Source organism: Hypomesus transpacificus, chromosome 23 (assembly GCF_021917145.1).
Source record: "Hypomesus transpacificus isolate Combined female chromosome 23, fHypTra1, whole genome shotgun sequence".
In the NCBI taxonomy this organism is placed as follows: Eukaryota; Metazoa; Chordata; class Actinopteri; order Osmeriformes; family Osmeridae; genus Hypomesus; species Hypomesus transpacificus.
This window is the reverse complement of record NC_061082.1, coordinates 5,820,906-5,883,553: the sequence shown is the minus strand read 5'-3', so window position 1 is coordinate 5,883,553 and position 62,648 is coordinate 5,820,906. Positions and strand designations below refer to the sequence as shown.

Genomic DNA, 62,648 nt, shown 5'->3' with positions numbered 1-62,648 from the left:
TCTTTTAAAACATTTAAAATGTCGTCCGTTCCATTTCATTACAATGTATTCAAACAGCCTACTTCATGTATAATTCAATAGTTTAAATCAAGCCAATAACAATATACAGTCAAATACATCAATTAAATTAACCTTATAAACCTATTATTAAGTATCCTTAGTATTATTACCCATAACTTTAGGTCTAACATTTTTTTATGTTACCTTTCTTTTCATTAGGTAGGCTTAGTAGCTCATTTATTGGCTCTTTTTATTTGTTGGTTTGGTTGAAAAAAACATCTCGATGGGGTTTCATTGTTTTTCATTGAGAAACAGGATAACAAGGGTCTGAAATAATTCACTTTCCATCCGCGCTGTACTCGCGGATTCTAGGTCCCTGTTGTGTTGCTGCTGAGTCTCTCTCCCGACAAGAGTTCAGACCATGAACACACTCGCGTAGCCCCCGCGAGGAGGGCCGCTCGCCTCATTGAAGGCACCACGCATTACTGAGCACCCCTGCCCGGTAACCATAGTGACTCTAAAAAGAAGAAGTGGAGGAAAGAGAGTGTCACTAAACATTTGAATTCTTACTATTCCAACAGTTCATGTTGTAATATAATTTTCAAATTAAACAATTTCCCCAAGGGACATGATGACCATATAATGTTATTTGATAAAAAATAAAATCTATAGGCCAAACTTTTGCGCATATCTCTAAATAGCAATAAACCTATGACTGCAGGTGTGCAACTCTCTCCATGCATATAATACTGTTTCGACATTCCGCTCCTAATTTTTTCCCAAACTTTTTGAATTCGGACCAAGACAAATCTGCAGGAAAACAGGTTTGGCTCACTATCGCTAGAATGCATGCACCTGGCTCTCAATTTCTCTTCTTCCAACTTGCCTACAAGAAAGCCCCATGTGTTCCACTTAAGTCAATTTGAGAGAGGATTTGTGGGTTTAAATTAGAGTAAATAAGTTGGCGTTCTTTGCCTACACCCAAAAAAATAAAATTAAAATAAACTCTGGAAACATTTTATTAAAATGATGTTCATCCGAAGGTGGAAAATCCTTCCCTCCTGCGTGCAGCGCCTACCCCCGCCGCTCTCAGCGCGTCACGCCACTGTGGCCTTTACTTCAGCAAATGAAAAGGAGAGCGCATTAAGATGCAAGTGGCGTGCAAACCTCCGGCTGTATCCAGAGACTCGGTAGACTACCCTTGACACGGCCCTCCCAGTATCGCGCTATTAGACAGAGAAAAGGCTTTAAAACTAGGCTGTATGTTGGAGTCGCTCTCATGCTGTTGTAGGGTGTTGTGTTTATCTTTCGTATTCCCAGTGGACCTGTCAATTTGGCTGTGTTTGGGCTGTCGGTGTGTCATTTACTCTCGAATTCCACGGTCGAAGGTACATTTATGTCCCTCCTGAATTAAGTCAGATTCTCACTTCGACTGAAGCAGTTGCTGCACTTTATGGGCACCATGGTCTGGAACAACCAGATGTAGTCAAATCGTTAATGTTATTGATAGACACCAACTGCCATATTAACATTAATGATTATGATAAATGAATGAGACAATCATTATGTTGTTGATTACTGGCACCAGTAGCAGTAGTCATGGGTGTGTTTATGTATGCAATAATATTTATAGCCTATATTTGATCAATCTCTTATTGTTCTTATTGCTGCTGTAATTATAAGTCACCGTATTCAACTGTTCTGTTACGGGTCTATTGTTGATAACAATTTCTAAGGCTCTTAAAATGAATGGTCAGATGAAAAGAATCCCAAAAAAGGAACCTGGAGTAAGCTTTCGAGACGTGCCAATCCCTCCCTGGATATCTGTCCAATCAGCGGGAGCCCTGTTTTCCACTTCCTGCGCTAATAGGGAGGAGATGGGAACGGCGTGCGCACGCTTGGCACAGGGTAAACACTCGCCTGTCCTCGCACTTCTGGGGAGGCACGAGTTGAAGAAGTGGCAGGTGGAGAGAACAGTATATGGAACGGAGAGGGAGGGAGCAACGCTTTGGATATCGTCATTTTGTCGTTTTGATAACATCTTAAATTAATCCCGATAAAAGAAAGAAAAGCAGAGGAAAAGTCAACACAATGTTTACACTTTCCGCCTGAGACGAATTTCGTCGCCCAAGAGAAGAATGCCCACGAAAGGAAAATAACCACGACTGTGGACTAGTTCAGTAAAGGTTTGCAGGACGCAGCAAACTTTTCTCGTTAGTTTGATTTAAACAAGGAGTGAGGAGTAAAGAAGTATTTTGAAGTATAGCTCTTGCTTCTCTTTTGTGCGCTTTTTATGGATTGGGGTTGATCTCTCGAATCCTCACAAATCATAGGCTACTCTCCACAATATTTACAAGCCTAATATTTTTCATACAATAGACAATCTTGCGTGGGAGAGTTAAAGCTTATAACCAAACAAGGAAACAGAGGAATACTACAAAAGCTTTATGGTGTGGGGAATGGCAGCAGCCACTTCCAGTCCTTATCTGGCCAGTAATAGGATCCTCTCTACCGGCTCCATCGTGCACTCTGACCGGGGTGGCGGTGGCATGCAGCAGGGTAGCACCGCTGTCACCTCAGTGTCCGGAGGATACAGAGGGGACCCATCTGTAAAAATGGTCCAGAGTGATTTCATGCAGGGTGCTATGGCGACGAGCAACGCGGGGCACATGCTGAGCCATGCCCATCAGTGGGTCACCTCGCTCCCTCACGCTGCCGCAGCCGCCGCCGCGGCCGCCGTTGCTGCTGCCGAGGCCGGCTCCCCATGGTCCTCCAGCCCCGTAGGTATGACGGGCAGCCCGCAGCCGCAGGAGCTGAAGAGGAGCACGGGGCGGGAAGACATGCACTCTGGCTCTGCTCTGCACCACAGGTCTCCGCATCTAGGCTCCCACCAGACACACCCAGGTGCTTGGGGAAGCACCAACGCCGGGCACATCGCCATATCGGAGGGGCAGCAGCAGTCGTTAATTTACTCACAGCCCGGGGGATTTACGGTGAACGGGATGCTTAATTCACCGGGGAGTCAGAGCATGATGCATCCGGGACTGGTTCGAGGGGAGTCCCCAGAGCTTGACCATCACCACCATCACCACCACCACCACCATCAGCAGCACCCACACCATCATCAGCACCAGGGCGGGGTGAGCCACGACACACACTCCGACGAGGATACGCCGACATCGGACGACCTGGAGCACTTCGCCAAACAGTTCAAGCAACGACGGATCAAATTGGGTTTCACCCAAGCGGACGTGGGATTGGCCCTGGGCACGCTGTACGGCAACGTGTTCTCCCAGACCACCATCTGCAGATTCGAGGCTCTCCAGCTCAGCTTTAAAAACATGTGCAAGCTGAAACCTCTGTTGAACAAATGGCTGGAAGAGGCTGACTCCACCACGGGCAGCCCAACCAGCATCGATAAGATTGCTGCGCAGGGCAGGAAAAGGAAGAAGCGCACCTCCATCGAGGTGAGCGTCAAAGGCGCTTTGGAGAGTCATTTCCTTAAGTGTCCCAAACCCGCCGCACAGGAGATCACCTCCCTGGCAGACTCACTGCAGCTGGAGAAAGAGGTAGTCCGGGTCTGGTTCTGTAACCGCAGGCAGAAGGAGAAGAGGATGACGCCGCCAGGACTGCCGCACACACCCGAGGATGCGTACTCGCAGGTGGGCAACATGAGTTCAGACTCACCATCACCATCCATTGACTGCAAACGGATGTTCAGCGACACGTGAGAATACTAGGCCTATACAATATTGCGTGGACTATATTTATTGACATGCATCGACTTGACAATGGACATTTTTGCCGTGAAATTGAACTGGGCATTAATTGAATTTACTTTTAATCAAAATAAACAGCAGAACAACATGGAAGTCTTTACCATTGACGTTGAAGCTGTTATCTGTGTGTCAGCTAGTATTTTGTTTCTTAGGGGTGTTGGGATGGGCCTGTGGACTTGAACGAGAAGGTTAAACCTATTTTCATCAGGTAACTTTGATGCACTAACAAAATGTAAACTTTCTATAGCTTTTCGGTCACAAAGACCATCGAGGTGCACATAGTTAATAACAGTGGAATTTAAAAGTAATGTTTCTGATATAATAGGCCTAACCACGGTGATCTGTGATCTATGACTTATAACATCTCTGCCCGTAGGCTGTTGCCCGGTTTAGTCCACCAAAAGTTATATCGGAGTTATTTACCCTACTTTGCCCCATTGATAAACGTATACCCTTCCATTACACACTTTTATGATTTAATACAATGTTAAAACCAATTGAAATGGAATTGAATTTGAATATAAAACGAAAAGATAGGCTATTAAAGTTTTTTATTCCAAATGTTGTGTTCTCTAAATCTTGGAGCATCGCGTTGAGTAGCCTGCGTTTGAGAAACAAAAAAGACGTAGGCCCTGTTCATCAACATTTTCATCAGCCTATATTATTATATCATTTGATGTATTAAGAGCAATAACCGATGTCCCTCAAAACGTATAACTCTTCCCTTGTGCAGTTTCCGTTGTTAACGTGTGTAGACTTTTATTATGATGAGAACCGTGACTTTCAATGAAGCACTCATTCCCAAAACGTGTTGTATTGTATATTTTTGTGTGACAATTTTCACTACTGTAATTTATTTCCTGTGTTTTGAGAGGGATAGGCTAATAAATAATACAAAAAACATACATTTGTGATAATTAACGTTTTAAATGCCAGAGTCAGTATAGGCTTCACGTCTAGACGAGCCTACAGTGTTGACTCAATATTTCGGTCATACCTTACTTTTTTTTAGTCTAAACTGTTTTCAGGACAATAAAGGACGTCTCATGTAAAGACAACCTTAAACGTCGTCTTCTTTCAGTTTTATACAGCCCAAAAAGGTATTATAGTCTTTAACACAATTGAAAAACAATGCAGGAACCCAAAGGGAACCTTACAAAAATGTTCACGGATTTGAAACGGGTTGTATGGAAACGTTTTGATTGTTCTATAGGCCCGCACATCAAAGTAGGTAGGCCTAATCCAAATTATGCAATCTAAGATTTTTTTTTATTTTCTCAAGCCTTGGTGCTTGACCTTTTAGTTTATGGAAATAAGTTTAGTTGAAGTCACATCTTTTCATTTATATTTTCAGGTCTACTATATCGGCCTTTATTAAGACCTAACCCTTTGGGTTGCAGTGAATTAAGTATTTCAGTATTCTTTTAGGCTATGTTTACAATTTGTACCTAAAGAAATTAATGTGAAATTGTGTAATTTAAATCTTGATCATTTTACAACGCAATAGTAGCCAATCCCCAGGAAAAGTTTTGGGCTAATGAGAGAACACACACATCTCAGATAATATTTCGACTGCAGTCGATCCTGCAATAGGCCTACAAGTGGGCCTCCATTTCAAATATTTGTACTTTGGTTATCTTGCGGATCCATCCAGCGGCATGACGCCCTCTGGCACGCGGCCAATGGAGGTCGGCTACCCCAGCTGGCGGTTCACCTCCGCAGCGGTTGCCAAGGTGACAGCGAGTCAGAGCTGTCTCGGAGTCGCAGGAGGGGCGAGCCGCGAGCGAATCTATCGCCACAGATGATAGGTTTGGTAGCAATATGGAGATGGGAAACTCAAAAGAGATTTTTATTTTCTCTTGCTCTCTTCGCCAATTTTCTTTCTCTCCAGCCCTCTTTTTCTGTAATTTCTCTTTCTTCATCTCTCCCTGTCCACCTCCTTTATTCCTTTTCAAGTTATTTTTATGGGAGTGCACAGGCCTGTTGTGGAACAGAATGTGTTCTGAGGTGAAAGGTCAGCCTGCTGATCCAGTAGCTGATAGGCTGGACCAGAGGCACTCTGAGGCATTAAGGAAATGGTTCGGAGCTTGGGTTTAATAAGTGACTTTGCTCGGGTACACTAACTTGCTTACAGCTAGACATCCATTAATCTATTACCAGAAGTCAGTCACACACAATAACACAGGATCAAAACCTGAACACTTGAGGGCAAGAAATATGGATCACAGGTCAAACAACACACAGCAAAATGTGTACGTTCACAATCCAATGTGTATGAGTACATAGCCTACTTGTTAACAACGCACACGTGTTCCCGCAAGCGAGCACAAACACACACACAGACACCCACACACACCCACGCGCGCACACACACATACACACATCAAATAGAACATAGAGGATATCTATTGCTCAAATTTTGTTGAAACATTAGCCTTGGTGAAAGAGAGAGAACTGGGAAATAAGTTTTGTCATGAGAGTGTGTGTAAGTGAGTATCCGAGCATTGGCATTATTCATAGGAAAAGGCTTATAAATAGTCCTATATGTGGCTGAGGCAGGGCCATGAATGGCCTGTTTGACCAGGCTCTGCTGGGCTGCAGCCACTGTCCTCAGCCAGCCAGCCACTGTCCTCAGCCAGCCAGCCAGCCAGCCAGCAGTCAGACCTTCCCAGCCCTCGCTGAGCCACAGAGCTGGATGCTACGCATGGCTACCATCCTCACGTCTGTGACTAGTCAGAACTGTGACTGGCATAGGGCCATCAGAGCATGGGTCTTCGGTTTTATAACAGAAATACAGCAACAAAGTGTTTATTTGTGTGTGTGCATTTGAGTGTGTTTGTGAGTGTGTGTGGACTGGTGTGGCTGATGTCCTGGTTATGAGTGAGGGTGATACCATAGAGGAGGTGTGTATGTGTGTGTTTGCATGTGTGTGTGTGTATGTGTGTGTGACAAGGAGGTGTGAAGGAGGAATGATCCAGGGGAGGCCGTGTGGACTGATCCTAGACCAGTCAGAATAGACAGGGCACCGCTGATCAATGGGGCTCAGTGCCAACAAAATCAACCGAATGTAGATGCGATCCAAGTAGCGTGGAATCGTGATGACGCTGTTGGTCAGGTGACCATCCCGCTTTCAATACCCCCTCACGTACGCACACTGTTGTGATGCTAGATGGAGAGCAGGGCGGAGGTTCCACACCCCTCTGTCATCAAGCAGGGGAAACACATACTAACCCCCGCCCCCCTTCCACAAGTCTCCAAAGCCCCAATCTTCTCTGATAAAACTGAAGCAAATGTAAGCCCTCTGGATTGTAATGTGATCCTGGCGGCAGCTTAGCGATGTAAAGATGGAGGATAAGGCTAGAATTAGAGGATAAAAGAGCTCCTTTAAGGTTTCTGTCATCAGCCGTAGGCTGGCCCAGAGAGGCAGCCCGCCCCCTGAATCTCAATGCGGGGATCTTAGCGCTAGCCTGCGTGTGGACGAACGTGTGGGCTGTTGTTTCCTGCAATTAGTTTGCGACAGACGGCAGAATAGACGAAAAAACTCTGTTCACAAAAGAAACTGAGAGGCTTATGATGAAAGGGCTCTGTTTAATTGCACTGTTTATCAGCCTCTCAGTATGAATGAAGGGGTGCAGAGCTTGCATTAAGTGCCTGATGTGTATGTGTGAGATTTTGTGTGTATATCTATGAATTTCCTATATGTGAAATGGTACTGTATATATGGCAGTAAGTGTCCTTGTTGCTGTGTAGTTAATTGGTGTTACATGGTAAGCATGTCATTATCTCTGTCAGTAAATGTAGCATATATAATTGCTCATAATTGTTCCGGGAGCTCTGCGTAGAAGTACTCTACAGCACACTCTCGTTACACACAATGTCCCTTCTGTGGTTCTCAGATTGAACGGATCTTTGTTTTCAAGGCCCATGATATACAGAAGTTGTTCAGAATCAGAATCAATCAGAATCGGATTCAGAATCTGAATGAGCTTTATTCGCCAAGTGAGTTTACAGAAAAAAGGAATTCACGGTGGCAGGAAGGCGCATGCGACTAAGAATATACACATATACAAATAATTCTTAGTCTAAATAATTCAGACGTAAACACTGTGAACCAAAAGTGTTTTGTCTCTGCGTCCCATCCTGTTTACCATCAGGAGATTCACCCTTCTCACTGTTTCTCCCTCCTCTATACACGCTGTCTCTCCCCACTCTCTCTTTTCCCTGTTTCCCCCTCCCCTCTCTCAATGCATCTTCCTCTCAATGTCTCTCTCTCTCCCTCTCTCTTTTCCACTATGTCTGCCTCTCTTCTTCCCTCTTACTTTCTCTCTCCATCTCTCTCATGCTCATTACCAGTCACAAGTATTTGGTGTTAATTATTGTCACATTGCGGAGGCAGGTTTGCCACCAGAGACTAACACTGATTAACACACTACAGCCCCCTCTGAGGCAGAGAGTGAGAGAGTGAGGGGGAGAGGGAGGGGGGAAGAGAGAGTGAGACAGAGTGTGAGAAGGATAGAGAGATTTCCACAACACCACAGGGAGTCCATCAGCCTTCAGTTCCTTCATAGAGTGCAGTGAAGAAGATGGAAAAGAGAGGGAGAGAAAAAAGGGAGAGAGGAGGATAGAGGGAAAGAGCGAGGCCTTGAACATACTTCAGTGTGGATGATAGAGGTTTGCGGGGGTTTGAGAGGCAAAGGCCGTTTTAAACACATAAGAGGGCTTCATGTGTGTGTTTGTGTGTGTGTGTGTGTGTGGGTAAAATATGTGAATGCGCTTCTCGGTGAGGCTTTCTGGAGTGCCAGTTTTTTGTCTGATGTTTCTGAGTGAGGTCAGAAGTGCAAGAGATACAGCAATACAGTTCTTCCAGTTCACACACACCCCAACGCAATCCTACTCTCCGCCTCCCGTTTTGCCACTTAGACTCAGTCACCCTTTTAAGCAATATCATGACACTCTCAATGTGACGAAAAACAAACAAACAAACAAACAAAAAACGCTAATGTTTGAACGGGGGAAAGAGGGGGGGGGGGGGGGGGGGGGCTCTGCAAAATTGTTACCGATCCTCCCTTTCGGTTGACTCAGATTAAGAGGGTGCAAACGTTGTGCTTTTCAGCCCGTGTTTTCTCCACTGGAGAGTAATGGAGGAGTCTTCTCTCTCCATCAGGAAAGCATTACAGCAAACATCTGTGGAATAACGGACAGGGAAATGAGTTCTCCCTGCAGCCAGCCTGCTGTGTGGGTGCCATGGAACGTGACCAGCATGCATGTTGCCCAACCGGTGGAGTGGAACCCGTTTGATGGGTACGTTCGACACACTGGCACGATGCCAATTTAGACAAGCATGCCCACGAACTGAATCTCGCTCTGCATGGCAAGTGTCTGTGTGTGTGTCTGTGTGCGTGCGTGCATGAGTGTGTGTGTGTGTGTGCGTGTGAGAGTGAGTGTGTTTGTCTAAGAGAGATAGAGGGAGAACGAGCTAGAGAGAGAGAGAGGTACTCAAACCCCACCAAATTCAATTTCCCCATACAATTGAATATCTGAAGGAAATCTGGCACTGCGGCCAATTTTCTCACCCGATTGCCTGCACTGAATCAAAGGGCCAAAAAGGCCCATGCTGAGCCAGGTATGATTGCTCTCAAAGACAACACCAGATGAGCTCTGGCTTTTAGTGTTGTGTGACACATTTCTACAACAGCTATGTGTCATCCGTGCACGTACCATTAGCTATGGAATGTGGGGTCATCTTGGCACAAGAAAACTTTTAAATCAAACGTATCACGATTTGTGCATTGCAGTTTTGTGTCGAGGTCCGTGCGTCAGCTTTTGAACATTACAATGCTGCCACCTAGTGGTGCACATCCTTAGCACACGATACATTCATCGATCTTGGTCAGCGATTTGTTTGCTCTCCAAAAGTGCCCCCTACTGTTCAGTAGCTACTGTAGTCCGATGGGTCACATGCATGTATTTTCTCCAGCAGGGGTCAGTGTGTTTCTGACAGCAGGTGTTCAGTTTTCAGTCTGACATCCCTCCACATCTGAAGGGTGGTCTGCATGGGATGAGTGGATTTGCCTGTCACATGATATCATCATCAAAAGGACAAGATCTCATTGGTGTATCAACAGAGGCCCCCGGTCAGAAGGTTGGCAGTTTAAATCCGCCCTGTGACACAACAAGAAGGAAAATCTCTCTCTGTCAATCTTCCTCAATCCTAAAAACGTTTGACTCTATTACAAGGTTTTAGCACAGCTATCATCGTTCATCTGATTATATGAATGATTATGTCATGTCCTGTACACTGTGTCTATGGAGCAGAGCTTTAGTCCACAGTACTGGCAAAGCAACCAGAAAAATAACAAGTGAAAAACAATTTTAGACACAATGTCTAATAGATCACAGCTGACTCAGCACATGATACTGCTACAGGAAGACCCAGCATAATTAGATTTCCTTGTTATCAGTTTAAACTCATGATTAAAAAACAAGGGAGCCATTAAACTTTTTGTAAAAACCACCCCTCGACGTCTCTGTCAGTTCATGGACAACTGAAGGTATTTGTGTGAATGATTGTGCTTGTTTGTGTGCTCCTGTTTGTCTGAAGGTTTCTGTATTTGTGTGTGTGTAAGTGTGTCTGTGTGTGTGTATTTGTGTGTGTATATGTGTATGACCTCCCCTGCCCTCTCCCTTCTCCTTAACCCTGCATCTTAAGCATCAAGCCTTCCATCTTAATCAGAGCTAATTAACAGCTCATTTAGGCTGTCATCACCTCTCCCTGTCTGGGGATAGCTGACCAGGAAGCCTCTACCATCAGGGCCCCGTCGGCCATTCCCCCCATTCTCAGCCCATCACCCTGCTGAGTGAAGACTGGATCCCTTGCAGGATGGAAGCTTCTAGGAGGATATTCTAGGTTTGGACAGGAGACAGTCCAATATACAGTATATATTTTATAATTAGTACATTTCATTTAGTCATTTAGCAGATGCTCTTATCCAGAGCAACTTACAGTAAGTACAGGGAACCTTCTGATAACTAGCCGGACTCCCTCACCGCTCAGCCATCTGACTGCAATTATAATACAAATCGCATTAGATTATTTCAATGCGTTGTTATTCTTTTTTTGCTTCTCATATTCATAAATGTGAATTCACACTTTGTTAAATATGGGTATAGAATGAAGTAAGACAATATTTAGGTAGGGGCCACCCACACATGGCAATCAAGCCTCAAAGAATAGTACAGCATCTATCAAAATGTCTAAACTTGTTTAAAAGTCTTTGTTTCTATCTCCTTACCTCACATCTGAGTCACAAAATTCATTTGATCAGCTTTCAACCGACAGCAGCAGGGATTGTGTTTCTGTTTGCCAGGAAATAGACATTCTAGATAGATATTTTTGATCCTCCAGTTGCCGTTGCTGTAGTTCTGGCTCGGGCTGAAGATCCTGCTGATGGATCATTCAGCTAAACATACAAAGCTACCCCAGGTTTATTTAGGCACAGAGGCATCATCCTCTTAAGTCCGTGTGTCTATGGGTGGTGATGAGAGACACCATATCCCTGTGCGGGGAAATGTACTGGTGTACATTTCACTTGGTGGAAGGAGAGAAGAAGCTCTTTGTGTGTGTAGTCCATCTGGTTGGAATTATATTTTGGGGGCTTCCTATTTCATCTCCCCCTATGGTTTAGCTACAGTTAGCCCACAAATACAACGAGGGTGAAAGTGGAGACTGGAGAGAGTGGACCACCCTCTTCCAACTCTTCCACCTCAGAGATGTGTGGTGGACACCATGAGAGCTGCTCATCTTCAGAGTAGCAACAGTTCAGTGCTTCTCGCTTTCACTTTACACAGCATTTCATTGACTGATTATGCACAGGTAACACAATGTGCAAAAGGCAGATAGATGTGTGCCAGGGCGTTTAAGTCCAAGCTTGTTAGTATGTTGGAATTTCCAACAAGTGTTTTTGTCCACTTCATATCACCTTATAATTAGCTTGATGAGACAGTTTCAAAATAGTTACCCTGAGAACGAAAGGTACTGTACAATTGAGTTTATCTCCAGATTTGATTCTGTAATTCAATTGAATCGAGGTTGATGATATAGTGGCAAGTACATTTTCTTGACTGAGGTGGCCAGATATATTTAAGTAGGGCCAGCAGAACAACAATGCATTCAAATGAATAGGAATAATTTGGTAAAGAAATCTTGTGATATCTGATGACCCTTATGCGGAAAACATGTCAACAAATTAAACCCGTAAATCAAGAGGGCCAGAATAAGTTTGCACTTTTCAACTGATTTGTGCATTTGCTGTTAAGATATGAATTGCTGTAAGTTATCTGGTTTGAAACACCTCTATCTCACATTCAAATATGTATTTTATCTACAGACTAATATCATACCAACAAATTGTCCAAAACTGGTAACCCGGTTACTGTTTCCAAACAAATGGTTGTGCCGTAGCAACACCCAATCAGGAACCAGAATAAACTTCCCTTTACCACCTGCATGGACCCATCGTCACTCTCCACTTATCCGTAAAACGAGACAGAGAAGGGGGGATGAATAGGGAGGAGAATAAGATAGTGTGAAATACCTCCTTAAGTAACACATCATCTCCCTCTTCCTCACCACTGCTCTCTCCATCCCTGGGAGGTTCCTCCGATACTCCACCCTCCCCTGGTCACATGGCGGGACTACCCCTCGTACAGGGTTACAACACAGCCGGTTTTCTCAGTCCAGGAACCCCACTTGCCTGCCACAGACCTGCCTCAGACCTGCCACAGACCTGCCTCAGACCTGCCTCAGACCTGCCTCAGACCTGCCTCAGACCTGCCACAGACCTGCCTCAGACCTGCCTCAGACCTGCCTCAGACCTGCCACAGACCTGCCTCAGACCTGCCTCAGACCTGCCTCAGACCTGCCTCAGACCTGCCTCAGACCTGCCACAGACCTGCCTCAGACCTGCCACAGACCTGCCTCAGACCTGCCTCAGACCTGCCTCAGACCTGCCTCAGACCTGCCACAGACCCAGGACTTTGTCCCAGTGAAAATATCAGTTTGGCTGAATCTAGGTTCTGCAGGATGTCCTTGTTGGGAGTCAGAGATGGTAAAACTGTATTCATGAGATGAATAACTTCATCAAACCAGGCACACACGTTTAGGATCTGCTGCACTTCAGCGATGTATAGACACAGACACGACTCCAAGTCAGTTTGGTTTGTCTGGATGAACTTTGACTGGTACTGTAGACCCAGAGGAGCTATCCTCATATAGTTACAGGGCATGGTTACCCCCAAACAGTCATCACTACACACCAAAGAGGTCCCAACTGAGCTCTAGTTACCAGGCTGACGCACACTCCAAATCCACGTCCATGAGCCGCCCCCGCCCCCGCCCGCAACCCCACCCCCCCCCGCCCGGCCACTCCACCTGCAACCCTCTCCAGGGATGCCCCCCCCAACCATCTGAAATAACCCTCAGTCCCCAGGGGTGGCCCCGAATTAACACTCTTGTCTTTGTGCCGCTTTGGGTGGCCAGGGGATTCTGTGGCTAACCTTGCGCAGATGGAAAATACCACGAGCACTCAGACTCGAGTGTCAGCAATGGCCTCTTCTCTTCACACAACCCTATAGAAGGAAAATAATTCAAAATGGCTTCTGCAACAGACGGGTAGAACAACCAATGCAACGATCGTTTCCCAAACATTGACAACTACAACATTTTAAATTTTAAGTCTTATCCAGAGCGACTTACAGTAAGTACAGGTACATTTCCACGAGGCAAGTAGGGTGAAGTGCCTTGCCCAAGGACACAACGTAATTTGGCACAGCGGGGAATCGATCTGGCAACCTTCTGATTACTAGCCCGACTCCCTCACCGCCATCTGACTCCCTCTACAAGTTACTGATTATTCCTGTGTGGTCATGGACGCATCGGGATAAGCTTACACATCTTAGAGTGTGGGATATAAAGTTCAAAACTCTTACAGTACATGCTGAACCATTATGATTTCTCATGAACCAACAATCTACTGATTTTTCTCATCTCGATGGATGAACCCTGTATCCAAATGTGACCTTGGAACTCCTTAGAGTATGTGTCCCTTGGAGCCTTAGAGAGTCGTAACTGGCACTGTGTGGTTGAAGGTACGTCTTTGAATTACTCAAGAAACCATGTAATGTGTTGCGCTAAAAGAGGTGGGACTGGAGGTGGAGGAAATTAAAGTCAGATGATGGTGTTTCCCCCCCGAGAGGGGAGGCATTTGTTGGAATCTCTTTTCAGGAGACAGAACAGTGAAGCCAGGTGATTTAATTTGAGCTCCTCTAACTCGACTTCCAATCCTCCGTAACTATTTTCACATGGATCAGTTGATGTTCTCCAATAACAGCAGGCCTACTCACACAAGCAACTACTTTGTTAGTCAACAAACCTTGTTTATGTATGACTTTTAATATTCTAATAGATAACCCAATTCATAATATGTAGCTTTGACCAAAGAGGCACATTGTGGCACAGAATGATGTTCTACTGCTGGCTCTCTTGTATTACTTGTTTGTTATAGCAAACATTGGATTCACAGTTGATTCTTAACAAACATGTAAGGAGAAGCCGTAAACAGGATGTTCAGTAGAATCCGGTCCCTGATCCTCTGGCCTCCTTCAGCCCATCTTGTTCTCAACATCTGGTCCACAGTCCCCACCTGCAGCCTCAACTTCTGCCCCAGCCCCAGCCCCAGTCCCTACCCCAACCCTAACCCCTGCCCCAGCCCAAGCAGACTTTGAAGGTGTGCCTACATTCCTCCGCCCCCTATCCTCCATCCCCCAGTCCTCCCTCCCAGTCCCTGGCCCCAGCAGCCCCCCCAGCCCGACCGTTAAGGCTAGGGGATAAGACTGCAGCTGTCTGGGCACCACCAGACCCTGGGTGCTGCTAAAGCCTGTGCTTACCACTGCCACAAATACAGTGGCTAGGAAAGGTCAGGTCAGACAGACTCCGTCATCGCCCCCCCTCACTTTAATCATTACCCTCAAACCTCGCTGGGTCACTCTTACTTGATCTCTTGGACGAACCCTCTGAACCACCAGTCAACCATGGAAGAAGAGATCCCAGAGGCTGGCTTTGAAGTTTTATCACCCCATAGGGTAATAAGGGGTGACAGAGATGGAGTTGATCTGCTCTGTTGGGGGAGGTAGAAGACTTTGGGTGCTGCCAGGTCCCACGTATGGTGGGGTTCTCAGGTTGATCCAGTGCTGAAGAATCTGTAAATGCTTCTAGTTTGTTCTAGATTTTCTCCAAGCTAGAGTTTGACCACGTTTTTTCCCCCAATGAAAGTTGGACAATACCTGGGATCCAAATTGGTCCAGGACGGGTTACTGAGATTGACCAATCTCATGAGAATAACTTCCAGAACCATTTTAAAATTATTCAGTTATTGAATGTGGCTTTAGAATGACCTTGTGGCTTTAGTATGACCTGAATGATTGTATAATGATTGAGATTAGCCTTGGGATTGGTCACAGAGGTAGACTAACTTTTCCTGGATGTTTACACCAGTAAGATTGGACAAATTATGGATATGATTTTAATCTTTGACCTTTGGTTTCCTGTGGAGGGGGTTATCTCTCCAGTATCTCTCCACCCTTGATCCTATCCATTAAATGGTGTCCTTGCAACACGGCAGCAAAGTGATGCTGCTCTATAAATGATGGAGTAAATCCCTGGTCATTTGGGCCTGCATGGTGTTCTCTGACTGCTAAACCCAGAGGGAGATTTGTGGCATGGTTCACAGCCTGCTGCCATCCCACCCGCACTCTTTATTTAGACCCACTTTGGGTTGCCAAGTTGGGCCCCTATTCACCCCCCCCCCCCTCCCCACACCCCCACTTCCCTTCTTGGATGAAAGACAAAGCAAAAATCCTGGCGTCTTTCTCCATACCTGCATTAAGGGGCGGTCACATCGAGGTGAAAAAAAAATGTATATATGTAAATGTATATGTCCCATTTGCAGTGCTATCTACGGAAGTAGAGCAGAGAGAGAGGGGATCATGGCTCTTGTCTGAGGTGTAACCTAGCCCTTCTGTCTCGGTCTGCGTTTATTTTACTAATCTGTCCGCTGCTAGGCAAGGACAGCTGGTGCGACTGGTTGCTGGTACGGCTGGGATGGGGGCTGGGAGGATGGAAGCTGAGATGGGGCCTGGCACGATGGAGGCTGAGATGGGGGCTGGGAGGATGGAAGCTGTGATGGGGGCTGGGAAGATGGAGGCTGAGATGGGGCTGGGAAGATGGAGGCTGAGATGGGGGCTGGGAGGAAAGAGGCTGAGATGGGGGCTGGGAGGATGGAGGCTGAGATGGGGAGGATGGAGGCTGAGATGGGGGCTGGGAAGATGGAGGCTGGGATGGGGGCTGGGAGGATGGAGGCTGAGACGGGGGCTAGAGGGATGGAGGCTGGGGGACTGGAGTGATGAAGCCAGGACTGTGGTCCATTAGGACACAGATCGCCCTAAAGCCTGGGCAGTGATCAGGGGACAGGCTTGGGGCTGGGTGGGAGAGCAGGGCAGCTAGAGGGACTTGTGCTGGTCCTGTCATCACTCAGTTCTGCTGCCTTAAGCCCCTTGCCTGCTGCTCCACTGAGGGGGCTGGAGGAAGGTGGGGGTTGGAGAGCGGAGCGTAGGTTTGGTGTTTTCTGCTTTACTTTGCATGGCTGGTGTCTCCTGCTTTAACCAGGTTAAGAGTTCAGTTAGCTTTTTAAGTATTCCATACATTAAGACGAGACTAGGCCTCATTCAATTTTCTCTCCAAATGTTAACATTGTAAAACAGGGGAACGTTCACAATTTGACACACACACATGTACAGGCCAAATGTTTGTGCACCTACAAACATGCACATACACTGACCCACTACCACAAACAAGACCCACACAAGCACAAAGCCATGGAATCAATTGGACACGGAATGTCATTGGAGATTATTAGTTTAGGGGTCTGCTGATACAGCATATATGAGCTCTGTCAACAAACATCACCTGAAACTACAGTAGGACACACAGTAAGAAATCCGGAATGTTTACTTGGCACAGTCTCCCTACCACCCCCTATCCACCATCTAAAATCTGACATCACAGGTCAGAGACTGAAGCAGTGATTGGAAGGTCTCACAGCATTCCTGCCTGAAACATTCCCTCACGCCAAGCCTCCCGGTAATCCAGTTGCCCCATCGAATATTATTTGAGCTATTGCAATCGGTTGACTTAGTATCTATGTGTGGGGCTACTTAGGGTGTTTTGAGATTTGAGTTTGTTAAAAAGAGGACACTTCGTCGTGTCGGCGTGGGGGGGGGGGGGGGGGGGGGGGGGTGCTGGTCGTGTATTGCATGCCACACTATCTGATCAAAATGACAGTTTTCTCTACAGTCAGAGTTCGCGCAAGAAGGTGGAACTTAAGGGAGATACCCTTTCCTGAACTTGTAAGGGCTTAATAGTTGGTGAAAGACCCAGAGAAACACCAATATCCAACGAGGCAAAATCCCAGACAATTTTGGAATCCCTGCCGGACGCATTTTTTAAGTCTCGAAAAGAGGAAATGTCCGGGTAAAAGAGGACGTCTGGTCACCCTAGGCTACGTTAAACACATTCACACCTGCGGAGAATGACAGGGAGGAAAACACAACAGGGGAGGCCACACAAACTGCAAGGCCCTAGGGTATAACATATGGTAACAACAAACTCTTTCCCAGAGCACTCAGGTCATGCTAGTGGTGCAAAGCAGTTAGGTTGAATGTGGACTCTTTATAAGGATGTTGCTGTTTTATTCTGCATTTGTTGTTCGAGGTTTTTCTGGGGTTTCTTGGTTCCCACTTAAAGGTTTTCACCCCTGTGTGTTTCTAGGATTTCCAGGGACTTGGTAGTAATTCAGTTTCAACCTGCTGACTGAATTACCAAGTTAGAGTCAGATGAGTTTGCTGCACTGTCTCCCTTCAAGCACTTGAATGCTTTGCTTTCAACGAGTTCCAACTGATGTCATTAATGTTGCAGACTGGTTTGGCATGAAGAATGTTAAACATCTAAGCAGATTAGAGCTTTTTTGGGTTCTTTATGTTCCCGTGTGAGATGAACCAAATGTATGAGTTTTTTTCCGCTTCTTTGAAGAAGGCGTTTAAATGTTTTTAGTTTTTTTTTACTTGTTAGGTTTTAAACAAGCAGATTTGCTAGTCTGTTATTCTGCTAGTTGAGGTTATTCATTAATTCTTCGTTAAAGGGGGCAGCCAAAGCAACGAATGTTATGCGGATTCTCCAAAAACCAACACAACTAATTGCTTTCAATTGAACAGGAATGTTTGTTGATGTTTCCATTAGGTCCATAACTAGTCACCAAAGTACTCAAAATACTAACATTATAAAAACATTACTGCAAGAGGTGCAACGTAAACGGCGCAACATAATGTACATACATTTGAAGGTTTCAAGATCCCTTCCAAGGTCGTTCATCAGGGTGTGGAGAGACGATGCTTTGACATCGGCAAGTGTTTGCTTATGTTGTTGGCATAGGAATAAACGGCTTAGACCTATGGTGTTCACTCCATCTCTCTGTCACAAACACAAACACAAACACACACACTCACACACACACACACACACACACACACACACACACACACACACACACACACACACACACTCACACAGGTAAACACACTCACACACAGCTGATTATAGAGTCAGTACACACCACAATCTTTACAGTCCTCTACAAATAGAGTACTTGAGTGTGACAGGCAGAGCAATGACACATTCACCCTCTGCTCCCTCTCTTACTCACACTCAGTCCTCTCTCTCTCTCCCTTGAGAGAGACCGGAGGCCTGAGGTCAGAAAAACCTGCCTGCAGAGAGGGAGATGAAGAGAGAGAGAGACAGAGAGAGAGAGAGACACAGAGAGAGAGAGGGAGAGAGAGAGAGAGACACAGAGAGAGAGAGGGAGAGAGAGACACAGAGAGAGAGAGACACAGAGAGAGAGAGACACAGAGAGAGAGAGAGAGAGAGAGAGAGAGAGAGAGAGAGAGAGAGAGAGAGAGAGAGAGAGAGAGAGAGGGGGGGGGGGGGGGAGGGGTGGCAGGAAGGCCGGGAGAGAGGGGTAGAGTGAGTGAAAGGGGGAAGTGTGAACAAGAGAGCATGGAGGTGCAGAAAATAGCGCTAGAATTTTCTGGGAAACCATGCGAGGGGTCTTTCATCACTAGTCTGGACACCATCCCACACACAAAGGGAGAGAGAGGGGCAATCGAAAAAAACTTGATGTTGGAGAGAGAGTGTGGTGGATCAGAAGGAAGGAAGGAAGGAGAAAGAGAAAGAGAGAGAGAGAGGGGCGAGATGGGAACGTATTTTATTTTGACGCATTGCATACTTTCCAACTAGGTACCACAGGGAATACCACTGTAGCAAGCTGTAACAATGGGTTGATGTGTGTGTGTGTGTGTTTGAGTGTGTGAGTGCGCTAACTTTGTGTGTTTGCTTATGCGAACGTGCAGGTGGCGACTCCAAATGAATGAATAAAATGGAATCTGACAGAAAGAATTGAATCATGATCACAGCTGATTAAAAGAGTGTTTTTCCAAGAGATGTTAGTTAAAAACATATAAAAGAAAACCGCCGAGTGCAGACAAAGGGGGTAGCCTGTCAAGCTAAAGTCCAAGTCAACCTGTGAATATTTGTTGTTATTGGCTTTCACTCCTTAATGAAAAAGGGATGGAGAGGGATGAGAGGATTATTGTGGGGAGACAAAGAAAGAGAGAGAGGGAGAGAGAGAGAGACAGAAGACAGTGAGAGGAGAAGATTGAGGGGGGAACAGGGGATGGAATATAAGAACAGACAGAAGACAGTGAGAGGAGAAGATTGAGGGGGGAACAGGGGATGGAATATAAGAACAGGGTTATGGAAACAACAAGGATGGAGGGAGATATTGTGTCTCAATAGCTGAGAGAGAGTTGGGCCATCGTGGGCTATTCCACAGCAGCATGTGTGTGTGTCGTTTGTGTATGTCGTGTGTCGTGTGTCGTGTGTGTGTCGTGTGTGTGTGTCGTGTGTGTGTGTCGTCTGTGTGTCATGTGTGTGTGTCGTGTGTGTGTGTGTGTGTCGTGTGTGTGTGTCGTGTGTGTGTGTCGTGTGTGTGTCGTGTGTGTGTGTTGTGTGTGTGTGTGTGTGTGTGTCGTCTGTGTGTCATGTGTGTGTGTCGTGTGTGTGTGTCGTGTGTGTGTGTCGTGTGTGTGTCGTGTGTGTGTGTCGTCTGTGTGTCATGTGTGTGTGTCGTGTGGGTGTGTCGTGTGTGTGTGTCATGTGTGTGTGTCGTGTGTGTGTGTCGTGTGTGTGTGTCGTGTGTGTGTGTCGTGTGTGTGTGTGTCGTCTGTGTGTCATGTGTGTGTGTCGTGTGTGTGTGTCATGTGTGTGTGTCGTGTGTGTGTCGTGTGTGTGTGTCGTCTGTGTGTCGTGTGTGTGTGTCGTGTGTGTGTGTCGTGTGTGTGTGTCGTGTGTGTGTCGTGTGTGTGTGTCGTGTGTGTGTGTGTGTGTCGTGTGTGTGTGTCGTGTGTGTGTCGTGTGTGTGTCGTGTGTGTGTCATGTGTGTGTGTCGTGTGTGTGTGTCGTGTGTGTGTGTGTCGTGTGTGTGTGTGTGTGTCGTATGTGTGTCGTGTGTGGGTGAGGGTCAGGGTAAGTGGATTACAAAGGGAGGCCTTAAAAGGTTACAGGCCCACCACTGTTCCAGAGTTCCTGAGTAATGGAGAGAGAGAAAGACAGAGAGAGAGACAGAGAGACAGAGAAAGACAAAGAGAGAGAGAGAGAAATAGAGAGACAGAGAGAGAAAGAGAGAGACAGAGAGAGAGTGGGTTTTATCTCCTGTTGCGCCACAGTATTTATAGCCTATCTCAAAAAAGAAAGCCTTTCCCCTCCCTCACTCCTCCGATGCTCCTCCCTCTCCCTCTCTGGCCCTCTATGCCTCTCTCATTCCCCCCTCTATCCCTTCCTCAGCCCCCCCCCCCCCCTCTCTGGGCCTCTCTCATACCCCCCCTCCATCCCTCCCTCTCCCCCCTTCTGGCCCTTCCCCTTACCCCCCCTCCTGGCCCTCCCTCACCCCTGTCCCAATTAATCCTCTCTGGGTGGGGTAATCCAATCAGAGGTGACTAGAGAGCGCCCTGCGACTCTCCCCTCAGTCTGAGCAGACTCCTCACTGACACACACTTCTCTGAGAAGAAGGTAAGACCTCGCTGTGCTCATTCCTCCTCCTCCTCCACCAGCCTGTCTCTCCATTCATCCCTCCATCCATTCATCCGTCCCATCTTCTATGGGACTCCTTCACTTCTCTCTTCTTCCTCACCGTGACCCAAAAACCTGCACATCCCTCCCTTCGTTTTGCTTCCCTTCTGCTCTCCCTCCTCTCTCTCTCTCTCTCTCTCTCTCTCTCTCTCTCTCTCCCTCCTCTCTCTCTCTCTCTCTCTCTCTCTCTCTCTTTCTCTCACGTCCAGCAGCTTGTCCACCTCCCATCTCTGTCCTCTTCCACTGCCGGGTCTCCCTGCCGTTCTCGCTGGCAGCCTCTCCACAGTTTACTGAAACTCTTTCATTCTTTCATTTTTTCATTCCCACTTTTGTCCTTTTCACCTCCCTTCCTTTTCTGTCTCTTAATCAGGTGGGATTTTGTGGCCATGTTTGTGCGCATAGCTCTTGTTTGTACATTTAGAATGAATGAATGACTTAATTAAATCTTACTACTTTAAAGAAACAAAGTTATTTTTCCAGTTTGAAATGAGCTCTTGGAATGTTTTAGGAATGCTGTGGTTGCAAGCCAAGTGTAATGAGGATAAATGTATCGGTTCAAATGTTAGTATGATTTACAAATATTGAAAGGCAAGTGATTTCAAAGCCTTGTTTTACAAGATATAGGGCTGTACAGTGAGAGCAGTAGATGTTAGGTTATAGGGTCAACGAGAGCATTTCAGCACCTACTTGCCAGTTCTATCTTCATTACGGCTGTGTCCATCGTGACGCAAGAGAAATGCACTAGTAAGCACATACTAGGGAAGCATATTGAAGCTTCGCAATAGTAATTGGAAGATATTGCATTTAGCATCTACCACCTGTTCAAGCTTCTGTGTGTGTGGTGGGGTGTGGGGGTGGGAATGGGGGCCTGTTTAACGCCCTCAAGGTTATTTAAACAAACCTAAAATTTCAAGTGAGGTGAGGTTACACAAGCCTATGACAGGCAGGAGATATTGTGTATAAGACTCTTTGCTAACCGTCCATCAAAGTTCACACACTCACACAGAAAGACACAGCTGTTGTCAGCTGTTGGCTGTTTGAGAGATGAGAGTTACAACCTCTCTGAAAGAGAGAGAGAGAGAGTGTTACAACCTCTCTGAGAGAGAGCGAGAGAGAGAGAGAGAGAGAGAGAGAGAGATGAGAAGAGAGAGACCACTAATGACAACCTTGCTTGATCATCTAATTCCCGTGACTGACAATTACAGCTGGCATTAAACCCCACTGTCTGTTCTCTAACTCACTGGACATCTAATTGTGTCATCCAAGTGTTTCATGGCAACATCATTGTTTAGACAATGGGTATCTGTATGTGCGTGAGTCCATGTATTGAAAGCTATTTTCAAGTACTGTATAACCGATGACAATGCCATCTCATACAGATACAAACACACTCATACACACCCATGCGCACACACACACACACACAAAACATGTCAGGAATGTTACTGACTAGTTCTTTCCTCGACCACAATGTGAGATTTCTGCAGTTATCATAAATTTCACTACACACAGTCAAATTATACCACCAGACACATTTACAACTAAAACACAAACAAGCAATAGGCACAGCTCCTTGTCTCTATACTTGGGTGAATTACATACAGTACTTCAGCTTCTTGAAAGTATTTAATTAGCTTCACATTTGTCTCTTATGGGAGTGTTGGTTTCACCACACTCTGGATGAACTAAATCAAGCACACCCCAAGTATTTGGTGACAGTAACTGACCCTGTCTTAAGGGTAGTTGTGATTGTGGTAAGGGAGATGTGTATCCTGTCTAGTCTGACTGGTGAGGGCTTGGCTTAATGGGACAAGGCAGCTGTTAGAGGGGCTCCTATCACCAAATGACCCCCCCCCACCCCCCCCCCCACTCTCCCAGGAGTACCCCCCACCCCCCACACTCTCCCAGGAGCACCCCCCCACCCCCCACACTCTACCAGGAGTACCCCCCACCCCCCATACTCTACCAGGAGTACCCCCCACCCCTCAACATACACTCTCCCAGGAGCACCCCTGCACCTGGAGTGCTTCTGGGGAGTCCAGTCCACCTGTCTCTCTCCTGGCACACCCTTAGACAGTTGGCTGGTATCTGGCGTGCGCTCGTTTTGGAATGCGTGGCTCGCCCCCATCCGAGAGAACATCGGGGCTGTAGGAAACAGCTGTTGGCAAACCCCCGAATAGATGCTGGTTTTATTCCTGGCAGCTTGGTTGATCTGGTTGTATTTTAGGAGTGAGATGGAGCCTTGATGTAAGCTAGGTGAGTCATGGATAGGCTAACGGAGAGAGAGGGAATGTGGAAGGGGTGGGGAGAGGGATTTGGAAGAAATGTAGAGATGGTTAGAGGACCAGTACACCAAATAGCTTCTTCAGCCCTTGGTTATTAGGGTAACAGACAGTGACACACTGTGATGTCCCCATAGTGCCAGGCTGGAGAGCCAGAGCCAGAAATAGGAAATGCAATCTAGGAGAGATAATGAGAGGATTGGGAAGCTGAAAAGTAGGAGGAACAACGAAGAGCACCAGCCACAAGAGTGTGTGTATGTGTGTGTGTACTTGTAGTGTGCGCGAGTTTGTGTGTGTGTAGCATAGTGTGTACATGTCTGTGTGTGTAGCGTGTGTGCGAGGATGTGTCCGTGTGCAGCGTGTGTGTCTAGTGTGAGTGTATGTGGGTGGGTGTGGGTAGCTGCAGCACGGGGTGAAGGGGGCAGAGAGCCTGCTAGTAGCGGAGGAAGAGAGTGAGTGAAAAAGTGAGAGGAGGAATTTAAGTCAGAGAGGGACATTCTTTGGTTTTCCTCTGGCTCCTTATATGGTCAAACCATGACTGAGAAGTGGACAAGCAGACGGCAGCGTGGGCTGGAGAGGAGGAGAGGAGGAGAGGAGGAGAGGGGTGAGGAGAGGGGCAGAGCATGGACAGTCGTGTGTTTGGGACACTGGGGACTTCTAGGAGAAATACACTCTCTCACACACACACGCACACACGCACGCACAAAGACACTCATCGCTGGTCTTCACAGAGCGACCGTCGGGGGAAACAGTTGAGGATAAGCAGAGGTCTTACAAGGGGCATAACTGTTAACAGCTGCAGAGTGTGAGTAGCCATTATGATACATACATACACATGCACACGCACACACACACACAGACACGCTCACACGTGCAGGCGGAGGGGATACAATGTGATGGTGATGACAGTGTGAGGTGATCTGATGGATGGGTGGTTGCAGAGTGACATTAGTGAGTGTTGGTATGCCACAGGGCAGAAGTCATCTGTCTCTCTCTCCCTGTGTCTGAGTGATTGGAGCTATTTATACCAGCTCATCTGTCATTCCTCCACCCAGACACCAGGGAAAATGACTTGAAGATTACAATAGAGAAAGAAAGAGAGAACGTGAAAGACAGAAAGATGTGAAACTGCAGACTGACACTGAAAGTGATGTGCTGAGCGAGAGAGATATGATGCAATAGGTTTTCAGAAAGGCGCCTGTGAACTTTGAATCGGTTTCCGCTTTAAGTCAGGGAAAAAACTTTGCCGTGTTAAAAAGGACAAGCTTAAAAAAACTTGTCTACAAAGACGAACCTGTATAGAGATGCTACGTTTTGTTAGCCAAGCCGGTTTATTCTTACAACAATGTGGTGCACTGTATGTACAATAATTTGTCTTATGTCTGAACATACCCGCCTTCATGAACAAGGGAAAAGCCATTTAGTTTTGCTTGGGAAAGCAGGAAGTCAATGCTGCAAACATGAATGAAATTCCAATCTTGCTCATTTAGAAAGTGACTTAAGCTCTCCTTTCCCCCCGCCTACCCTCCCTCCCTCCCCCCTCTCCTCCTCTCCCTCTTCTCAGTTGAGCAGAGTGGACCAGTCCCACTGACAGGATGACAGAGCGCTACGACTGCCACTACTGCAAGGAGTCCCTGTTTGGGAAGAAGTATGTTCTCCGGGAGGACAACCCCTACTGTGTGAAGTGCTACGAGAGCCTCTACTCCAACACCTGTGAAGACTGCAAGAAGCCCATCGGCTGCAACACCAGGGTGAGGTGAACACACACACGCACTCTTTTTTTCCCTCTTTTTTTTCTCTCTCTCACACACTTCAATCTCATTTGAAATCCCTGGAATTGGCTCACATTGACACACCCTTGTAGATGGACACGCAAACACACACACACACACACTGTCTAATCACCCCTTCTGGTCCCTTCCATAGGACCTGTCCTATAAGGATCGCCACTGGCACGAGGACTGTTTCCAGTGCTTCCAGTGTAAACGCTCCCTGGTGGACAAGCCCTTCTCCACCAAAGATGACCAGCTGCTCTGCACAGAGTGCTACTCCAATGAGTACTCCTCCAAGTGCCATGAGTGCAAGAAGACCATCATGCCTGGTAAGACCAGCAGGAGTAACAGGTTGATCTGGGATGCACTTGGTTCGGGGAGTAGGAGGCATTAGACACAAGCAAGTAGGCAGGCAGACATGGAGGAAGGGAGGCAGACAGAGAGGGAAGGAGGCAGGCTACAGGCAACCGCACATTTAAATAACAAACTTGACCCCAAAGATTCAGTCTCTCCATGTGTTTATACGTGACATCATCCAGAGTGTGTTACACAGGAAATAGAGCATGTCTGTTGCCAGAGGCAGGATTTTATCAAAACAGACCACTCTCTCTCAAACTTTCTCTGCTATCATTAGGCTTAGATGAATGTGAATGAAACCCCCCCCCTCCACCTCGGTCCATCTTGTGTCTCCTCCAGGCTCCAGGAAGATGGAGCACAAGGGGAACAGCTGGCATGAGACCTGCTTCACATGCCAGCGCTGCCAGCAGCCCATCGGCACCAAGAGCTTCATCCCTAAGGAGAACAACAACTTCTGTGTGCCCTGCTACGAGAAGCAGTTTGCCATGCAGTGTGTGCAGTGCAAGAAGGTTGGTTTAAGCCCTGTTATTTACGTACAGTACCTGTTATTGTACGTCTTTTCTAGTTCATTCAAGTTGATTCTAGTTCTGCAGCAGATATTTGTCTGGAATTATCTGTCCCGTCTTGTCCTCTCATATTATCATCTCAGGACTTTGTGTGATAGACATTTACCCGACCAATAGGAGCTCTGTGTGAACTTTCTCTCTTAACCCTTCATCCTCTCAGCCAATCACCACTGGGGGGGTGACCTACCGAGATCAGCCCTGGCACAAGGACTGCTTCCTGTGTACCAGCTGCAAGCAGCAGCTGTCAGGCCAGCGTTTCACCTCTCGAGACGACTTTGCCTACTGCCTCAACTGCTTCTGCAACCTGTACGCCAAGAAGTGTGCATCCTGCACCACCCCCATCAGCGGTGAGCACAGGGTTCCATCTCCATCCCTCTCTCTCTCTCTCTCTCTCTCTCCATCCATACCTCCCTCCAGCATGTACTCTACATCCATACATCTCATCTACTCTCCACCCATCTATGCTTCTGACTGGTGTCTGTTTTCTAACAGTATGCTACATTTGCCACTGACAATTTAAGTCATATCTTGCCTGTCCTGACCAGCTCTCCCCCTCCCCCTCTCTCCCCCCCTCCCTCCCTCCCCCTCTCTCTCTCCAGGTCTGGGAGGCAGCAAGTACATCTCCTTTGAGGAGCGCCAATGGCACAACGACTGCTTCAACTGTAAGAAGTGCTCTGTGTCCCTGGTGGGGCGGGGCTTCCTCACTGAGCGCGACGACATCCTGTGCCCGGAGTGCGGCAAAGATATCTGATTGGGCTGGCAATAAACGGCTGATGGTTGTGATTGGTCACTTTTGATTCGGTCACAGAGGATCTATGAGGCGAACCTAGAGCAAAAAGCTAGTGTACCGCTCCAACCCTGCCTGGCTGCCTGACTGTCTGGATGACAAAGCAGACACTGGCTGCTCCAGCTAACTAACCCATTTAGCTAATATGAAGTACAGTAACCTAACCTGTAACTATATTTGACTGTCAGTGCAACAGCGAATCTTGCTTCTTGCATGCAAAGGCTGGATAATCTATACATATCCATTTGACGTTTTGAGGCGCATGAGTGTCTGATGTGATAATCAGTTATATACAGATATGAAATATATATTCAGAGTTTATATAAATATATATGTATGCTATACAGGTGGTGTGTTTGGAAGAGCAGAAACCGTGCAGTGAATGTGAAATCCCGATGTGAACCAGGCTTATACATACATAAAGGGCCACGTTAAAGAGTTCAAAAGATACACGTTTGAGCCATGTTTTCAGTCTTTTAGGAACTAAAATAAATGAATAGTACAAACAAGTACACCGAAAGGTAAATAGGAGTTTTGTCAATATTGTTTTTGCTTTCAAGATCTTGCCTTAATAAAGCTGGTACCAAAACATTGAGTGTGTAAACAATTGAGCAAATCAAAACCTCAAAGACATACACTGTCAGCCCAGGGAACCCCATATCAAGTCTGTGTGCCTCAAATTCAAATAAAGTACTTTAAAAATAACCAAATTATGTGTAAACAATCTGTATGGCATTTAATAACTGACAGCAAAGACATGATAGAGCCAACTCATCATCTATGGCTCCACCTAATGGTCAAAGACATATATCACCTTGCTGAATTAAAATTGCATTTCCTTACCATGAAGCTACAGTAAAAAACACACTAAAAAAACACTGTAACTTACTAATCAGAGCCCTGAATTCCATAGCACACAACACTCGCAGGAAGCTCATTATATAAATCACACAAACACATCCTCCATTACCGATTACATGCTATATCATCACGCAGTTAATAAATAGAAAGTGGAAGAAAAAAAAACAGATGTTGAGAGTCCAGTCCTATCTGAGGGTGTGGAGGAGCTGGCTACCTGTCTGCAAGGCCACGACAGGTGGGAGGAGAAGGCTGAACAGCCTTTACCAGGACCACCTGGCAGGTACCATCCAGTCTTCCTCCTCATCCACACAGAACCAGGCCAGGCTGGGCCCCAGGCCAGAGGGAGGCAGGGCGGGGCCACCAGCAGTCAGGCAGGTGGACCAGACTTCCTACTGCTCCCCAAGTTTAGAGCTACGTCTGCTGTGTGACATCACTGAGCATCGCAGCAGGAGGGTGGTTGCTGCTGTGTGACATCACTGAGCATCGCAGCAGGAGGGTGGTTGCTGCTGTGTGACATCACTGAGCATCGCAGCAGGAGGGTGGTTGCTGCTGTGTGACATCACTGAGCATCGCAGCAGGAGGGTGGTTGCTGCTGTGTGACATCACTGAGCATCGCAGCAGGAGGGTGGTTGCTGCTGTGTGACATCACTGAGCAGTGTGACATCACTGAGCATCACAGCAGAAGGGTGGGTTCAGAGCCCTGCAGTGTGTTTAGGGTGGCGACCTGCTATTAATGACATTTCCAGGTGGTGCTTAACCTTCCACATGGGGCAACAGTCATGGTCCAGGGGTCACGGTCCAGGGGTCGAGGTCCAGGGGTCAGGGGTCGAGGAGTAAGGGGTCACGGCCATGTCACATGCTGGATCTTCTTCTTCACCTCTGGAGACTTTGATACACCCTGAAAACACAGACAACATGTGAACACAGATATTCAAATATATTTTCTTTTTGGGGGGGGGGGGGGGGGGGGGGATGTTTCCCTACCGAGCTGTCCGCCTCTCGTTTGAGAGAGACTGATGATGGGGAGACGAGTCTACCATTCCCTGTTGGACCCGCATGAACCTTGACTGTGGTGGACGAGGAGGAGGAGGGGGAGGAGGAGGAAGACGAGATGGTCAGCCTGCGTACAGGGTTGGAGAGGTTGACAGATGGCGGAGGCTTCAGCCGGTCAGTTCCTACCCCAAACCCTGGAGCTTCCTCTGGTTTCTTCACCCTCAACGGCCCGGCATGTGACGACCTGCCGTCAAACACGACAAAAGGCCGCTTTCCGCTCGTGTCACTGCTGCAGTTGTGAAGCAAGCAGAGACAGACTCAGACAAGCAAAACCTTTCAGGTCCATTATAATAGTCCAGCATAATGCACTAGTCAACAGAGAGCTCAAATACAAGTCAAATAGGGTACAGTTCAAGACTCTCTTAGCAGTATATTTATTGACTGTACTGAACATTTTTAAGCTTTACTTTCAAAACTTCATATTAGCCTTTACCTGTATGAACGTCCACCGGCCGGGGACTGTCGTGGGCGCATCCGTTCCATTTTCCGACCCCAGCGGCTGTTAGGCAGCGCTCTTTGAGGGAGAGGGATGATGTGCCGTAGGTAGAGTTCCGTAAGTCGGTCACGGGTCTCATCTTCTCCAGTGCTTATATTTCTCTGTTGGAGAGGTGATGTATCGGCTGATAAGTATTCGAGAGCAAGTAGAATGCCCTTTGTCTTAAAGGGCAATCAGTGCAAAGCTAGACTGGCTATCGATGGTGTCGCTTATGCTTAGCTAGCTGTCATTCTCATTCAAAGCGTGTGTAGCTAGCTAGCTAGCAAGCTAAGTTGGCTAGCTAGCACTAGCCACTAGGGACTACTAACAATGGTCCAAATAGGCACTGTTGCTTACCTCGTGTAGAACTAGTTGTATAAAGTCTCGGGATAGGAGCTCGGGGTGTAATAGATCTACTTTGGAATCAGTTTTATCGCTGGTTCTGCGTGTCTCATCTCGTCTTGTACTGATGCTCGCCATGTTTCACTACTGTCCCAACAGCCACTGCGTTAAAGGAACAGTCCGCAGAATAATTCCAAGGGACATATTTTACGTTCACTTTCATGAACATTCTCAGTTTTTTCCAATGTTGTAAGTGTTATATGCTGGCCAGACGGTTAAAGCAAGGAAATAAACCTTGTTAGGTCAGACACTTCCATGTCTCTTATCAATGTTGCATAGTGTTACCTAGTCAGACTAGAGTTTTTCTAAATGTTGTATTTTTCTGTAAATGCAAATAAATAAATAACACGATGCAACCTAGTCAGTCCAGTGGAAGCACAGTAATTGCGTTGCATTTGGAGGAGTTTTTATGAACATGGATCTTGCAAAACCCCACATAAAATCACTCAGTCACCATAGCAATCAACAGGCCATTTCAGTATCGCAGCAACATCAGCACATATTGACATTGTTCAAGCAACTGTATGTTTACCCTAGGTTTCCCTGCAAAGCCTACCTGTTTACAGCTTTCTTTCTTAGATTTTAAATTTCTCTTTTACTCTAAGAAAGCCATGATGGCAAGTCTGTTTTGACCACTCATTTCATCCAACCAACTAAATAATGTGTCACCAATGACATAATCAGGCACTTTACATTTTAACATTTCATATCAACTTTTCCAAAACTTTTTATTGTACATGAATACATATAAAACAACCATCTAGTGAACAACAATGTACTCTGCTCAAAAACACCAACATACAAAAGAACTCACTGACACTCAGATTCCCACTCGTTATTATTTGGTCACTTCCTGGCACATTCTTATCTGCCAGGAGAATGTGAGGAAAGTTATTAAGATATTATTATGTTACAACTGACCAGACAACTTATTAGTCGGTTGTGCTTGTCAGTGAGACAAAGAGAGATATCATAAGACAAAACCACCAGTGAGCATCATTATTCATTGTACAGTATATATTCAAAGATTCGACATAAGGTAAAAGAGAGAGGAGAGGGCGAGAATAGAGAGATGCAGACGGGATGAGGAAGGGAGGTACAGTATCCGTCATCCAAGGTCGGAGAAAGAGGGACGGTAGAAAGTGAGACGTACAAGTGTGGACACAGCAATAGATCATCAACATGGGACATAGGAGGGGAGCCTAAAGTCAACACAGCGCCAGAGCTGTCTTCCACATCTTCTTAATGACTTTACAGTAATGAGAGGAGATGTAATACCTTACGCGAGTAAGTAAGTAAACACCACGTGATTTCCCAGAGTTGCCACTGTCACCCACATGGCAGATATGGGTCAAAACACCTCTTCCTTTTCATATGCTAAGTGTTTGCTTGAGTCTGCTTGGAGCTCCAAGCAAGTTGCCTGAAGCTGGTTGGTTCCGCTGGGCCAGACAGAACTCAATCCCGGGTAGGTAACTGAAAAGTTTCCAGATCAAACTGCCAGCCATCAGAGTTCCTCACACTGCCGACTGGGTCTCGCTGCAGACGTAGATGTTGCTGGGCCTCACCCTCCTCCGGCTGCGTCCAGGCACCCTGGGGCAGAGCCTGCAACTCTTCGGCATGAACTCCAGACAGGCCTCCCTGAACTTCCTGATCCTCCAGCAGTAGATGACGGGGTTGAAGACGGTCTTCAGGTAGCTGAGCCACAGGGCGCCCACGCTGACGGGGTAGAACGCCGGGCTGTAGTAGAACCTGCGGCTGAACACCGCCAGCAGGCTGACCACGGTGTGGGGAAGCCAGCACACCGAGAACCCGATGAAGAGGATGAGGATGGTGGTGAAGGCCCGCGTCTTGAAGCTCATGTCTACGTTGACCTGCGGGGGGCGCTGCAGGCCGGTGAGCCCCAGCTTGCTGACCTGGTTGAGGGCAGGCAGGGTGGCCTGGTCGCTGGTGTGGTTGTGGATGCGCAGGGCGTTGCGGCGCACCGTGTTGAGGATGCAGAGGTAGGAGTACAGCATGACGCCGAACGGCACGAAGAACACCGCCACGGCGAGCAGCACGGTGTAGCCGCGGTCCGCCAGGGACTCACTGTATCCCAGGACGCACTGGGGCGCCCAGGCGCCCCCGATGCCGGCCGCACCCGCCCTCCAGCCCACCACGGAGGGCAGCGCCACACACAGGCTCAGTGCCCAGGACGCCACGATCAGCAGCTTGGCGCGGTGAGGGGTCAGCTTGTCCTGCCGCTGCACGATGATCAGGAACCTGTCCACGCTGATGATCAGGAGGATGGACACGCCCTCCAGCACAAACAGCCAATACAGCATGATGGACGCCCGGCAGAAACCGCCCCCGAAACGCCAGTCGGCGGTTGCCACGGTAACGGCGGTGAAGGGCATGCAGAGCAGCGAGAGCATGATGTCGGAAAAGGCGAGCGTGGCCAGGAGAAGATTGATGGCCGAGCGCATGGCGGGCTTCTGGTAAACAATCAGACACACAATGGCGTTGCCGAGGAAACCGATGGTTATCATGAAGATCATTATGGCGGCCAGAGTGACGCGAAGCGTGACAGGCATCAGAGCGGTCTCCTCCTCCTCCTCATCGTCGGGCAGTGACGGCACAATCTCTGGCCCCTCCCCCAGATCGATAGGCTCCAACAGACCACACCCACCCAGCAAGCTGCCATTGCAAAATGCCATGGCAACGGCAAAGTTACCAAACAATGTCAGTCCCACAACAGTTACACATCCTAGTTCCTTGTTGTCGTTTGTACTTCAGAGCGTCCTCCATCAGCAGCGGTTTTAGCGATGTCTGATAAAGAGAACACAGAACACAATATGAAACATTTGTATTTTTTGTTGTTTTTTGTAGTAAAAAATTTAAAAAAGACTACCGAGCTGCCGCTCAGTGCTCACAAAGCTGGAGTAGAAACTGAATGGTTCCACTCTGCTTTTAGCACAGGGTCCCACACACACACACATGTGCCTGAGCCCAGTGACTGAGCCTGGCGTATTGGGCAGACGAGTGTCTCATCAGTGTCAGCGGACACCGTCACAGAGAGACGTCTGATCTCCTCCACCATCTCAAAGTGATGCTCATCGTTTGAAGCGCCTTTCGTAAGCGCGAGTTTAAATCAGCAGCAGGGGCAGAGGTGCTTCGATCTGGGAGGCTGGATCTGACGTCGGTTTGTGGACACTTACGTAAGCGGAGCCTCAGAGTTCTCCCCACTCACTGACTCGTCTGAAGAGCGATCGGAGGACGTGCGATGTGACACACACCGTTATAAAGGCATAGATGTAGCGGGTTCATTGTTTTACAGGCCTTGCAGAGCTGAGATAAATAAAATAACAACAACAACAACAAAACGTACATTTATTTGCACACTCTCTCTCTTACACTGACATACACACTGACACCCACACGTGCTCGCACACACACACACACACACACACATACACACACACACACACACACCTGTTAGTCTTCCGTTAGCCTGCTGGATCACCCGCTGGTGCAGCTCGGTGTGTTTGGTGTATCCCTGATGAAAGGCAGAAGCATCTTCAAAAGAGCTCACTCCCAGGATACCGCTGTTGCTATGGTTTCCACCCTTCGTAATGCTATTTGGGGGTAGGATAATAGAGAGGGTGTTCTGTGGTGTTCCCCATCACGATGCAGTGCGTGTCGTTCAATCCCAAATCTGGAGCATGCTCATTCCAGGTGAGCCTCTCTCCACTCTCCACTCCGTCCAGGAAGAACGAAGAGAAATGCACCGTTGAGGTCTGGAAAAGAGAATTGTAGAGTTGAGATCAGGGCTAAGATAAGATTGCTGTGTTTACAGCACCGCCGTGTGAAACCAATGGGAGGTTTTGGAAGCCGCATCAACCAACACTGACAGATGAAAACATCCCAAGGGTGGGGAGGGCGAAGAATGACCCCGGCCGAGCGGTACCAGACCCTGCAGCTGAGTCTTATGCGTAGTTGCCACGGCAACCAGGTCATAGGCTCCTTGGCAACAACCCATCTCCCTCTCTCCTTCACCAGCCCCCCCCCACCTCCTCCTCTCACCCCGTCACCACCCCAACCCGTCCTCCCGTCCTCCCCCCCCCCCTACTCTCTGTGCCAGAGTCTGTGAGATTGTGTTTGTGTGTATGTGACAGAGAGGTTGTGAGAGGGTTAGGACCCTTTCAATGAAACACAACATTTCCCAACCAGTCTCTGCATGGCAGGTCTCTGGTGAGACTGACAGGGAGGGTGGAGGCTGGGCTGTAGACACCGGATGATATTAACCTGCACTCTTTCCTGCGCTCTTTCCATCTTACTCTTTCCACCCTCTTTCTTTCTTTTTTCACTCTCCTTAGTGACCTGTTTCTGTTTGGTCGCCTTCCTCTAGTACGATGACTAGGAGGCGGGTGAATGCCTCAAGTCACGAGGGCTCAAATATATACAGGTTGTATACCGTGAAATGACTGAAGAGATTCCTATTGGTTTCTGCCGTCTCTCATGAAAACCAGATAGAGAGATGGAGAGAAGAGAAAGAGGAGAGGAAGAGAGGTTCAACTGAGCCTGTGTGTACAGACCCACAATCAGATCATGAGATGCATCCAAATCAGTAATTCCACACAGTGTAGCCTCATCAACAACCGGTCTTTAGCCAGCAGTCTATACAATCTAACACTTCCCAGGGCTGGTCTTGGCCTGGCAAATCAAGAACTCTGTGATTACTATGTATTCTCTCTTTTGGGAATATCTTAGGATTTACTGGAAGACTCTAGATCATTTTAAAAGATTGCTGACTTTTTAGGCTACATGATCAATAGAACACTTGTACACTGTACATTTATATTGTAGAAACATTATTGCTGTCCAATCCCAGGCTATCTATAGTATACTGTCTACTATGGTACACATGACGAAAAATAACACATTTTCCCTTGTAGTGTCAATAAGGTTGCTAGGATACAGAATATCCCCATTGATTGAGAGGTTGCTTATGTGCTCATGAGCTCTCTTTTCTGTCTCTCTCTCTCTCTCTCTCTCTCTCTGTGTGTGTGTGTGTGTATGTGTGTGTGTCCGTGGAAACTGGATTATTATTTACTAGTCTCATCTCATAAACACGTTTTAGTCTATTGCTCCTACAAAATCTGATCTGACACGTAAAAATAAACAGATACACGATATATTGGCTACGCTAGATGTCCACATCTCTCTTGAGATCTAATAAAAAAATAATAAAAAATCCATGATACATCCATACAGCTTTACCGGTTTACTGTTTTATAGTCTCACTTTATCAGAATTTAGTTCATAGTAGAAAAGGGAGGCCAGTCAATATATTATCTGAGCAAAACAATAGGATGGCTGACATCAGCGCATACGGTCTCGAGCATCACTGCGATCGCCAAAATGCCTACCATTCATCTGAACGTTGAAGAGGAATCGTGGATGTCTTTCCTGTCCATACCCCACCGTGATCGCACTGTCAAAAGACGATGTACCAGGATGCACATAGTATTTTTCATCGCTACCTCAATCCACGCTATGCCTAGTAAACCCAGTCAAAAATCAACCTGCGTTCCGCGGCCACCCAGTGACGCGCGAGCGCAAATATCCGCTGGTCTGATGTAAAGGTGATGGAGTGATGATGCTCCTTCATTAAGGCGGGAGACGTCTTTTACCGTTTGTTGGCTTATTAGCAATGCATTGGCTGCTCCCGTTGAAACAGACCCGCTCTCCGTTTTGAAAGGGTATCATTCACAGGCTTCTTGTATGATAATTGTATCTGATTCCATGAACCCATTGGTCAATCAGAAAAGAGAGGCTAAAGTTACCAATAAGATTTAATAACATATGAATCCAACATGTCAAATCATAAAATACATGAATGAAATTAAATTAGTCCTCCAATAAACCAATGTGGGTTTTTTGCTGAGTGTGATTATTAGGCATAAACACTTGGGGGTGCTGTTGATCACAATACACACATACGAGTTGGGTAGTAAAGGTAGAACTATCTTATTATCAGAGGAAGAACATCCAAACCAAAACACAACGCAAGGTTTATCATTATTCTGTTTTTGATTATTCTATCCTGTCATCTGGGTCACCGATCATCATAAGACATCAAGACTCATGACCATGTCAGTTAGGCTGAATATTTTATTTGACAAACTCATATTTACGTCTCATGCTTCACAAGATAAATACATTAGTGATTATCTGTCCCCACCGTTCAGACGTCTATTGAATACTGATGGTCAACGGTTCCGTCCGCCAATCATTTTAGTGAACAATAGCTAGGAACTCTCATTAAGATTCGTTCTAATTGGACTCAGTGAATTGTTCAGTTAGTTTAAGATGACTGGGTACACAATTACCTTACATCAGAGGATTGCTTCACGTCAGTACAACGTTTGTTTACATTGTGGTATCAAATGGAGCATGTCATGAAATTATTGACTTCTTAAAAGGATAATGCAAGCCTGTCAAAACTGGCAATGTTCAGGAAAGTAAAAGGCAGGGGGAATGGTGGTTGCTACTAGTGTCATTCTGCAAAATTATCTTATTTTGACCACTGAGATTTTCAATAATAGGCTATGTTTTGTATGGTGAAGCACAGAAGATTAACGTTTGTAATTAAAGCAAACCTTCCACTTCTACCGTTAGGCTATGTCAGATGATTAGTGTCTGATCATAATAATTAACGAACTTAAAAGAAGGAGAAAGGAAGTAGGCTCTATCTATTTATACAGGCCCTGACATAAGGATCCTTTCTTTTAGACCAGGCCTTCATGGACCTTTAATGCTATTGAATTGTTCCTTAGCCCCCTTCTTGGTGCTGGCAAATAGCGTTTAAAAAAGCACCGTTCACGAGCCTGCTTTTAGATCTGAATTAATCTCTTTTCAAAGAAAAGGATTAGGGTACTCCTGGTGAGAGGATTTTGGGATGGGGGACACACAACACAACGCATAGCCTATCCTGCAACTTCCTTCACCACTATAACTGCCATAAGTGCAGTAAGTTTATTTTCCTGTTGAAACAACCTTGCTTGTTCTTTACTGGCTGTTGGCTATCTGGGCTTCAGCGCTTAACATAAACATTTGCCAGACTGTCGATGCTATTCTTTAAGTGCAAAACATGCCAAAGGACTAGATTCCCAAACCAGTGGTCGTGTGAAAGAGCTTCATTCTGCTAAAGGAGTTGAACAATGGTAAGTTGTGTGACCATCACCACCACTAAGGGGCGGGTAAAAACACCCAAATACCCCCCGCGAGTTTGTCCCTATTCTCCCATCGGTTCCTGCACGCCCCGGCGGTGGTGACGTCGCCGGTTGGACGAGATTGAGGAGGAGACAGCTTGCGAGAGAGAACAAGCGAGAAAAGACACCCAGTCGAATAGCCATACCGCTAGTAAAAACCGAGCAAGCTAACACGGAATAACCAATACACATCGTTGCCGTTTGTTGCGTGTAATATTCCCGTAGTCTTTTCAGAAAAGCTTTGTTTTGTGTGTGTGTTTCAGCAACCCGCGGTAACTAGTTCTCGTTGGAGTGACCAACAAGGTAAGAACATTTAATACAACTCTGCTCTAAAGCATATCACTGAAAGTTGGTGAATGGCGTCGGTTATCTTTCTCTGGAACTATGTTGTCGACTGCCGTTTTTGCTGCTAGTAATTCAAACACAGACCTTGGAACAAGGACAAAACTCTGGGCCTAAACGGGTTATATTGTCTCACTTTCGGGGCACTCGGTCTTTGTCCATCTCTCGGGCGGCCGTTTGAGGTTGTAGCTAGTAGCCTACAGTTTTAATTATCGTTACAGGAATATACAAATTGCTTAGGCTTACTTGCCATTTGCCAAATGTGAAATTATAAAATTAGTATTTAAAGTATGTTTCTCAATGTATGTCCCTTTTATTCGCCCGCCTTAGAACCATGGCTTGCATTTTATGACAGCTTTTTTTTCTGACCCACGGTGTTAAAATCCCATTTGGTCATTTTTTTCCTGTCTACTTGGCAATTTCGGTTTTGTTTTAAAACGCATTTGCCATGAGGATTTTTGGTTGCCTATTTATCTCCAAGACTGGACTTACAACTAGGCTAAACGACTGGCGCTAAATGAAGTCTCAGTTTGGCTGGGGCAGTTCATACACGATTCAATCTAAAGAAATTCCATCAAGAGTGGCGCACCTGCTGTTCTCAATGTATCCACTACAGTAGGCTACCTAGTTCTAGAGACGTAAGAGTAGTCGTTTTTAAAAACACATTCTTTTTTGTGTTGCTGCGTGAGTTTGTGAAAACGTCAGGGACTACCTACAACATTTAATCAAGAATGAATCCACATTTATTTACCTTAAATCTACAGAATTTAAAATAAGTGAGGGGTGAAGAGAGGTACACTTATTTAGCTTGTAAGGGAGTTTTCCTGTTCAAAGCGATCGTTACTCATCAGCCAGCATGACTCGGCTGCTGATATTTAGTCAATCACACAGCCAACCACTCAGCCAGCTAGCCTGCCGAATAGTCAGTGGGCCAGGCGTTCACGAAGGCCGCACCTGCAGCGCTGCCACGCCTTCTTCTGATGTCGCCATGGAAACATTGTTTTATGGGACAAGGTTCGCTGTGCTGTGGCAGGTATGTTGCCAGAAAGTTGTTGTTCGACTCGATTCCCATTCCAAGAAGGTGAGATTTTCACTGTGTTGGGAGTTCTAGAATGTGGGTGTATTGCCTCAGAGAAACAGCGTTCCCCTCTGAGGAGAAAGGCTCTCACGCTCCTAATTGTTCGCCCCCGGGGGAACCTGTTGTCTTGTAATTTACTGTGTTTTGAAGTTGAATAAAAAAAAAATGGCCTACATACACCTTCAGCAAAACCCCTGTGGCTTTATCAGCATAGGTGTTTGAACATTGCCTGACACAGCTGATAAACGCAGCTCAGCTAACAGGTACGCACACATGCGCACACACACATACAGACAGACATGCAGGCAAACCGCTACTAGGAAAACAACCATCCCTGTCATCTAGCCTAGCTGCTGACAGCATAGATGTCGTCTCATAAGAGGCAGTAGGGGGAGGAGAGGATTGGCTAATTAATGGTTTTCTGCAGCTGACTGGACGATTTAGGAAGAGCCCACACATGCAGGTGTCTAGACCTCCCTTGTGTTGACTGGCTGCTGTAGTCCGCCCAGGCTGTGGAAACCTAGCTTGGCCTCTTGTGGATTTCAAGCAGAGCTGCTGTTCTCACCATAGTTTCGCACCCAGCACATGGAGGATGTAATAAAAAAATAAATAAAAACTTTCCACGGCAGTTCATAGTTAGAACATCACTGATGCATCAAAGGGCAACGTCGCTGTCGGTACCTAAACTATGAGATGAATGACTGTGCATAGTCATTCTACAATATGTTCTCAACAGCACGTTCTCAACATTACAGCACACCGGTATGAAAAGCATGCATTCTGCCTGTGTTCTCTTCGCCCCTGCTAAGTCTACTCCTCTGGGATACTGCTCTGGAATCTGTCCTGACAACCACTCACATAATCCTCCCAGTAACAGCCTTCAGTTGGCAGACAAAAGAACTGTATTAGGGTTTCATAAGCTTTGTGTCTTTGCAGAACAAGAGATTTTGATCGAGAGAGAGATTCCTAGCGCTCGCCAAAGATATCAGTGCGAAGATGACACGGCATCTATTGTCAGTCCCTTTGTGGAGCTGAGGGTTTCAGATTGTGTTGCTAACCGGACTGATTTTGATTGTGAGATTTCTGGCTGCGATCTCCGAAGAGACCGATGGTGCACCTGTTGTTGAGAAAGGGACCGGACACCGAAAAAGGAGGTTTATGAAATCCTCAACTGATACTCTTGTTATTTCTGATCCCATTGGATACAGAGTTTAAGTTGGAGCATTTAGGGTTTTTGGTGTGTTTGTTTAAGTACTTGTGTTACGGTTTTGTCTAACATTCCGGCGTGTTCTTAATCAGAACATGGCTGCTTCAGTGTTTTCTCCATCATAGCTACTCTGCTGTCTTCAGGATCCCTGACCTAAATAGCCTTCAATGTCACTCTAAAAAGGTTATAATTATAGTGTTTAGACTCTGCGGAGGCTTGCTAACTCCCAGCCCTCTCTTGTCCCCTTGATATTTAGGCTAGCGGTTTCTTGTTCCACTTAAACATATTGCTTTATCACATGTTTGTGACCCAGGCTGCCAAGTTAACATCGCTGACAGGACGTCTGCAGGAACAGAACATGTGTAAATGCTCAGAGTTTATGGCTACATGACAAAGTGCTACTTCCACAAGTGAAAATGTTTCTGGGTCTGGTATGATTTACTAAAAGAGCTCCAGAAAGATCCGGTCCCCTCTTCTCAGTACAGCCGGGTCAGAGGCCGTGATAGAAATAATCAGGACTGAAAGTGAGATCGAGTCACACGTGAACTTTCCCTCCCTGGGGAAATTTTAACATCACCAAAAGAGGAGAAAGAATAATAAAGAAAAAGGTTTGGCGGAGAGAAAAAAAAGAAAAGAATGCCGGCCCATTTGGATTATCTAGGGCTGTTTCAGCCATGTTGGCAGAGACAGAGAGCGACAGAGGGAGAGGTCCATAGGTTATCTCATTGTTATTCAGCTTTTAATCATGCCTGGGCAGCCATGAAATAGGCTCACACCGACCACAAGAAGAAAGGTTCTGTGGCTCCTTTGACATGGCACACTGGGCGTTTGCCCGAAGAGTTGATGTGCAGGGGATGTCAAATTACTGTTTGCCTGTTTTAGTTTCAGATATTACCATCAGTAAACCAAAAGCAATTTGCTTATACGTAAGTAATAAATGCACTCAATGTCGTGTGTGGCAACAGGGCTTTAACAAGGCAATCTGAGTGAGTTTATCTGAACAAGATGAGGGACTTTGTCCTCTGGCTGAACCCATTAATGACTTTGCCACAGTTGTTTTGCCACAACTCTCTCTGCTTCCAATAACACACACACCAACACACACACTCTTTCACACTCTCTGTCTTATTCTGTTTGTCTTTTCATCCCCCCTCTTTCTTTTCCCCTCTTGTCCATTCCCCCTCTTGTCCGTTCCCCCTCTTGTCCGTTCCCTCTCTACCAGCTCTCGTATGGTTTCATCACTGGGATTCTCAGCGGTCTTATCTACACGTTCTAGTGACCCTCCCTCCCTCCCTCACTTTGTGGTCCAGCAACAGAACCAACAGTCAGTTGGCTCTGGTGTCCTTGTGTCACCACTGGGCAGCCGGCCTAATCCTGCTCTGGGATGGAGGGAGAGGAGCAAAGGAAAGAGGAAAAAAGGCAGATAGGATAGATTGAGAGTGTGATGAGGAGAGAGGAACTGGCTGTAACAAGCTGGCCAGTCCCCAGACCTCAGCCCTGGTCTCAGAAGGCCCACGGCTGGGTCTGGAACCCCACAGTACCAAGCTGCTATTAGGGATACATGAGGGGTTGGCAGACCCAGTATGTAAAGGCACTCTACGGTAAAGCATACTCTACCATACTGTACTGTCACAGATCCTGACCTCTCCACCGGAAGACAAAACACCAGCCAAGAAGGGGATTACTCATGGGGTTTTAGAGTTTACACACTCACACCCCCACCACCACCCCATTCGTCCCTCCCCCAGACAGACAAAAGGGGCCATTAATTCATAAACACTCTCAGAAGTGCTCGTTAAATAGTAATTAGGGGTCGATGGCTCTCCCGCGCCCTCTCCCAGGCTGTGTGGCTGGCTTCCTATTACCCCCTCTGAACACTAGCTCTGTGGGGCGGGAGGCGAGACGGAGCAGGGTCGAAACCAGACACCCCCGTAGCAGAGGGTGGATAGAGATGGAGGCAGGGGTGGAACTCTGTTCAGGACCTTTTAACACGCGCACACACACACACACTTAAAATGATACACAGTGTGAGTTAAGGGGTTTAAGTGATGGGTCACTGTTAGTGAGGTAAGTGTGGTGTTGCAGTGATGTTAAAGTTGTGTTGGTACTGCAATTTTGGTGGTGTTGATATTAGTGTCAATGATGTGTAGGTGCTACAGTGTTGGTATTGCAGTGTGTTAGTGATGTGTAGGTGCTACAGTGTTGGTATTGCAGTGTGTTAGTGATGTGTAGGTGCTACAGTGTTGGTATTGCAGTGTGTTAGTGATGTGTTGGTATTGCAGTGTGTTAGTGATGTGTAGGTGCTACAGTGTTGGTATTGCAGTGTGTTAGTGATGTGTAGGTGCTACAGTGTTGGTATTGCAGTGTGTTAGTGATGTGTAGGTGCTACAGTGTTGGTATTGCAGTGTGTTAGTGATGTGTAGGTGCTACAGTGTTGGTATTGCAGTGTGTTAGTGATGTGTAGGTGCTACAGTGTTGGTATTGCAGTGTGTTAGTGATGTGTAGGTGCTACAGTGTTGGTATTGCAGTGTGTTAGTGATGTGTAGGTGCTACAGTGTTGGTATTGCAGTGTGTTAGTGATGTGTAGGTGCTACAGTGTTGGTATTGCAGTGTGTTAGTGATGTGTAGGTGCTACAGTGTTGGTATTGCAGTGTGTTAGTGATGTGTAGGTGCTACAGTGTTGGTATTGCAGTGTGTTAGTGAGTTAGCTTTGCTGACAGACCCTTCATGCTCTAATTGATTTAATTAAGTGCTGACGGTCGCCTTGGGCTTTGTGGTGTCTCTCTCTCTCTCTCTCTTTCTATCCCTCCTACTATCTGGCTCTCTCTGCCTAGACACAGGCCAGTAATCTCCCGCAACACCACGGCACCATGACCCATGTTACACACACATCCCTGGGTTTAGCCCCATTTACAGACTCATGTCGCACACGCACAGACAGACTGTGCTTTTCTAAGGGCAGATGTGTACCGATGATACAGGGCTTACTGTCAGTGTCGTGTGTGTGTGTGTGTGTGTTTGTGAGCAGAAAAGCAACACAATCTTCAGACCTCATTCAACCTGTTTGTTGTTCTACTTCAAGGTTATAAATGTCTTCTAAAGACAGCTGGCTGAATTTGAAATCGTTCCAGTTGAGGAAAGTGTCATCTGTTCAGTGAGGCTTAGGATTCTTAATGTGGGAGTGAAACGCAGATCGTCCCGGAACATTCTCCGAGTCTCACATAAGGTCTGCTCAGACTTGCACTGAGGGATGGAATTTAGGACATTTAATTTGACACCAGTAAAAACCTGTCCGTCACACACACACAAACGGACACACACGCATACAATACACACACAAACTATATGCAACATTGTAACTCAGGTTGTCAGAATTTCTGAAGTGGCAAGCAAGACCCAACACAATAGGGCCTAGTTCAGACACGAAGTCGGGAAACAGGTTATGTGTCTGTCGACCTAATCAGGTGGTGTGTGTGTGCTCACTGTGCTGTGAGCTTCCTTTGTAATAAACACTGGATGTTTTCTATCAGTGCATCTTGTTGCGTTGTGTACCGCTGTGTAAATGTTTCCCTCTACCTGTGGCGAGGCCTGTTTGCTCCCATGCTGATCCAGACCACTTTTTCATTTTAATATTAGATGTTAGTGCCACACACACACACACATCCTGCTGTACCACTTTCACTGCGTGAGTATGGAAATCCAATCCCCCTCTCTCTCCATTCCTCCCTCCCATCTCCCATCCCTGTGGAGCTCTGCCTCTTCCCTGGGGGAGCTGGTTGGATCAGGCCTCTAACTGGGCAGCAGGAGTTTGCCTGTGGTTGTAATGCTGGTCTGGGATCAGCTCCTAAAAACAGTACCTGTCCATATCATGTTCTTCACAAGGATAAACTGGTCCTAGACCAGCCCTACTGAGAGAGGGTGGATGAATTGAGGCCCTGGTTCAGTGCGTACTCTCAGTCATGCACCATCTGTCATAGAAAGCAGATAATCATATGGGTCGGCTTTTCTGAAACCCTTTTTTGGGGAGATTGGTGCGAAGATGCACTACTGCTGAACACCCAGTGTACTGTACCATGGTATAGAATGACAGACTGGAAACATGAAGTACTGCAACAAGGAACATATCAGGCATTAATGTAAATCATGGTTTAGGTAGGACCACAACATGTCAATCACAAGACAATAAAATCACACTGATTTGATTGTGTCCGTGCTGGGAGCTGACCCCCCCCCCCCCCCCTTCTCACACCAGTGGTACAGTCCTGGTGGTGCCGGGACCTGACCCCCCCCCCCCTCCTCACACCAGTGGTACACTCCTGGTGGTGCTGGGACCTGACCCCCCCCCCTCCTCACACCAGTGGTACACTCCTGGAGGTGCTGGGACCTGACCCCCCCCCCCCCCCTCCTCACACTAGTGGTACACTCCTGGAGGCGCTGGGACCTGACCCCCCCCCTCCTCACACCAGTGGTACACTCCTGGAGGGAAACCTGCCTGTGGGTGTGTGTGTTCACACAGCCCTGAAAGTGCAATGTGATAGGCTTCCAGGTCTACACACAAACACACATGCTGAGGATGCACGATGCAGCTCCCTGCTTTATTTATGAGACGTATGGCTTGCAGGGCGACACGCTATGGTCACATGCTCAGAGTCAGTAACGCATACAAAACACATGGACATGCGCGAGCACAAGCATACCTTTTCGGTCTCCTCTCTCCCTCCCCACCACCTTCACACACACACACACACACACACACACTCAGCACTAGGAAGTGCGAACGCTAGACTGTGGTGTGTGTGTGTGTGTGTTCTAGAGCGTCCTATTCAGTGTGGCAGGGCAGGGTGTGATGTGGCAGGGCCTCTGGAAGGAGTGATGTCATCACCACGCAGAGGAAAGGGAAACAGTCGGGACAGTCAACCAGGCCGCCAGGCTGATTAACACATCATAAGGACTAGATGTGTAGCCTGGAAGGTGATTGGTAGATCAGTCCAGCTTCTCTGCTAAGTGTCATCAGGGTGTGGATGACTGGATGACTAAACCACATCCTGCAAAGCGAAAATGAAGACATTTCCTGCTCCTGTTTGTGTGTGTCTATCCGGTGAGGTGTTTTGTTTCTTGTTTCTTTCTTTCTCTGTCTTGTTACCTGCATGTCCTTCTGTCTCTCTCACACACGCAGGCTGGTTGAGGCTCTCACTGCAGGTAGTGACAGTGCCCCCTGTGGCTGTGGCAGCACTTCAACCACTCTCCCTGTACCACTGGGTTTGTCAACACCTCAGATCAGAGTTACACACACACACACACACACACAATCTCTCACTCTCTCTTTCCCTTTTTCTCTCTTTCTCAGTCACTCACACACCAGCACAGATCCATAGGAGATACGGGTAACAGATTGTGAAAGTGGGATATATGTCTCTAGTCTGTCAACATTGTCTCAGGTTTCTGGGGGAGAGACTCGGGCTTATAGATCAGTTTAGGACAGGGCCATATGGCTTCCTCATCAACCGTGAAGAGATGACCCCCACAAGGCATCTGAACACTAGGGCTTGGTTTGGAGACCAGAATGTGCCATCTTTAAACTCTGAAAGGCTTTTGAGCGTTTCGTCCAGTTATTTGATCCTAGTCTGGTGGGGCTGCACTCTGCTGTTTCTCTGACTGGATGAGTGTCTGCTGTCCAGGCTGGTATGACTGCAGGTGTAGGAGCAGAGCAGGAGGGAGGGAGGAGGAGGAGAGGGGATGAAGGAGGTGGGGAAAAGAGGAGGGAGGTGGGGAGGAGGGAGGTGGGGAGTAGAGGTAGGGAGTAGAGGTGGGGAGTAGAGGTGGGGAGCAGAGGAGGGAGGTGGAGAGGAGAGGAGGGAGGTGGAGAGGTGGGGAGCAGAGGAGGGAGGTGGAGAGGAGAGGTGGGGAGCAGAGGGAGGTGGAGAGGAGAGGTGGGGAGTAGAGGGAGGTAGAGAGGTGGGGAGCAGAGGAGGGAGGTGGAGAGGAGAGGTGGGGAGCAGAGGGAGGTGGAGAGGAGAGGTGGGGAGTAGAGGAGAGAGGTGGGGAGCAGGGGAGGTGGAGAGGTGGAGAGGAGAGGTGGGGAGTAGAGGAGGGGAGGTGGAGAGGTGGGGAGCAGAGGGAGGTGGAGAGGAGAGGTGGGGAGCAGAGGAGGGAGGTGGAGAGGAGAGATGAGGAGCAGAGGGAGGTGGAGAGGAGAGGTGGGGAGGAGGGAGGTGGAGAGGTGGGGAGCAGAGGGAGGTGGGGAGTAGAGGAGGGAGGTGGAGAGGTGGGGAGCAGAGGGAGGTGGAGAGGAGAGGTGGGGAGTAGAGGAGGGAGGTGGAGAGGTGGGGAGCAGAGGGAGGTGGAGAGGAGGTGCCTGCTGTGTTTCTTCCCTACTCTCGTCTCCCCAACCACCAGCCTGGTCTCTTTGGAGCCTTCCACTCCAGCTCATCAAAGAGAATAATTCAGGGGAGAGCATGAAGGGGGGAGGAGGAGAGGAGAAGGTGTAGAGGTACAGTACAAAGCCAAAGCAAAACACAGCCTCTGAGAGTCAACTAGAGGGAGAGCGACGAGGAGAAACTCAAAAGTCCGATTTCACAGACACGGGACGCCTGTCCGATGTTAAGCTCCGTTTCACCTGGTTGATCGTGTTGACGACCTGTCATTTGGATAAGAACACGAGAGGCTTGTTCTGTTTATTAGAATGGTGTACACGTCTGAGAGCGAAGAGGAATACAGAGCAGAGCTCATCTACCATGCATGGTCAGCCTTGTGTGCTGACACACGCTCATTATCGCTCATAATGATCTCCTGAGTGACTAGTACGGCATCCTACACACATCTGCTCATACACACACAAGCATTCAAGCACACACACATGGCATCATGTCTCTTTCATACACAATGTCTATTCGCTTCTCTTCTCTCTTTTTAACTGTGTCTCTCTCTGTCTCTCTGTGTCTCTCTGTGTCTCTCTGTGTCTCTCTCTGTCTCTCTCTCTGTCTCTCTCTCTGTCTCTGTGTCTGTCTCTCTCTCTGTCTCTCTCTCTGTCTCTCTCTCTGTCTCTCTGTGTCTGTCTCTCTGTCTCTGTCTCTCTCTCTCTCTGTCTCTCTCTCTCTCTGTGTCTCTCTCTCTGTCTCTCTCTCTGTGTCTCTCTCTGTCTCTCTGTGTCTGTCTCTCTGTGTCTCTCTCTCTGTCTCTCTCTCTGTCTCTCTGTCTCTCTCTCTCATTATGAGCAGCGCTGTGTTCTTGCCTCTGGGTCTTTCAGCGTGAGCGTGTACATGATTACATGTATGATTCCAGGCGTGTACAGAGATGACGTGGCCCATATGTGAACCTACAAAGCAGCAGCAGCGGCAGCAGCAGCCAGAGGGAGATGCTCTCCTCCTGAGGTCCTCCATCCCCCGGCTCGGCTGCCTTCTCAGCTCCCCACACCACCAGAACACCACAGCGCTCCATAGCACGCCCTCTCACTGGCTTTCTCTCTCTTTCACACACACATTCTTTGCTCTAGGCTGCTTTTCCACTGTTCTGCATCACTAAAATGTTTGCAACTCCCACCTGCGAGAGTGGAGGTTGTGTGGCGAGAGTGGAGGTTGTGTGGCGCGTGTGGGTTTGTGGCCGTGGGATTGTGCGTAACAGTTTGTGCGCGAAGGTGCGTGCGCATGCGTAAGAGCACAAAAGAGCAGAGTTTGTTTACGTCGCCCAGAGCGGACTTCTAACAAACTCAAGCGCTCATGTAGACTGACGGCTTTCCCACATCAATATTCAAACTGCAAACTGAGACTGTTGGGGTTTGACTTTCCAATTGTACAAGCTGTCATATACGGAATGTGACATTAATAGGTAATGACCTGATAATGACTTCTTAAACGTATGCTAGGCATGGTGTGTTCAGTCAGGACAGGTGACAGAAGGACAGCTCAACAACAGCTATGGGCTGGCTCTTTCGACAGGGGTTTTTACCGGCATTTGTCATGACAGGACACGCTCACACACAGATGACATGCATGCAGTTGGCACACACATAATACAGACAGTGTTTAGTTAACCCTAGCCTCTGGTGCTGTGTGTGTGTGTGTGCACACTTCCTAAGTGTGAGGGTTCAATGTTTGCAGGGGGGAAACGACACACAGGGGATTAGAGGAATCATACATCGTGTGCGTGTGGAGGGGGAGTGTTTGTAGTGTGTATGGTGGGTATATTTGTGGAGTGTGTGTGTGGGGAGCTGACTCTAGACTAACTGCTTAGACCAGCAGATCTACTTCTCCATTTACCCTCTTACCTTTAGGACCTGAGGCGTGTGTGTGTGTGGTGCACGTGTGCTCTGCAAACCGCTCCTGTGTGTTTTGTATTGGTGTGGTGGTGCGTGTTCACTGCACGGGGGAGGGGGGGGGGGGGGGGGGGTCAAGGCTAGGGATCAATATCAGGCTTGGTGATGCACATGGATGCTAGGCTTTTCATTGGCTGGGAGGGAACAGAGGGAAAACCAAGCAGTATTCATAAGAAGCTGAAATTAGAGCAGTTTTTCTTTAGGGAAAGAATAATGATTCTTTCTCCCAGTCTAATTATTCACTCATGTTTCTGTACAGCCCCTGTGTCCTTGTTGCATGTCTGCTCTCTCTTGGTGATTCGCTAATTGATGAAAAGGCGGAGCGAACAGGCGCGCTTGTTTCGCCTTCCTCTGCCTCCCTCCTGTCCCCACAATCCTCAGAGGGATGCTAATGATGTAGCACCTCCCTGTCAATGTGTCCCTGTACAACTCTCTGAACATCCTGCGCTCTCATCACTGCTCTCCAAAACAGATTTTATTTAGTTGATTCAGACATTTTCTATATCAGTATCATTTGTATTCATTAATTAGTTATATTGTCATCGTTCTATGTTGACCATAACCAGCAGAAGGTAGTGTGACTGTGTTCTGTACAGTAACCAGCAGAAGGTAGTCTGACTGTGTGTTCTGTACAGTAACCAGCAGAAGGTAGTGTGACTGTGTGTTCTGTACAGTAACCTGTAGCCATGTCTGCAGCAGTTGGCCAGGCAGTGACCCTTATCACTGATTTCACAACACACACACACACACACTTAACCCACATCTCTACTCATGCAGATGGCAACAAATCCACGACTGTGTGTGGGTGTGGGTGTGGGTGTGGGTGTGGGTGTGGGTGTGGGTGTGGGTGTGGGTGTGGGTGTGGGTGCTGCAGGGACAGAGGGAGGCCAGAGGAGATAATGATGGTGCAGGGTCATGAGTGGAGAGGGGGAGTGGGGAGGGGGGGGAAGATGGAGGGAGAGGGGGGCTGTGCTTCCTTAAAAGGAGGGAATATGAGAAATATCAGAGAGAGCAAAGAATGGAATGTGAAAAGGAGAGAGAGAGGGAGAGAGAGTGGCCAGATTGTGGACGCCCTGGTGGTATTCTGACCAGTGCATAACAGGGACCACCCACCAGCCATCGTCATGTAAACCCTTCCTCAACAATGTCCATGTTCCTCAGTGGGGGGTTGAGAGGGAGGGAGATGACAAAATGAAAGTGACGCGTGAGAAATTGCCGGGACAGAAATGATGAATGGAGGAGGAGCGGGGGGAGGGGGGAGGGGCGAGGGGGGAGGGGGGGAGAAAGAGAGAAAGGCATCCTAACATCTGTGATCTGCTGTGTAATGAAGATGGGGGGGGGGGGGGGTGTGTGTATATGGGAGAGAGAAAGAGACCTGTTGGTCTGATTACAAGATGAGGACAGGACACACACACGCACGCATGCTCTCAAGCATGCACATTAATCTTCAGTGTAACTCACTGTACCATGTGGGTGTTGTCATGTGGGGTGATCCCAGACCGTGTTCAGTCAGACAGGCTGTGTGGTCGAGCTGCTGCCGGAGGTTCAGACCCCTGAATCTATTCTGAGCAGGCAATGAAAGGGCAGCCTGATGACGAAGCCTTCCTGCCGCCCTGGGGTCCTCCCTGCACGGTCCAGGGCTCAGGGGATGGATGGTTGCTATTGACCCGGATAGCCTTTGATGGCGTCTCTGAACGTGGTCATCATTTATTACTGCTGAAACTGGAGAGGAGTAACGACCAACCTGGAGACGAGAGGGAGAGGAGAGGGAGAAGAGAGAGGACAAGGAAGATGGGTTGGGGGAGGGAAAGAGAGAAAGGAGATGGAGATAGAGGTGCATGTGTGAGATCCAGTTACGTCTGGCCAGGTCAAAGAGCCGATCCAAACAGTGTTCCACGAGGGTGTCAGCCCCCCCCCTCACAGCCCCCCCCTCACAGCCCCCCCCCTCACAGCCCCCCCCCTCACAGCCCCCCCCCCCTCACAGCCCCCCCTCACAGCCCCCCCTCACAGCTCCCCCTCACCGCCCCCCCCCCTCACAGCCCCCTCTCACAGCTCCCCCCCCTCTCAGCCCCCCCTCTCAGCCCCCCCTCACCGCCCCCCCTCACCGCCCCCTCTCACAGCTCCCCCCTCTCAGCCCCCCCTCTCAGCCCCCCTCCCCCAGCCCCCCCTCACAGCCCCCCTTCTCAGCCCCCCCCTCTCAGCCCCCCCTCACAGCCCCCCCCTCACAGCCCCCCCCTCTCAGCCCCCCCCTCTCAGCCCCCCCCCCTCTGACCCCCCCCCCTCCCACAGCCCCCCAACACCGGAAGGAGAACAGCCCACTGCCCTGAGAAACTTCAAAAACAAACAGATCAAGTGAAAGACTGCAGAATGGAGAGAATGAGGAAGGAGGATGTTGTTTTGCATCAGTTCATTTATTTACCCACTTTGGCCAGCATTCCAAACATGGAGAGCTGTTCCAATTCTGGAGGGGGTTTCTTCCTTTTTTTGAATGTTCCCTCTCTTTTCTTTTCTTCTAATCCTCTTTTCTGCTCCCTCTCTTTGTGGGGCTGAAAGGGCTGTGGAGTGACAGCAGCTGTGAAGTGCTGCCCTCGTCCCAACTCAGCATTCTGTTGTCCTCCTCTCACTCCCTCTCCTTTAACTCTCCCCCTCTTTTAACTCTCTCAATAGAAGGGTGAAGGGTCAGGCGAGCACAGACTCTGTCTCCCCCCCCCTCTCTCTTTCTCTCTCCCTCTCCCCCATCATAGATTCTAATGCATGGCCATGGTAAATTCTTGGAAGTTTTATCCATCCTGTCCGGAATTTCAACCTACGGTAGTTACCCGTGTAGACGCCTCTAGGTTGGTAAGTGAATCAGGTCTAATTGAGGTTTCTCCTCCTGTCTGCCTGCCTGCAGGCCAGGACTGTGTTTAACCCCTTTTAGCGAGCAGCTAAACTCCAGCCACAGCCCCCTGCCTCGCTCAGACGGCCAGGATTGATCGTGTGTGGGTGGGTGGCTGTGAAAGCTAGTGATTGGTGGGGGGTGTGTGGGCATCGGCGTGTATATGGATTAACGCTGACGTGTCTGCTGGGGGCTTGCATGTGTGTGGTGAGATTGATGGTGTGTGTGTGTGTGTGTGTGTGTGTGTGTGTGAGAGAGTCGAGGATTGATCTAATGGTGAGTGGCATCCCCATCATTGCTTAGTCAGGGGCGGGGTGGGGGGGAGGAGGGGGAGGGGAGGGGAGAGCTGTGTGGGGCAACACAGTGACAGGGCGGGCTTAGATCGTGACAGAGGCCTGGCGGTTATGGCTGCAGATCTGTCACATGCTCTGATGAGGGGGGATTGGAGGAGGAAGTGACATAGAGAGGAGAGATGTGATGGAAGGAGGGATGGAAAGCAGGGCTGAAGGTGAAGAGGAGAGGGGGGAGAGAGGGGGGAGAGAGGGGCTCTGGTAAGTAAGTAAATGTTATTTATAAAGCGCACACTAACACAGCAAGGCTGACCAAGGTGCCGAACAAAAGCACAGAAAAAGACACCCATCAAATACATAGAAAAACTAAATAACAATATTATTAATATATTATAATATATAATAATAATATATTAAGTAACATTACAACTCAAGAGGTAGTGGGAAATGCTAGTGCATATAAGTGCGTTTTAAGTTTTGATTTAAAAACGGACAATAAAGGAGCCTGCCTGATAGAAAGGGGAAGTTGATTCCAAAGCCTAGGACCAGCAACTGCAAAGGCTCTTTCACCTGTACATGTACAAAAGCAGACCTCAGTGACCTCATCGGTGCATGGACCAATCAGGTCCTCCCACCTGTCGAAGGCACATCTCACTCCCTTTAACCACCTCTCTATTTTTACCGCTCTCTCTTTGACACTTTATTTTTTTTTACCTCCCTCTACCTTCTCACCTCTCTGCATTCCCTCCTCGGAGACAGAATTCTTCAGATTGCACAACCCCTCCCCCCCCTCCCCCCCTCCGTTCCAGCCTGTGGAAGATTCTAGTTTGACAGCTCCAGGGATGGTGGGAGGAGGCACATCCACAGACTGTTGCACACGGGAAGCAGCTTGGAGCTGAGCTCTCCCACAGAGAGCCATGTTGACTGAGCGCTAATTGTTGAGGAGAGAGGGTCGTAGACATTTCCAATGGCTTCCCTATCTTTCTCCTCCCTCTCTTCCCCACCCTCCTCCCCTCTCTACTCCTCTCCCCTTCCTTCTCCTATCCCTCCTCTCCTCCTCTCCCCTCTCATCTCCTCCTCTCCTTCATCTTCTCCTCCTCTCCTCCGTCCCCCCCCCCCTCCCCCTCTGAGTATCCGTGGTCTCCATCTCTGCCCTAATTGACGAGGAGTGTAATATGTGCGCTGCAGGAAGAGAGGAGAGGCGCGGTGAGTCTGAGTGCTGCTATTACTGGAGCAGCAGATGAAGGATCGGCTGAGCAGGAGAAATTCATCGCTGCAGCTGTAATGGAATCCTTTATGTGGTCTAATTGTGCTTCTTCTCCTGAGTGATAACTCTATTTAGTGGCTGTGTTTCATTTCTGGCTCTTATTACAAAATTAAGGAGAAGGGGATTTGTGTGTGTGTGTGTGTGTGTGGGGGGGGGGGTGACCTGCTTCTGGTAAACTTCAGGTTCTCCATTCCACACGGTCACAAATGTGTGTGTGTCTGCAAACACACACACACTATCCTGTGCCCTGTGGCAGTTAACTGAGTTTCATCTCAGTGTTTTGAAGTCGTGGAATATTCCACTTCTTCAGGCTCCAACATGATAGATACTTTCCCGGGACATTATCGTTCACATGCTCCATTATTAATCCATGGCTATTTGAGGACTTCAGTGATCTACCATGGAAGTCTGATGGGTTTCATTAGGGTGCCAGACAGATGAGACGGATGCCTGATGGTCCAGAGTTTGACAGGGTTGTCTGTTTAACTCAGCATAATGGCAATATTCAAAAATATTTGTCATCATGCTTAATCGTCATACCAGTCTTTGTTGTCTCGTGTGTGTCTCTCTCTCTCACGGTCTCTCTCTCTCCTTTCCTCCCGTGGGTGTTTCATGTTTACTGATGCTGCTTCCTGTAGTAGAGCGATCTCTTCCCAGGCCTCCTGGAGGCTGAACTTAGCCCTGTTCTAAACATAGACCCATCTCTCAGGGGTGTCACTCTACCAAACAGAGAGGGCCCTGTGTATCAGTGGCGCCCCGCTCACACGCTGGCAGGTAGCAGAGAGGACGGGCTGTTTGAGGCTTTGTAAAGCACATTAAGGGCCGGGGTATGGAGTGCTGCTCGTTGAAAGACATTCTCCCATGTACATGTGCTGTGCATACCTTCTCTACTGCATGCTGGGAAGGTGCTCTCGTGAGACTGGGTGTGGGTTTACCTGACTCATGTCTGGTGAAGTAGAGCAGAGATAATCTCGGCCTGCCTGCATGTCTGGCTGTCTCGAATGCACTAATGGGCAAGAGGGAGTGTGTATGTGCCTGGGCAGAACGTTTGAGACGATAATTGTAGTCGAACCAAATCCTGACCAATTATCTCTCCGCTCCTCCCTCTCCATCCTGTCCTTTCTCTCCTTCTCCCCTCGTCCTCCCTCTCTCCCCCCCCCCCCCCCCCCCTCCCCGGCTCCCCTCCGCAGGGAGACTCCATGAAAGATGACGGAGGAGGTGACAGTTGTAGCCAAGTGGGACTACACGGCCCAGCAGGACCAGGAACTGGACATCAGGAAGAACGAGCGCCTCCTGCTATTGGACGACTCCAAGACGTGGTGGAGGGTCCGCAACACCGCCAACCAGACGGGCTACGTGCCGTCCAACTATGTGGAGCGCAAGAACAGCCTGAAGAAGGCCTCGCTGGTCAAGAACATCAAAGACACGTTAGGTAGGTAGGTGTGTGTGTGTGCTGCCCCGCTACTGGACGACAGCAGATGCAGTAAACACTGAGGGGTAATCCTCTCTGCCCGAGGAAGTCAGGGCTGGAGGAGGAGATCCAACACTGATCTGGCTTCTTCTGTCTTCCCCTCTCTCTACTTCCCTCTCTGCATCTCTCTGTTGCTCTCTCCTTCACTCTCTCCTGCTCTTGTCTCCAGTTCTCTTTTTGCAGTTTTTTTCTCTCTCCTGGTAGGAAGGCAGATGACGAGAAACGGAGGCAGGAGAGAGGGGCAGGGACAGAAATGCATTTTGTGGAGGCAGAGACGGAGGTAGGGAGGAAGGTTGCGGGAGGCAGAGAGACAGACAGACGCAAAGACAGGGGGAGCAGAGCAGTAAACAGGCCTAATTTCTCCTGGCAGTCGTAGATGTACAAATTAAATAGTCTGCATCCTGTCAACACACATCATGAAACAGAGAGAGAGAGAGAAAGAGAGAGAGAAAAGAAAGAGAGAGGGGGGTAGAGAAACTATTAGCGCAGAGACATAAGACAGAGGAGAGAACTACAGGGAGCATCAGGAGAGAGGGATGAGGGAGAGGAGGAAGAGGAGAGAGGGATGAGGGATGATGTTGAGTGTCTGTTTCTGACAGTGCTTCCTGAGGGCCGTGTGGAGATGGGCCCTGGGGGAGACTCTCCACCACTATGTGGGCCAACATTGTACTGCCTGCCACTTCCACTCCCCAAACGCTATCACTCACTGCGTGTGTGTGTGTGTGTGTGTGCGCGTGTGTGCGTTTCTACATCTGTGTGTGCTCATTTTTCGTGTCTCTATCTGTATCAGTGACTGTTTGCTATCGATCACAGCCAGTAATCAAGTCTAGTGGTTGTGATGGTAACGGCTCTAATGCCTGTGCAGAGAGCTGACATCTACTCTCTGTGTGTCTAACTGTGTCAGGTACAGAACAGAACAGTTTGGCCTCATTCTTGGTGGAGGTCCTCTCCCTCTAGTCTGTTCTAGGAGCTGAACTAGCCCAGCGAGACCCACAAGCCTCTACACTTCTACAAGCCCCTACACCTCCACAAACCCCTACACCTCCACAAGCCCCTACACCTCCACAAGCCCCTACACCTCTACAAGCCCCTACACCTCTACAAGCCCCTACACCTCTACAAGCCCCTACACCACTACAAGCCTCTAAACCACTACAAGCCCCTACACCTCCACAAGCCCCTACACCACTACAAGCCCCTACACCACTACAAGCCCCTACACCACTACAAGCCTCTAAACCACTACAAGCCTCTAAACCAGGGGTCGGCAAGTAACTTGGGCCACGGGCCAGTATTTTTCCTCGCCACTAGACGGCGGGCCAGAGTCTGGGTTACTGCCTATTTAGACGCTGCGATAGGTGCCCTTGCGATACGTGCACTCGCAACAACTAGGCCTATATGGAGAATGGGTAGGTCTACTACAAATAGCTAACGATAATAAACCATGTGCATGAGCCCATTGGTGGTCTGTTAACGAACTGTATCAACATGGTCGTCACTGTCATCCCAACGTGGTGGGTCGTCATCGTTGGTGCACATAAATACTGTCATCAAGTGAGAATAGGATTACTAGGACCTAGTCAAGGTTTTAATGTGAGGTGAAATCGGAACTTCACATTAATGCGAGCAAAAATTTAATTTTTTACCTGGCTTTTTCAGTTCCTCCTGGGATCTTATCCCTTCCATTTTATTTTTTTCGCTTCAGCTTAATCTAGCTAACTCCCTCCACAACAATAAATTATGGTTTGTGTTTGAGAAACATGCGCGACAACTGAACTGCACTTTTTAATGCACGGTCTGATCATGCGCTTAATTAGATTAAAACACAATGTAGCCTATTAGCTTACTTTTCAGTCACACAGTAACTTAACAAACTTAAGGCATATCCTGTTATTCGGTGTGTGAAAAAAACAAAGAGAAAGCAGGCGATCTTCTGGCCCAATTTATAAGCGGGCAAAGCGGCCCACCGTGAATTCTCCCTATTCTCCCGATGGCCATTCCGGGCCTGAAACTATAAATTAATAAGCAATGTCGTGGGGGGTGCTATCGGGGTGCTTTGGTCTTTCTTGGGGGTGCTGAAGCACCTGCTAGCCCCTTCCTAGCGCTGCCATAGAGAGCGCTGCCCATGATTACTAACCATAACTGTGCTTTCACATCAGGCGATCTGTCAGCCGTGAGGTGTAGCGATCATATGGTAGCGATGACATGGCGAAAAAATACTTCAGAAAAGTCAATAAGTGTATTCGACTTCATGCAGCGACGGCAGCGCCGACAGCCGGCTGCCTTGAAGCTGAGAATGCCATTGGTTACTTCAAGTCAACCGGGCTGCAGGCGACGCCGGCGCTGCATGAAGTCGACAACATCTAATGACACCATACCCAGTTTCCGGTTTCAAAATAAAAGTCGACGGGGAAAAAAACGTTATAAAAAATATATCATTGGAAATATTTTGACGGGCCAAATAAAATCGCTGGCGGGCCACAATTGGCCCGCGGGCCGCCTGTTGCCGACCCCTGCTCTAAACCTCTACAAGCCCCTACACCACTACAAGCCCCTACACCACTACAAGCCCCTACACCTCTACAAGCCCCTACACCTCTACAAGCCTCTACACCACTACAAGCCCCTACACCTCTACAAGCCCCTACACCTCTACAAGCCCCTACACCTCTACAAGCCTCTACACCACTACAAGCCCCTACACCACTACAAGCCCCTACAACACTACAAGCCTCTACACCACTACAAGCCCCTACACCTCTACAAGCCCCTACACCTCCACACACACCCCCCCCCCCCCCCCCCCCCCCCCCACACACAGAGCCTTTGTGTTTGTAGACTGTTTAGTGGACTGTGCCGTGTAGAGCCAGTGAAGTGAGGCTGGCTGCTTGGGGAGGCAGCCACATGCAGCCAGGGACACACGCTCCTGTGAGAAGCCTACCACTGTGTAAACACTTAGCATGCAATACAAGGTCAGGTGCTTAAACTGCCTCATGTAACAAGTGTCAAAAACCCGGCTCAGTGCCACAGAAAAAAGAGGGAGCACTACCTGCTGTGGTACTTTATGAATCGGTTAAAGAAATAATCATTTAAACCATAACCAATGATGAGGTATGTAGGTCAATGGTATACATGGGGGTGAATAAATCATGATGGTGTTGAAGGGTGTATTAACAAAAGTCAAAAATGTTCCACAACTCAAAGCAAAAGTTTGCAGCGGGAAAGGAAGGGGTGTTCTCTCTGCTTCCGACATGTTCTTAAAGGGGAAGACGCACACCTGGCCCAGGTGTGTCCTCTTAAGGGGAAGACGCACACCTGGCCCAGGTGTGTCCTCTTAAAGGGGAAGACGCACACCTGGCCCAGGTGTGTCCTCCTAAAGGGGAAGACGCACACCTGGCCCAGGTGTGTCCTCTTAAAGGGGAAGACGCACACCTGGCCCAGGTGTGTCCTCTTAAAGGGGAGGAGACACCGCATACGCTAAGTAGCCAGTACGAGCTGGAGATGGGTCTGTCTCAGGGCTGGGGATGGGATCAGGGTAGCTAACCCCTACTCAGCTACGCTCCCAGACAGCCAGGCCAGTGGGAGTGTCTGGTGGAGGACATGGAGAGGGAGTGTGGGAGGAGGGAATGTAGACCAAGTTCCTTTGCCAAGCCAGTGATTATGAAGTGGAAATGAGTGAGATGGAAGGTTATCTGTGTCTGTGCGTGTGTGTGTGTATACTGAGCTGTTAACAGAGCTTATTATATTACATACTGACCCACAAATATGTGCAAAAAAAGAAACATGACTTTACAGTAAACAGATTAAATAACCTTCAAACTCCTTGGAATCATTGAATCCCTGAAGGGCTGTTTTCACCAATGAAACGCTACGATTTTTCAAATAAACGTGTTGGGTTAGACTGCACGTGCCCACACACGTCTCATGTGGTGCAACACACCGTTTTCTCCTACAGATACTGTCACATCACAGTTTACCCTGTTCAGTTAAACAGTCCTATCTGTTTTGTATTCCTGACATGTTTGCATTTGCATCTCTCTTCCTCTCTCTCTTTCCGTCTCTCTCTCTCTCTGTCCTGTCAGTTGGGCTCTCTGATGTGCCTGGTCCACTGTGTGTTAGAGACAGCTGCTCAGGGATCTCTCTCTCTTTCTCTTTGTCTCTCTCTGTCTCTCTCTCCCGCCATCATCAACATGAGAGGAGGAAAGTTTGGTGCCACTCTCCCTGAACCCGACAACTTCCCCGAGTTCAGCCAGAGCTGTTTCCTCCATGCTGACCCCTCCTTGTTCTGCCTGCTGCTCAACAGCCAATCTGTCTCCTGTCCTCCTGCCCCTCCTGTCCTCCTGCCCCCTTTGTCCTCCTGTCCTCCTGCACCAGAATCCCCCCACATGTGCATGTATCTAGTAGTACTGCTACTACTACTACTCCTCCTCCGTGTGTCAGAATCACCCACACATGCGTGTAGACTCAGGAGAAGGCTTTACTCCAACACGTTTACTGTGCAAACTGTCGCAGGAGGCCGTCCCTAGAGAGCCGAGACACAAAGAACCGCTCTTCTCAATTCACACAACTGGATGAATATTTAACAGAAATAAAAACTTTGTACCGTGTGGCTCAGTCTCAAAAGTGCAAATTAGAGTTCAGTCAAACTCACTCCATCTTTTTCAGCTGTTGGACCCAGGTCCCTCGAGGTGGATGGTTCTGCACCATCACAGACTGAAATGATTTCTCCTGTGACGGCTGAAAGACTGAGGCAGTGTGTGAAGTGTTCAGGTCCTGGTGCTCTCTGGCCTCCAGGCTCTGAACGGCGCCACTTTGAAAAGTGAAGCCTTTGTGCTGTGGGAGACTGAGAGGCTAAAGCAGAGATGGCTAGCTAGGTAGGAGGGAGAGTTTTTGATGTTGTGGCAGGCAAGCGGACATTAGCAGAGACCGAACAGCCTTCCTTCTCTCCTGTCCACTCTTTCGGTTTGTGTGTGTGTGGGTGTGCGTGTGTTAAGGTTAAAGTGCCCCCCTGCATACTTGATAAAATGTGTTTACCTTCCCACTGGGCCTCAAGTGCAGCCTGCAGCCTCAATTAGTTCCCCGCCCCTCTAACCCCTTCATGCTACCCCCACGGAGCTGCTGGCATCAGGGCTGGCCCACGCTAAGCAGCCTACTCTGCTGGCTCTCCTCTCCTCTGTCGTCCAGTAATGAGCCATTACAGGCCTGGAGACTTCAGGCTCATCATGAGTCTCAGCAGAGCACACAAACCATGTTTACTAACCAAGCCTGCACCGAATGTCATTAGAGCGAATCTCAATCGAAACACCCTATGTGATCTCGGTTCAATTGAAAGGCTTGTTTTTTGGAAAATAAAATGTCCTGTTAACAGATGAAATAATATAAGGATTATCCCTCTCTCACTCCCTCTCCGCTCTCTCTCCTTCCCTAGGCTTGGGTAAGACCAGGAGGAAGTTGAGCACGCGTGACACCTCCCCCACGCCCAGTTCCGACACGGAGAGCCCCTCCAATGGGAGCAGTGGAGGGGGAGGAAGTGGGGGAGGAGGAGCCGAGAGGGTGTACGACCTGGACATCCCCGCCACCGTCAAGTTTGTCTACACGGCGGAGCGCGAGGACGAGCTGACCCTGGCCAAAGGGTCGCGCGTGGTCGTCATGGAGAAGTGCAGCGACGGCTGGTGGCGGGGAAGCCAGGGGGGGAGGGTGGGCTGGTTCCCCTCCAACTACGTCCAGGAGGAGCTGGCGGGGGAGGAGCCTCCGAGGGGGAGGGTGGGGCCGGGGAGCGCCCCCGGAGGCGGGGCGGCGCTGGCCAACGGGGGGGCGGCAGGGGGCGGAGTCCTCCACACGGTCCAGACTCTGTACCCCTTCAGCTCCGTGACGGAGGAGGAGCTGAACTTTGAGAAGGGGGAGGTGATGGAGGTGGTGGAGAAGCCCGAGAACGACCCCGAGTGGTGGAAGTGCAGGACCAGCCGCGGCCTGGTCGGCCTGGTCCCCAAGAACTATGTGGTGGTCCTGAGCGACGGAGCCTCCAGGCCCTTGCCCTCCTCGCCGGTCCACAGCTCCCCGCTGAAGAGGCCCGTCCTGGGTCCGGTCCAGGTGGGCAAGTTTGCGGGCCGGGACTGGTACTACGGAGGCATCACCCGGAACCAGGCGGAGAGCGTCCTCAACGAGAGGGCAGATGTGGGAGACTTCCTCATACGGGACAGCGAGTCGTCTGTGAGTGAGGGGAGGGGGAGGAGGAGGAAGAGGAAGTGGGGGTGGAGGAGGGGGTGGAGGAAGAGAAAAGGGAGGGGTTTTAGGAAAGATCTTTTGGGAGATGTGGAGGATGTGGAGTTAAACAACAGAGAGGACGACAGGTGGGATAGAGAGGTCTGGGAGGGAACGAGAAGACAGGAGTTGGGAGTAGAGGTGTGGCGTTGCTGTAGTCCCATACTTCCCCCTGCTGGTGAATGAGTGTATTGTGTATTGTATCTATACATATCGAATGACTTTATAAACTGATTTCCTTTGTTTTCCACATCTCCCTCCTTCTACCTCTCTCTGCCACCCCTCTTCTCCCACCCTCTCTCCTTCCTTCTATCGGTCTCTTTCTCCCTTCCTCCATCAACTCTCCTTCCTTCCCTCCCTCTTTCCAGCCCAGTGACTTCTCCGTGTCCCTGAAGGCCATGGGGAAGAACAAGCACTTTAAGGTGCTGCTGGCTGACGGCTCCTACTGTATCGGCCAGCGCAGGTTTTCCTCCATGGAAGAACTGGTGGAGCACTACAAGAAGGCTCCCATCTTCACCAGCGAGCACGGCGACAAGCTCTACCTGGTCAAACCACTGCTGTGACACCACACACACACACACACACTAACAGACCTAAGGTACTCACAAGTATAAATACATATATACATAAACACACACACACTCTCCCCAGTGCCCACAAATATCCATAACTCGTCTTAATGTAAGCCTTAGCTCTGGGTCCTCTTGTTGTAATATCGTGGGGTCTCATCCTACAGACGACTTGGACAGACACACACACACACACGCGTATGTCTGGAGAGCTGGGCAGGGAGAATGTTGAACTCTGGGAGGGCTGTTTGTATGGGGGCTGTTTGTCTTTTTGTCTGTATGGGGGCTGTTTGTCTTTCTGTTTCCTTTTGAAACATGTCACAATGCCTGTTTGGAACCCTCTCCAGAGGTTTAGAATGCTGGTGAACCCTCTCCAGAGGTTCAGAGTGCTGGTGAACCCTCTCCAGTGGTTCAGAGTGCTGGTGAACCCTCTCCAGAGGTTCAGAGTGCTGGTGAACCCTCTCCAGAGGTTCAGAGTGCTGGTGAACCCTCTCCAGTGGTTCAGAGTGCTGGTGAACCCTCTCCAGAGGTTCAGAGTGCTGGTGAACCCTCTCCAGAGGTTCAGAGTGCTGGTGAACCCTCTCCAGAGGTTCAGAGTGCTGGTGAACCCTCTCCAGAGGTTCAGAGTGCTGGTGAACCCTCTCCAGAGGTTCAGAGTGCTGGTGAACCCTCTCCAGTGGTTCAGAGTGCTGGTGAACCCTCTCCAGTGGTTCAGAGTGCTGGTGAACCCTCTCCAGAGGTTCAGAGTGCTGGTGAACCCTCTCCAGTGGTTCAGAGTGCTGGTCAGCGTGGTGGACACACTTCTGCCTTGTGGTCTCTCGCCAACCCCAGACCCCTCTCCTCATTCTGTGCTCTTAGAAGTCCTTCTCTACCTTCGCCCTCCTCCTGCTCCTCTCCCCCCTACTCCTCCCCCTCTACCTTGAAGTCTATCCTTCTCCACTGGCTCTTGTAACTGAGACTGCATCAGCCATTTTGATCATCGCTGTCTTCCTGTAGGGGGCGCCATTATAGCTCGAATGTGACCAACGTTCAGTGGAGCATGCGATGCTGAAAGGCTGTATGTCGGTGTACCTGGCTGTAGTCCTGACTACAGAGGGACAGAGGGTTGGTTGAGTAAATAAGTCGTGGAGGAAGGAGGGAAGTAGTAACGAAGAAGAAAGAAGTGGTAGTCCACTGAGAAGGAGAGAGCCTCTGATGTCTGGAGAACTGGACTGTCTGTAATCAACAACCAAATGTGCCACACCCACTACCTGTAATCCAGCCATTCTATTGGTTTCAAATCCTTGCCCGTTGACCGTTCTGCCTACCGATTGGTTAACTGTACAGCCATCTACTCCACTCGATTCTGCCAAACCGCTATAGGATGTTTTCATCTTCTTTACTTTGACTGCATCTGTCGTTTGATCCATTCTATGATGCTTCTACTTGACTCCAATGGACTCTACTGTCCCAATTGCTGAGACCCACAGCAACTCATCTCTTCTTGTCTTTGACTAACTGACGCCCACATAGCAGGGTAAACCAGGGAGAGCACTAATTCAAGAGTAATAACAAATGATGATGATGATATATCTGAATGTTATTGAGCAATGTTATTTAATTCTTCAGTCCACTGTGTGTATATATTCAGAATGAAATGACAAGGTGCATATATGAATCGTTTTGATCCAACTTAAGGTACTGTACCGCCGACCATGTGGTGAGAATTGAAATACTTTTGTTCAATAAAAGTTTTTACAGAATACTATAAATGAAAAAGCAATGTGTCGTGTGTTTGATGAGTGATTGGTCCTCGTCTGCTAGCCTGATATTACTGCTGATGGCACTACTGATTACATCTGTGTCAGTCATGTTAAATGCAGCCTTTCGGGCTCTCGAGTCCTCAGGCCTGCGAGGATGAGTGAGTGTCTGACTCTGCCATCGATTAGCGCTGTCTGTCGCAGGCCTGATACCTGGCTACTGACAGACAGGGCCGTCACATTGATTTCACAGATTAATTGATTGGTCCTGCCTGAATGTTACTACAAAGAATGACTAATATCTATCTTTCAGATGTCCACAGTCAGTCTTGCCAACAGACAGCCTAGAAATGTGATG

General features: G+C 48.3%; 6 protein-coding genes across 8 annotated transcripts; 4 read left to right on the top strand and 2 right to left on the bottom strand.

Annotated features, from left to right (window-relative positions):
• Positions 1-2,002: 2,002 nt before the first annotated feature.
• pou3f3a (POU class 3 homeobox 3a) lies at positions 2,003-4,616 on the top strand. Its single transcript, XM_047046145.1, has one exon. The coding sequence runs from the start codon at positions 2,448-2,450 to the stop codon at positions 3,729-3,731; it is 1,284 nt and encodes a 427-aa protein (XP_046902101.1). The 5' UTR covers positions 2,003-2,447; the 3' UTR covers positions 3,732-4,616.
• Positions 4,617-20,905: 16,289 nt separating this feature from the next.
• On the top strand, positions 20,906-27,541 carry fhl2a (four and a half LIM domains 2a). Of its 2 annotated transcripts, none has more exons than XM_047046151.1 (6): positions 20,906-21,012; positions 24,919-25,105; positions 25,281-25,455; positions 25,823-25,992; positions 26,210-26,396; positions 26,649-27,541. In XM_047046151.1, the coding sequence occupies exons 2-6, from the start codon at positions 24,950-24,952 to the stop codon at positions 26,798-26,800; spliced, it is 840 nt and encodes a 279-aa protein (XP_046902107.1). In that variant the 5' UTR covers positions 20,906-21,012; positions 24,919-24,949; the 3' UTR covers positions 26,801-27,541. The 2 variants fall into 2 exon arrangements, with proteins under 2 accessions (XP_046902107.1, XP_046902109.1); XM_047046153.1 differs by lacking the exon at positions 20,906-21,012 and adding an exon at positions 23,951-24,159.
• On the bottom strand, positions 27,517-29,752 carry c23h2orf49 (chromosome 23 C2orf49 homolog). Its single transcript, XM_047046154.1, has 4 exons — positions 29,583-29,752; positions 29,184-29,347; positions 28,682-28,979; positions 27,517-28,595 (listed from the first exon to the last, which is right to left on the bottom strand). Exons 1-4 carry the CDS (start codon positions 29,703-29,705, stop codon positions 28,539-28,541), a joined length of 642 nt encoding a protein of 213 aa, XP_046902110.1. The 5' UTR covers positions 29,706-29,752; the 3' UTR covers positions 27,517-28,538.
• Positions 29,753-30,466: 714 nt separating this feature from the next.
• gpr45 (G protein-coupled receptor 45) lies at positions 30,467-33,210 on the bottom strand. Its single transcript, XM_047046147.1, has 2 exons — positions 33,096-33,210; positions 30,467-32,432 (listed from the first exon to the last, which is right to left on the bottom strand). The coding sequence occupies exon 2, from the start codon at positions 32,318-32,320 to the stop codon at positions 31,142-31,144; it is 1,179 nt and encodes a 392-aa protein (XP_046902103.1). The 5' UTR covers positions 32,321-32,432; positions 33,096-33,210; the 3' UTR covers positions 30,467-31,141.
• A 3,730-nt stretch (positions 33,211-36,940) lies between these two features.
• nck2a (NCK adaptor protein 2a) lies at positions 36,941-62,309 on the top strand. The gene is made up of 4 exons (XM_047046146.1): positions 36,941-37,180; positions 53,441-53,682; positions 59,150-59,931; positions 60,351-62,309. The coding sequence occupies exons 2-4, from the start codon at positions 53,457-53,459 to the stop codon at positions 60,543-60,545; spliced, it is 1,203 nt and encodes a 400-aa protein (XP_046902102.1). The 5' UTR covers positions 36,941-37,180; positions 53,441-53,456; the 3' UTR covers positions 60,546-62,309.
• On the top strand, positions 60,752-62,309 carry LOC124484981. 2 transcript variants are annotated; one of them, XM_047046156.1, is made up of 2 exons: positions 60,752-60,913; positions 61,004-62,309. In XM_047046156.1, the coding sequence occupies exons 1-2, from the start codon at positions 60,752-60,754 to the stop codon at positions 61,472-61,474; spliced, it is 633 nt and encodes a 210-aa protein (XP_046902112.1). In that variant the 3' UTR covers positions 61,475-62,309. The 2 variants fall into 2 exon arrangements, with proteins under 2 accessions (XP_046902112.1, XP_046902111.1); XM_047046155.1 differs by having other exon boundaries at positions 60,752-61,219; positions 61,310-62,309.
• Positions 62,310-62,648: the final 339 nt, after the last annotated feature.

Excerpts from the sequence above, each read along its gene's own strand:
- pou3f3a (XM_047046145.1), top strand. The coding sequence starts at position 2,448 with ATGGTGTGGGGAATGGCAGCAGCCACTTCCAGTCCTTATCTGGCCAGT.
- fhl2a (XM_047046151.1), top strand. The coding sequence starts at position 24,950 with ATGACAGAGCGCTACGACTGCCACTACTGCAAGGAGTCCCTGTTTGGG. Across the intron at positions 25,106-25,280 it reads CCATCGGCTGCAACACCAGG|GACCTGTCCTATAAGGATCG; the intron begins GTGAGGTGAACA and ends TCCCTTCCATAG. Across the intron at positions 25,456-25,822 it reads CAAGAAGACCATCATGCCTG|GCTCCAGGAAGATGGAGCAC; the intron begins GTAAGACCAGCA and ends TGTCTCCTCCAG.
- c23h2orf49 (XM_047046154.1), bottom strand. The coding sequence starts at position 29,705 with ATGGCGAGCATCAGTACAAGACGAGATGAGACACGCAGAACCAGCGAT. Across the intron at positions 29,348-29,582 it reads TACAACTAGTTCTACACGAG|AGAAATATAAGCACTGGAGA; the intron begins GTAAGCAACAGT and ends CCTCTCCAACAG. Across the intron at positions 28,596-28,681 it reads AACGAGAGGCGGACAGCTCG|GGTGTATCAAAGTCTCCAGA; the intron begins GTAGGGAAACAT and ends CTGTGTTTTCAG.
- gpr45 (XM_047046147.1), bottom strand. The coding sequence starts at position 32,320 with ATGGCATTTTGCAATGGCAGCTTGCTGGGTGGGTGTGGTCTGTTGGAG.
- nck2a (XM_047046146.1), top strand. The coding sequence starts at position 53,457 with ATGACGGAGGAGGTGACAGTTGTAGCCAAGTGGGACTACACGGCCCAG. Across the intron at positions 53,683-59,149 it reads GAACATCAAAGACACGTTAG|GCTTGGGTAAGACCAGGAGG; the intron begins GTAGGTAGGTGT and ends CTCCTTCCCTAG. Across the intron at positions 59,932-60,350 it reads TACGGGACAGCGAGTCGTCT|CCCAGTGACTTCTCCGTGTC; the intron begins GTGAGTGAGGGG and ends CCCTCTTTCCAG.
- LOC124484981 (XM_047046156.1), top strand. The coding sequence starts at position 60,752 with ATGTCTGGAGAGCTGGGCAGGGAGAATGTTGAACTCTGGGAGGGCTGT. Across the intron at positions 60,914-61,003 it reads TCCAGAGGTTTAGAATGCTG|GTGAACCCTCTCCAGAGGTT; the intron begins GTGAACCCTCTC and ends TTCAGAGTGCTG.